Source organism: Oryzias latipes, chromosome 3 (genome assembly GCF_053564925.1).
Source record: "Oryzias latipes strain Hd-rR chromosome 3, Olatipes_Hd-rR_3.1".
Lineage (NCBI taxonomy): Eukaryota > Metazoa > Chordata > Actinopteri > Beloniformes > Adrianichthyidae > Oryzias > Oryzias latipes.
Genome location: NC_136239.1, coordinates 15,447,616 through 15,519,704, shown reverse-complemented (window position 1 = coordinate 15,519,704; position 72,089 = coordinate 15,447,616). Strand labels below are relative to the sequence as shown.

The 72,089-nt window shown below is 40.9% G+C and overlaps 1 protein-coding gene and 1 long non-coding RNA gene across 8 annotated transcripts in view; both read left to right on the top strand.

Moving 5' to 3' along the window:
• The window catches only part of LOC144991096 (uncharacterized), a 1,226-nt gene extending 227 nt beyond the window's left edge, over positions 1 to 999 (top strand). The window contains exons 2-3 of the long non-coding RNA XR_013655000.1: positions 211 to 272; positions 916 to 999. This is a non-coding gene — a long non-coding RNA (uncharacterized LOC144991096). The remainder of the gene's footprint in view (positions 1 to 210; positions 273 to 915) is intronic.
• Positions 1,000 to 19,467: 18,468 nt separating this feature from the next.
• On the top strand, positions 19,468 to 50,517 carry tle3b (TLE family member 3, transcriptional corepressor b). 7 transcript variants are annotated; one of them, XM_078945097.1, is made up of 21 exons: positions 19,468 to 19,928; positions 20,373 to 20,597; positions 22,840 to 22,940; positions 23,194 to 23,257; positions 24,857 to 24,901; positions 31,821 to 31,883; positions 32,036 to 32,110; positions 38,191 to 38,392; positions 39,008 to 39,024; positions 41,258 to 41,380; positions 42,486 to 42,536; positions 42,947 to 43,102; positions 43,894 to 44,029; positions 44,192 to 44,352; positions 44,584 to 44,660; positions 44,753 to 45,002; positions 45,665 to 45,912; positions 46,057 to 46,204; positions 46,306 to 46,456; positions 47,445 to 47,521; positions 49,095 to 50,517. In XM_078945097.1, exons 2-21 carry the CDS (start codon positions 20,574 to 20,576, stop codon positions 49,200 to 49,202), a joined length of 2,277 nt encoding a protein of 758 aa, XP_078801223.1. In that variant the 5' UTR covers positions 19,468 to 19,928; positions 20,373 to 20,573; the 3' UTR covers positions 49,203 to 50,517. The 7 variants fall into 7 exon arrangements, with proteins under 7 accessions (XP_078801223.1, XP_078801222.1, XP_004066929.1 ...); XM_078945096.1 differs by having other exon boundaries at positions 38,191 to 38,394; positions 38,968 to 39,024; XM_004066881.5 differs by having other exon boundaries at positions 38,188 to 38,392.
• The last annotated feature ends 21,572 nt before the right edge of the window (positions 50,518 to 72,089 follow it).

Here is a 72,089-nt window from a genome sequence, read left to right as displayed (position 1 = left end):
TTTCATGTATACATTTTCAAAGTTTGTAATGAAAATCTACAAACATTGTTGTTACTTACCAGGAGAGGGGCACCTGTAAAACAAGCACATAGCCTAAGTAATAAAGTCTGTGGTTCTGTGTTCGTTTGAACGCACGTCTTTCTGGGAAAATCAAAGAAAGGCGTTTATTTAAAATAATGATGACGTACTTCCGTCTTTTTACCGCTTTAGATCAGCTATGGTGAAGAAGACATCCCAGACGAATCCGTGAAGCCACAGGAGAGTAAGCTAAAGTAAGTTAAATCCACCAAGTGGACATATTATTTACATTAATGAAGAGTTTAACTGCATTTTCCCCATTTTCTTTTCTTTTGCCGTTTTTTATTTTATTTTTATTTACTTGTTTATTTTCAAATATGATAGAGACAACAATAACACCCAACAGTGAATGTAACTGTTTGAAAATTAAAATATATTTTTGTGAGTAACCGTTTTGAATTTGAAATTGCCTAATTATTTCTTTTTTTCCTTTTCTTTTACACTGCAATGTTTTTCATGCTCATGCAAATTGTAGGTGCGAATAATATTTATAAAGAAGAAATACACACAGCAATTGCCAATTAAAACATTACTTTTGTCATTCTTTGTCTAAACAAATTAGATTTTTTTATGGCAATTTTGATTTTCTTTTCTTTGATTTCTTTTTTGTTGTTCTTGTTTATGTAACTAAAATATAAAGTTGTGAATAATCTATCATGTTTTTAAATGAGGATAATTGATTAATTTCAAGCATTACAGTCAAAGCGATAAAGAATTCACAGAGATTTATCAAACTCATTATAGAAATGATTAAATAAGTCAAATCTATTTTTTATTTAATCAAAGTCTTTATGCTTGTTATGTTCATTTGAGCTTGTATTGTGATTTTTCTTGCAGTTACAACCCCTGAAGAAGTCCTGCACTGTTACCAAACTCTGCTGAAGGAATTTTGATGGACAAAAAGCACGACCCTCAGGCCAATAATGTGTATTTGGAATGCTCCTTTGTACTGTTTTGTACTTAAAATTTTTTATTGTGATGACTCTTTGTATGCTGCAGGCATGTATCATATTAAAGATTGTTGTTTTCACTGCTGTCTTGTTTCTCTTTAAACTTGCCTCATGTTACAAGAAGTAATCAGGCCAGAATATGTTTTTACAATGTAGTTACTTTACCTTTACCAACAAGTTAGCATTGTCTCATTTGGTGAGGTCAGAAGACCTAGTGTTTATGTACACTGGACAGGAAGGTAATACGTGTACATACCCAGCATTTACTACTGAAAGTACCATGTAATAGAGTGGAAATAGGACTGACTTTCTTTTACAGTACAGTTTCATTGTACTTAAGGGGTAAATACCAAGTAATATTCAAGTGTACATACCCGGTATTTAGTAATGAAAGTACCAAGTAGTTGAGTGGAAATAGGGCTGACTTTCTTTTACAGTCCAGTTTCAGTGTACTTAAGGGGTAGTTTCTGTGGTAAATTCATGGTAAATACCATGAAACATGCAGCGAGTGCAGACCTAAAGGTCAAGGTACTTTATTTGTACTTACCTTGTTCTTACATGTGGTAAGTACCATAAAAGACACCTTTGCACAACATGTAAATACCCAGTAAGAATATTATAAATACCCAGTATGTACCACATAGGTATGAACCAAATAGTACCATATAAATACACAGTAAGTACCATGTAAGTACAGAGTAGACACAAAAAGTACCATGTAAGTACCATGTAAACACACTGTAAGTACCCAGTAAATTCCATAAAAAGTACCATGTAAGTACCTTGAAAGTACCCAGTAGTTACACAATAAGTACCATGTAAATACCACTTAAGTACACTGTAAGTACTGTACTGTAAAAGAAAGCGTTACCCCACTGCCTTAGTGTTGAGACTGCCCCTACCGGGCAAATCAGGTTTGGTGTGAACACAATTTAAGACATGAGCGGCTTTCTGCATGTGGTCTGCACATCTTTATGGATCTTGTGTGATTATTGGCCAACTATTTTGTGCTTGTGTGTTGTAGGGTGTTGGCTGTTAGCATGATACCATGAAGTGTAGGTTCCAGACACTCAGCTTTGCAGAGCCCACTTTGTGCAAAAGGCTGCTTCAAAACTATCATTCAACCTGTCTTGTGTACTGGTACTAAATTACACACAGTCTGCAATCTGGTGATTGTGAACCGCTGCTTGATTTGACTATTGTGACCTATATGTCATATAGGTCATGGAGTCTCCGCCCTCTGGGAGGACCTGGCCAGTCCAACAGAGGGCATAAAAGCTGCTGGGAGTTGTGCCATCTCTCTCTCTCACCTGTCAAATGACGTCTTAGCCATCTACCGATCCTTTTTTAGATTTAGTTGGGCTGAATATTTGTTTAAAAATAAACTTTAGTTAAGTCTTACCTAGTCTCCCTCTTGTTTGTCTTGGCCCTTAGTCGAGCAGGTCATGACAACATGAATTGTGGATTCCTTTAAGTAACATAAATCCTTTTTCTCTAGTGTTTTAAACTCTCATATGCAGGTGCTTTGCAGCGAGCTTCCACTGGGAGGAGGGAGTCTTGTTTCAGCCTCCAGCTGTTTCCTTCTGAACATGGCAAGTGAATAAGTAATCACATTTCCTACATAAAGCTGATTATGTTGTGCAAACGCTGCGTTCATAAATCAGAGAAGGTCACATCGTTTTTGGCAAGTGACTTCATTGAATTCATTGCAAGTTTGTTGTGATGGAAATAGACCTTTCATATTAGATAACAGTAGATTGGTAATGTTTCAACTGTGCTTGCATTCCAGTGAATGTGTTAACTAATGTATTGCTGCTGGCTATTTAATGTGCATAAAGAGTGAAGTTGATACAGAAATTTGAGGACCCAAGTGAATCTTTTTCATGGTGCAGCAGAGTCGTCTATTTTAGTAGAAAGAGCTAAAAGATCTCTTAGTCAATCCAAATGGTATTGTCCAGTATCAATATAATAAACTTTTTTTTATTAATAATTTTATAATGTTACAGGTCCATTTGATTAACAACATGCCTCAGACAAATTGATATGGTTGGATTGTAGGAATGTAAATCAATTCATCAATTGAGTTGATTAATTGTCACACTAAAAGTTGATAATTAGACAACTGTACACGGCTTTAGTGCCAACTTTAAGCATGTCCAAAGTCTGGAGACTACAGAATTGGTCTGGCATGTCAAATTTATGTTTGACTTACTTATTTAATTCCCATGCGGGCTTTTTGACTACAGTCACTGATGAGAGGGAGATTTTATTCATCTATTGACGAGTGACCGAGCAAAAATCTTAATTTCAATTGACCAGCCCAGAATGAAACTTCTCCCCTCCTTTCTGACAGCCTCAGAGAAGCATTTCAGGATGCTGTTTTATTGTTTTATCTTTCTTGTGGCATTTCAACTGACATTCAGATACCATGTTTACGCACGCATCATTATACCTAGAAAATCTCCTGCCTGGTCATCTTATTTGGAATGTGGGATATGTCCGTGGTATTAGAATTGGTCCTGCATGTCAAATCAATGCAGCTTTTTGTGACTTCCCAATGATGTTTTTTCTGAATAGTTTTAAACACATGTAAATTGAAATGACACGTTTGCTGTTACACTTGTAAATACATTATCCACAACATCATCTTATCAGTAATAAGCTCCTTATTAAAAATATAGTATACATGTAAACCTGTGGACCAATTTTTTATATGATTTTATCCATAATCTGTTACACTTCAGCATGGCATTTGGGAATGCTTCAGGCAGATTGAACCAGCTGCATAATGGTGAGATTCGTTTTTGACCTCAGATCAGTGGACAAACCATTAAAATCAAATTGATACAGAAAGACAGCAAGGTGCATTAACGTTCTTCCTTCGATGCGTATTGCCCAGTTTTGTCATTAACATAATATAACCATTGAAGAGACATGCAGTAAATGCATTTTTATGCATGAATAATGCAAACCAAAACCATGTTGCCTTGCACACTTCTTTCCGCCCAGCTTTGCAGCTCTTGGAGCAAAATATCTCTAAAAGCCTCTCCTGGCAGAGCAGTAAAGTGCACAACAAAGCAGAGCAAAAGGTTATCGTGACAAAAGAGGCAGAATGGTGACACATTATGAACAACTCATTTCACCAAGGGGCCACTTTCTTGAGCTGCAAGACCCAATCAAACGTGGATGAGGGGATTTTTTTCAGGAATGCAGGAAAGTGCAAATAATTCAAAGCCTTCAGAAAAAAACGCAAAAACTGAAGAATCCTATACTTTGTCTCAAATATGTTTTAGAAGCTTGCGAAGCTTGTTATTAACTCAGTTATATATTTTAATATTCTGCAAAGAGAAAATGATGCAGATGCAAAGACTTTTTTTACAGAAGAGATTAGATCAGTTTTACATTCCATTATATACAAATTCTGTGACATTCCTACCAATAATGCATTTGTGCTACGACCAAATCAAATTGTCTAACACAGCGGTCACTAACCTTTTTCAGGCCATGGACCGGTTTAATGTCAGACAATATTTTCACAGACCAGCCTGTAAGAGGCTGAAGTGGATTACCATTTTTTTAAATTTTGTTTTATAGTTACCAGTTTCCCTTAACTTTTGAGTTTATATTCTTCCTCTGTAAAATATCTGCAGATGCTTTAAACTTTATTTGTACACCAGAATTCATGTAGGAACAATGAAAGTGTAACGTAGATTTTCCCCACCCACGACTTTCAAAGTGGACTCTACAAATCGGACACCAACTTTAGCCTTGTCCAGCTTTTAAAGTGCGATGAATAAATACCAAAAAAAATTGAGTCACTAAAAGAGGTATTTTAACCCTTGTGCTATCTTAGATGACCCCACCCTTAGATTGACGTGTTATCCCTACCATGACAAAGGTGGATAAAGGTGGAAAGATTTCATGTAATCCATGGACACCACTGAAGATCACAAATCAATGAAGAAAAAAGGTTCAGTGCACTGTCTAGTGGGTCTAGATGACCCAACTCCCAATGTCAATGTGCCTAGGATAGCACAAGGGTTAAATATAGTAATAAACATGAATCCACTGTTTGAGCAACTTTATTAGCAGCATTCTTGTAACATTATACAGCCGCTTGCTGAATATTACATTATTATGGTGTGTGGGAACAATTTAAGCAATAAATCCATATTTGGAGTAAAAACTCCTGTTTTTTGTGAAATGCAGATTTCTTTTATTTTGAAGTCACATAATCTTTTCTACAAAATGAATCGTTCTAAAGACGTTTGTTTTTGTTAACTTTCCTAGCTGGGGAGGTTTCAATTTAGAGTTTGGTGCAGCGACTTTAAGAAAGTATTGGATGGATTTTTGACACGTGACCAAGCGACTTGACATCCATCAAGAATGAGTGGGATGGGGTGAAGAGAATCCAGTAATTTTCTAAAATAAACTTCCTTCAGAATCCGATCAAAGTAAAATGCAAAAACGTAGGTTGTGTTTTTTTTTAAGTCTCTGTGGCCCGGTACCAACCGCCCCACAGATCGGTCCATTGCCCAGGGAACATTGGTCTAACAAATGGGTTAAAAGAAAAAAGCCTCCAAAAAACTCCAAAACAAAACAATGGAAAATAGGTCATGAAAGTCCACTTTCTACTGTTTCAATTGCTCAGCTTTAGTTTGTGCCTCTTAGTTTTCTCTTGTCAGGCTTTGGGGCGTTACACTGTAACCTTACTCCTGTGTCTCAGATAGAGTTATCAGCTGTTTGGATGCTATGGTGTTAAAGAGAACCACTGTGTGGGCCAGCACATGTTTCCCTGGTGGCATAATCCTATCCCTGTGGCTCGACTTCCCACTTTGCTTAATATCCCTTGTCAACAACTGTTTTATGTTCACTTCTCACCACTGGTATTCTAATCATTCGCTATTATGGGCTAAACAGTTACACAGCCCTGAGGCCAGCTGCTGGGCATGTTTGGATGTGTTTGGATATGCGCTTATGTTGCAACAGGCTGCCCGAATGATAGCTGCAAAGTTTGTTAGAACTTCAATAAACAGACACACACTTATAATAAATAAAGAGGTAATCTCTGAATAAATTGAAAATGTTTACAGTGTCTCTCTGCAGGCCGTCAGCACACATGCAAATCCATGTGCCTATGATCCTTGTGGACCAGGCACCATTTGAGCCTGTTTTTCTCACTGACCAAAAAACCAGTATCAGCCGCAAAGCCTTATTTCACCCCTTAGAAAAATACAATCCTTCTCTGTATTTATGTATTTGGTACTATTTTGATATAAATGCATGAACTTGAGAAACATCATCAGTGTGTTGTCAATTTTCCCTTCTTACTTCTTTCACATAAATTTGTCTTCTTTGCTTTTTGATCCAATAGAAAAAATATATAACATATGTATAAAAATACAGTTTTAGCACCCTGTGAACTGCAACTAAATGCTGTTATGCAGCATTTTTAGGCGTTTTTCCTTCCCGCGAAGGGGGGTCTAAGGGCAGGGATGCCAGTATAGCTTAGTCAGTTCATTAGTTCATCTTAGTATTTTCCTGTTGAACTCTATGTATTCATGATCCTTTTGAGGTCATGTTTCACTTTTTCAATTACCGATACGAAGCCCATTGAGACGACTGTTGTTGTGAATTTGGGCTATACAAATAAAATTGAATTGAAATTAAATTGAATTGAATTATATAAATTGCACAATATATTTAGTCTAATAATGTGCAAAGTTTAAAAGAAGATCAGACTTTTGCTTTGCTAATATATAGCATCCATCAAGCTATTGGCTAATTTAATTTTGAAAGAGATGGTAACAAGTTTAAATCAAAACTGCAGGAAACTGTTCATTAATGATTGAGAACAAAGAAGTTTGAGTTACACGGCTCTGCTGCTTCACGTCCATCATGTAACCTCGATTTTAAAGGAAGCAGTTTGTTTTGCCAGCTAATGATGATTTGACATAGTAATACTGGAACACAACCCAGGTCAAAGAAGCCAAACAAGAAGTCTAAAGCTATGTACACACCAGGCCTGTGATGCCCGTTCAAGAATCGGTTAAATGCAAGAGCTTATTGCTCCAGACTTTTACTTTCACAGCTCTATTCCGATATATGAAAGACTTGGTGTAATATATTTCTGACAGGGCACAAACCGCAATTATTAATTTCTCCTCCATGATCAATTTACAAATGGTTGGCGCTTCTGTGAATTAAAGGGGACGCCATCCATACATCACTACCAAATCCTAGTCCCTGACTGGTCAAAGTTCAACTGGTTTAACTTTCAACCTTGCATTCAATGCCCACACATTTTGTACGCAGGGCCCAAAAACAGTCATAAAAACTTGCGTGGCTACAGGTGAACCCAAGAGTTTTGAACGAGGAACATAGACTTTTCTTTGGAAGTGGTCGCTTGAACTCGCTTTGCCGAGGCCGGTGTGTACATAGCATAACCTTTAACTCCCATAAAAAGATTTTCAATGAATTTAAATCCAGCACTCAAAGTTCATGTTCATAATATGAATATAAACTATAACCTTGTTCTGTGTGGGAAAGGAACCGACAGCTGGTCTGCAGAGCTGCAACTGTTAAATAACCCAGATAGCAGGATGGGAGCACTTAACAGGCTAGAGGGTAGAGATAAACAAAGGGGGGATATAACACTAGCAACAAGTGGACATCTTGAACTCATTAACACAGAGTGCTGTGATGTGCACAGTGTGCAGGTGACACACAAAACAGAAAAAGGTGCAGAGAAACAGAAGGTTAAAGACAAATTCTGAAGCTTCCTTTAGTGCTTCAAGCCTTTTGGCTTCAGCAGCGATTAAGTCTCCAAAAACACAGACCAGAGCTGCAGCAGAGGCAGAGCATTTGTTTTGCTTTATGCTACAGGTCATCCAACATCTTTGCAACCACACTCTGCTTTGACTCAACTGACTGTGAAAAGATCCTGTGCTGATTCCTTTAACGGACTATTCTGGCTGCAACAGTAACACACAGCCCTAATGCAATTTCAGTTCTATTTCACACATTTAAATGTTCTCAAACATTTGTTTTTTTATGAACAATTACAGCTCTGACCAAGTAAAGACGTTTTTATTTTTGTTTTTTAGATATATCTAACACCCTGCGACAGACTGGCGACCTGTCCAGGGTGCCCACTGCCTTCGCCCACAAGTGGCCGGGATAGGCTCCGGCAGCCCCGTGACCCCGAAAGGGAATGAACGGAAGAAGATGAATGAATGAATGAATGAATGAATGAATGAATGAATGAATTAATGAATTAATTAATTAATTAATTAATGAATTAATTAATTAATTCATTAATTAATACATCCTTACATTTCCAGATCTTTCCCATAGGTGTAGATTCTTATTGTCACATTAACAGAGCAATAATTGGATTAGTCTATAAAGAATAAGGCAGTTTTACCAATTTTGAACCATAAATAATTTGAAAAAGTTAACCTTACTGTACATTTCTGAGACCCTTATCTCATTAGTATGATCAAACCTTTTCCTAAACACTCAACTTGGTCCATGTTTTTTGCCCTGTAGTTCATCGTCATTCCACTAGGGGCAGTAGAAGGGCTTTCCCTGCTCATTTCAAAATGGCTCCATCCGTAAAATCTCAAAAACTCTTTTGGCGGAAAAGGTTTAGCTAACTTTCATAGCATGTATGTTGAGAATAACTAATCTATTGTCATTCATTTTTTTACATGAATAGTTGCTGTATTGAAAGAATACACATTTTATTGATGCAGTCTTTGATGCAGTGTGTTTTATGGGGTTAACTAATAAACCGTCTTGGTTGTGATTTTTTTATCTCTACTACTGTATATTCTCATTAGAAGTCCTTGAAGACTCCATGGTAGATGCTGGATTTATTGCATTGGGTGGAGCGCAGTAATTAGAGCTATTGATCAGACTAAATGATAGCCTTCGCCAAGTGCTGAAGGGCATGTGCTCTGCAAGCCCCGGTGTTATCTGATGACCCATGAAATCAATGGCCGGCCTGCAATCTCCCAGGTGATTTACTTCTTTCAATTTATCTCAGACCTGTGTGGGTTCGTGTAAACAACAAGAGTGCACAATGCTGTGCTAGGTAGATTGTACAGCCTCCGTAAGCATGCATAAATTGTGCACTGTTCTCTCTAAGGTATACATGAGTGCAAACACCTCATCTCGCCCACAGTCCTGAGGCACTGCCTGTAGGGGCTTGTTCCCTTGGAAACCGCATTTTGTTGCTCTGGTCCATAATGAACTCACTTTCTTCGCTGCTTGCCAAGGAACTGTGAAAAAAGATCATTACAGTGAGGAGGCATTTGAAATAACTCTAAGATGTTAGGCTGCTCTCACTTTTCAGAGGTACAACACTTTTCCCTCTCCGTAACAGAAAGTCATTACCTCCATGCAAACCTGTTCCAATGATGAGCTCCTGATGTGGAGGTTGGAGATGCAGTACATCAATGAGCACATGTAAGGCTGACAGCTGAAAAGTAAAAACTGGTTCCACATAGTAACATATTGGAGAGATTAAATTAGATGATTACAAAAACTACCACTGGATTTCTGTTTTGTGCAATGACACTGAGTGGGCAACACGGTCTTTAATTCTCCTAAATGTTCCTTAAACAAAAAAAAAAGTTTGCTTTAACAGCATTTCTATAAGAAAATCAATCCCAGCTAGCCTTCATATATTCTTTAACTTTGTGGGGTTTAGATCTTTTGACCTATTGTAAAAGCGTTCCCAGTTTTAATCATGATTATGCCATTTTTTGGCAAATTCAAGAAACCTGTGTCATTATCGAGAACATAGTTTCTGCAGAGCAGCAGGAGTTCATCAGACATTTGCCTCTGAGTTGTAGGCGGCATCGCTGGTGTGGAGTGAGCCCTTCACCATTTCCCGTCATCCATTTGTTTGCACTCTCTCCCACTAGCATACAGCCCCTCACAACCCCGACCTAACATTAGCAGAGCAACAAAAATGGTGAGCAATATTGAAGCTGTGCAGCCATACAGTTTTGAGCCAGATTCCACCTCAAACAAGGAAAACCAACACATACACAGATCTATTTGTCTGCAAGTGGATGCATCAGAATGGAGCTCATTGCCTGCCAGTTTTAGCTTCTACGTCGCAACAATTCACCAAAAAAACTATTTTCATTGGAGTGGGTCTTGAAAGTAACACATACAGTACTTCTTGAGATGATGACTAATGATTATGTGAAATATGATGAACTGGATCAGGTGATTACAAGTTTCAATTGACCCATGGGGCAGCCCCAATATAGGGGAAAGGTTTGAACCTCTGGCGTACTAATGATTCTTTGTCTTATCTTTTATGATAATAACTTTCATAATCATGACAGAGACCTACTGAGCCCCAACATGCTAACACGGATTTGAAGTTGTGTTTCCAATAAACGGCTCAGCTTAGAAAAACAAACCTTTACTTGCCCAGTGTTGATCCTGTCAGGTGAATGGGCCTATTATCAATGCATGTGTCAAATAGGCAACAAACACAGTAAGAACACAGAAAAACCATGGGAACACATGACCTTTTGTTTGTGTTTGGTTCATTTTATATACCACTTTTTAAGCTTCGTGTCTTCTTTTTGGTGTCATCAAACCCCCTCCCCTCCAAAAATGTGTCATGGAGAGCAGGGACAGGTTTGACCATCTAAAGAGGACCCTGCTGGTTTCACAGTGAAGTACTTTGCTTTCACTTTGGGTTTCAGACATGGAGGAAATCAAAGTGTTTCCTTCTGGTGCTGTGGCCAACAATGTCACCTGCAAACACAAGAGAATGGGAAGAAGTAAAAAAATAAATAATTAAAACAGGACAACAATAGATTTGTTCCAACAGTAACATCATTTTCTACTTAATTAAAAACTTTTCAAAATAAAAGAAACATGTATGACTTAAAAATAGAGTTTTCACAAACACTCACCATATTTCTCATTCAACAGCAGAATGAAATAACCAACATCATTGTGACATCACAGGTACAGTAATTCAGGTGAAATTTGCTAGAAAACATTTACCAAATGGGACAGCTAAAATACTGAGAGGTAGTTTTACAAAATGCTTGGAGGAAATGTGGCTGACGTCTCTTTGGGGTACATTTTTCTGTTTTCAGTCCCTCATTTTACACTAAGAGTTAATGTAAAATCTGTCTAATTTATTCCTTAAAATTTTCTGTGGTTTTAGAACCTTAAAAATAATTGTTATATTAATCTTTTTTTATGTTTAACTTTTTGAAATTGTTTTTATTTATTTGATGACACAGGTAAGTCTCACTGAGGCAGTGAAACATCAGAACCTCATTGATTCAATATACTTAGTTTATGTAAAACACATTTTTTTCAAAAAAAAATTCCCAAAACTTGTAGCTTTAGAATGCTGAATAAGAACGTTTTTAAATGCTGGGAAGTGAACCGTTCACATGATGCTTTTTGGAGGTGCGTTCTTCTCATTTCAGTATTCACAAATTTTGACCAGATGTGGCTGAATGTTTGCCCAACAAACCTTATCTAGATTCCTGCAATCATGGTAAGATGTAAAAGGAAACACAAACTTTGCTACATCCATGCAAACACACTAAAGCCCCTGGTAAAAACAAAAAAGGCCTCACTATCATCACAGGGTTCTCTTTCACTCTCCACATGATGGACAGGATAAGGTCGCTTTGTTGACCTGCTTTTTCAGCAGCAGCCACTTGGCTGGTAATCACAAAAAATAACACCAGCCCACTAAAGAGCCTTACAGCGCGCTGGCCTGTAGACCTGGTCTCGATGAATGCTGACTAAATGAGCTTATTAATCACACGCAGCAGCAGAGGCACAGCCATTTTGAATTCATTGGGGCTCAGCAGTGCAGAAAAAGACATAATCATGCTTTAGGTATCAGAATCTGTGAACTCATCTCCAATTGACTCCTCAGCAAACATCCATACACCATATGATATTCCAGGGTGATATATAGAAAGTGTACTGCAAAAAGAGGTCGCCTAAAAAACCAAATCTTAATAGAAATCCATGCAGCAAGTCATTTAGACTTAACAAGAAATCCTAATCAAAAAGGGAAATATAAGCTAAACAATTCAACTGTTAGTTAGAATTACTCCAAATTGCATGTTATACAGCCCAATAAAAAATATATTTTTGCTAGTTCTAAGCCAATGGTTTGTATTTTTTTATTTTGTTTTTTGGACCTAAGTGAAGTTCATTTTGATCACAGTGACAAAAATCTAATATAATAAATGGAAATGACTAATTTAATGACAAAATGTGGAAAAAAATTTAAAAAAGATCTTAGTACAAGTTGGCTCATCTTAATACATCTTCATAAAACTTTTATTCTTTGAGCATAAATCTAGATTCTTGATTCCAGAAGAATGAAATAGAAATGAAAGTCAGTCTAACTTTTCACTATTTATTGAACTTCAAAATAACATCCTTAAATCTGAATCAAAGCATTGACTTTTTAAAATCTTAAATCAAATTTTTTCTGTTGTCAAGAGAAGCACAAGGGTTTTGACTCATTTTAATAATAATTCCCTTATTCTTAATGAGACAAAAAATTAACTATACAGCCAAACAGCTTTACTTGTGCTAAAACAATTTAAAAAGTTTAACACTTCTGTTTCTGACTTTGAATTTTAGTTTCCTCTTTTCTTGTAAACATGATATGATGTGCAGGTGAAATGTCAACAAGTCACACGTTTTTGTTTTTTTTGTATGACGCAAACATATTTGCTGTTCTGTAAGAAAGTACGTGCTTCTTGATACTAAAGTAGTGAGACTTTTGTGAAGTGGGCATGAAAATAATACAGTGAAAGCAGACATGTATGCCTAACACATGTGTAGCGAATAAAAATGAAATTCACCTTCAATGTAGTGATGACCACCTTAAACCTTTAAATGCCCTACAATCCTCCTTACGTGCCTCTCATTCACTTCTTTCACTTATTAACTCAAATTTTACATTGTTTGCTTTGCAAGGAAATTGAATCGGTTAGTTCAAAAGGGGCCCAACTCCAAAATTTTTCAAAATAGAGATATTATTTGTTCTATGGTCTTCAAGGGAAAAGCTATGTGATAATGTGCAAAAAAGTCCCAAGTCCGTCATAATGTATTGACAATTCTTGACATTTAAAATGCATTAAGTGCAAAATTCCTGGACTTGGGCCTCTCTTGCATGGGTTTGGCTTTATCCCATAGATGGCAGCACTAGTTATCCAATATGGGAGCGCCCCTGTTTAATTCAAGAAGGGCCCAAGTCCAGAGACTTTAGTCTGCTAGTCCTCTGAAACGATAAAAGTTAGGTGCTTCTTATTATGGCATTTGTAAGCTATAAACTGGTGCTAAATCTGGGTAAAGTATTAATCATTTGGTGTAGCCTCCCTTTAAGCTATACAATTAAAATCATTTCCTGGAAAGACAACCCTCTTGGACTTGAGCCCCTTTTGAACTTACCGATTCAATTGTTTGCTGTAATGGACAATATCATCAGTGCTATGCTCTTTTGAATTGTTCCAATAGCTGCATAATGTTTAAAGATACCAAAAAAACGGTAAAGTTTAAATTTAAAAGCAAGCCAAAATTAAAGTCCTCTGGACTCTCCAATTCCAGAAAGTCCCTCAAAGATTCAACTTATCACCAAAACTGGTGTTTTAAAATCAAAACAAATCTTTGCAGAATTTCCAAAAATAGTCGATTTTCACGGCTCAGAAAAACTTAAAAGTAGTGTGGATCCCATCCCACTAAAGCTACGCTTACACAGCCAAGCAGCCACTTTTATTGAAAAGTCTATGTTTATACGTGTCAGTGTGCATTTCAAATTTTGTGTTGAAACTCTTAGGTTCATGCATCGCAACACACATTTTTAGGCATGCTTTCAGGCTCTACATACAAACTCTAGGTTAAATTACGTTAAAAGGCACACCAGGTTTAACTTTAACCAATAGGGGACTTGGGTTTGGTAGCGATGAATGGATGAGGTCCCTTTTAATTCACTTAACTGACAACTATTTTGAAAATTGATCAGGGGAAGGAGAAATCAATGTTGTGGTTTGTTCCCTGACAGAATTCTGTCCTACCAACTATCTCATATATCGGCATAGAACTGTGACAGAAAAAGCCTGGAGTAAGATTCGCGAGATTTGCAACAATTTGACGTCTGGTACCAAGCCTCTTCCAACTGTAGGTGGCGGACATGCACTGTATCAGGTAGTATTAGTCCAGTGTGAACACCATGGGTTAAATGCGCGTTCAACAACGTGCCAAACCCGCATTCTTGAACGCGTCACATGTTTGGTGTGTACGTATCATCAGAATAGATGCATGGATGTAGCCTCAGCCCTCCGTGTCTTTAAACCATTGGGACACACTCACAGGCTTATGGACCCAAAGCTTTTCATTCCTGAATCAGACACTGCACATGTCTGTGTTTGTCTCTTTTGATAAGGCTCTTTCATCTTGTTTGCATTGATTACTGGCTGACGAGTCACAGTGATATACTTGAGGGCTCTATTCATGTCGGCTGCCCCCGCGAAACACACTGGGTCCTTTGTTGTGAGGAATGTCTCCTTTCAAGGTCTGAATTCGCTGGTGAAAGCATGTCAATAATCCAGAGTCAGTGGGTGCTTCACAACACTGCCGGGACCATCCCACTAAAAACACCAGATCTGAATGCAAACCAAAAGGCTGGCCAGGATGAATGAGGGGAAATTGAATGGATTAAGTTATTAATCTCATGGATGCCTGAATATAAATGGTTTTACAGAAGTTGTTACAGAAAAAAAAGACGTACCAAATAGTGTCCCCTTTTTATTTCTGACCAGTTGTATTTCTTTGAACACCCCTTTACTACTTTCACACTTCAAAGCCTCAAAAGAAAAGTGAACGCGACTTTCTTTTTTTCAGGAAGTAACGAGATCCTTGGTCTGTATACAGCGGGGACAAAAACAATCACTGCACCATAGAAGCTGAGGTTTTCATATTTGTTTGAGCAGAACATGTGATACCATAAGCAGAATAAATGGCGTTTGAGGATTTTGTGGCCACTAAAGCCCCTGAAAAATATACAACGTTTGTATTTATTCTAAGGCTCGTTAGAGTCGGATGGGGGGGGTTAGCAAAAGAAGCAGAAAGAATCCTTTGGCTCCTGCAGAGATGAGAGCAAAAAGGGCCAATCACTTCTCTGTAAAGAATTAAAACCACCTCTGCAAATAACCTCAGTATTTGCGCAGCGCCTCTGAGTGGGAATTTCACAGCGTCTGGGTTTCCAGTGCAAATAAACAGTGCAGAGGTCTACAAGGGGACCACCACCCATCCCACCCCCTCTCTCCCAGCAGCAAGGCCCAATCTTTGTTTCTGCTTAATCTGGGCCACTCTCCATTGAGTGGGATGAAAAGTGAATCTTTGTGTAAGTGTTTGTGTTTTTACGCAAGTGTGGGACGTGTCCGTGGCCCTCCGCATGTCAGATGAAGCTTTACGATAATGTGTGTTTGCGTTCGGTTCTTGAATCTGAGTTCCAGGCCGGTGGAGACCACCACAGTGTTTGCCAGTTCCCAGATAACCAACATCCCGTACAGTGGTCCTACACATACCAATCCCAGGAAGCTCTGCAAAGAGCAAACTGACAAATATCTGCGCAAAGACCCACAGCTCTACTTGAATAAACAGTAGGTAACCACTTGAGGAAATGTATGATGAATGGAGGGTAATGTTAATGTGCCGTGTCTTTAGTCTGGACTCATTGCAACCCCTCCTCATCTTCCTCCTATACAGGTTACCCCTACGTTGTGGACTTGATGGAGATCTGTCAGATTTTGAGACATCATTTTTTATGTAAAATACAGAATAAGCATGCCACAGTTAAAGTGTGCAATTGCGAAGTTGCTGCATTAGACCACAACTTTCTGTGTGTGTTGTATCTCTTGTCATCCAACCCTGTTTGGATGGATAGTTGCTCTGTGGTCTGTTGCTCTCTTTGAAATTGTTTCAGCTCTTTTCCTGCTGTCTATTTTGAATAGAAAAACCTAAAGCATTGTGGAATGCCATCACTAGCTCATACAGACAGAATTTTTTATTTTAAAAGTTTTCTTTTAAACAGACAGAACCGAAATACTGCATTGACAAGTAACCATTGACTAAATGGGAGAACTGGATTCTTTGACCACTTCCGCCTGGCATTCCAAACAGGAAGTACATGCTTTTTTCAAAGAAACCAAAATCCTGTGGACTTCTATTGAGAAATAAACAGCGATTACTCAGTCATTCCGTGTGTCTGAATAACCATTCTTGCTCGGGTACCTTTTTTTTTAACATGTTCTTGCTAATCCTATCTTTATTTTATTATATTTTTTTTCTGTAGTTCAAGTCATTCAAGTTATAAACTGACCAATCAGATGCCTGAATAAAAAGGATTTGGTATCAAGTTGAACGTTTGATTGACAGATTCTTCTGAGCCCGCTTTTAAATGGCAGGGGTGTGGACTTCCAACAAGCTCACTCCTGATTGGCCAGAGTGGTTGCCATTGAAATGTTGACTCAGACCAATCCTGACCAATCGCCAAATCCTGACATCACCTGACTCCATCCAACACAGAAACATGGTGACTGAATTGACTTTATTTTGTTGGAGCCTGAAGTAAGGCATTTTCTATGGGTGACGGCACACTTGTTCAGTCCAGTTCTCATATACAGTCAACGCAAATAACTAGTGAGTGTGTGACAAATTTAATTTTGTGTGTGTTGTTTGCATTGTTATTGCAAGAAGGCAACAACATGCATGCAAGTAAGTCATGAATTCAAAGCTTCTGCACTTTATGTGTGTTTATTTTCACCTTTCATATTGATAATATTATTTTCTCAGCCTGTGGGGAGAAACGTCGTTTGTTGATTTGCTGTCCCTCACCCTCCTGCTTATTATAACTGCCGCCATTTATCTGGCTTTAAGGAAGGTAGTTCCGAATATTTGGGTTGCTGACCTGAAGTGACCTGCCTTCTGAAGTGGGAAAATGAATGTTTTTATTTGTTTGGTTATAGCTATAGGTGAAACTGCAGATGAATAAACCAGCAGTTTTTCCTATTTAGCCCAGTTTTCTTATATAGTCTGTTGTTTCTACAGTTTGAGGTCATCTCTGTGTCTTTGGCTTTGTTTTATTATAACAGCTTGGTGTGACTGTTCAGTTAAAATAAAATAATATCTTCGGCAAAACTTGTGGATTTGCGATGCTAGTGAAAATAACTTGCACTAATCGCATTCATTGCAACACTATGAGGATTCAAATGGTTAAGATGACCTAAATCAGACTCAAGGGGATGGGTAGCAGGTTTGAAATAGCCCGTTAGAAGAACCCATTATCATTGTCATTTGGCTAGGGGCTGTAATAGTCTCTGAGACCCCAGCATGACACGTTTCTGGAACATACTTGTACCAAGCAGTCAGAAAAAAAACACAAACAAGCAGAGCCTGCAGTGAAAGAACCACTTATTCTGTGGTCTTTGAAACACACGGTTACGCTGATTTGAAGGCTGAATGCATTATTGGAATTTTGCATGGTGCAAAAAAAACCAGGGTTTTATTTGTTTTAGTAAACCTTTGCAGAAAAAATGTTAGTAATAAATGTAATAATTAATATTATTGTTGATTAAAAGGCACGACCCACATCAAACACTTGAATACTAGGTATTTTACCACAATGGAAAAGCAGGACAACTCTCCTATCATAGGTTGTGCTTTTGGTTAAATGATTCTTTCTTTATGGACATAATTCTAGCTTGTACTGAGTGCTGCTAACCGTCTTTTGCTTCAGAGAATTTCGTCATTATATTGTCTCATTAGCAGACGTTTTGTGGGGGGGGAAAAAAAAGATTTTTTTAAGAGCCTCAACATGAGTGTGTCACTCACTGAAATGCCCTCAGAGCACAAGTTATTATCCCGTGATGTGGTCACATCTGCAGGAGGGATGCATTTGTTGCTTAGTAACAGCCATAGCTCGCAACATGCTAGCTACACATCATATTTTGAACTGACTTTGAATCGCAGTGCTGTGCTTTATGAAGCAGAATATTTAAGAACATATTAGAAATAAATGTTTGCATTGGCCGAGCATAACTGTTATGATACACTAATTGTTTGGTTATCATTTAAAAAAAATATTTAAAAAATATATTTTTCAAATGCAAAGATTAGGATGATGAACAGTATCAAATATATTTGAGCTTCGACTGAATTTGAGAGCATCAATGGCTAACTCTGATTTTTACATTTAGATGCAAATTTTAATATAAACTAAAAATGTGTGTGTGTGTATGTGTGTTTTAACAATGAAATGAAGGCAGAGACAGACGTGTAAAAGGAGCCAATGGTTGAGAGGTAAAAGCTTTGTTTAGCAGCAAATGTTTTCATTGAAGGCTCGAAGAGGGGGGGATCAAACTGATATTTAGCCCCTACTGGCTTTTTTTCCCTTTTTTCCTGCTTTTGTTTTTTGCAGGGCTCTTTTACCACATGGTAGTGACAGATTGTTTGAGCTGAAAGGAAAAGCCATTCGAAGCTAATTAAGCAGCCATTCCAGGCGCTGTTCGCAGGCAGGAGGGAGAGTAGCGCAGGCATTTGTCAGCGAAAGACCCAACGTGGGATTAATTGACAAGCGGGACTCCTGACTGACAGTTTCCCCGGTGCTCTACAAATCACAGACCGTGATTCAGGACAGCTGCGACACCATTGGACAAAGACAGAAAAAGGCGGTAGAGGGAGAGGAACCCACGTGGGGCGGGGGAAACGAGCCTCACGTGATTGGACGAGACGCAGAAGTGTTCAGCACACCCAGAGCTGCTGATAGGAAAGATTGTAGATGCTTGAGGTCTCGTTAGAAATAGGTCGATCACTTCAAGTCACTCAAAGAACACTGCTGTTGATGAAGCGGCGTTCGCGCGTTTCAGGATTTTAAAGCATTTTAGTTTCTAAAACTGCATCCGCGCAATTCATTTCTTAATTTTAGCATTTCTTAATTTATGCTCTTGAATGCAAATTTTATTTCTGCTACAATTTGAAAGTAATATTTAAATCTGGTGATTTTCTTAGCGCTACATTTGGTTGGCAGTTTCACTGCTTTACTTTAGTAAAATTAAATATAAAAAGTCAAGTCAGTTGTTATTTTAGTTATGTGCTAAAGCCCAAACTTTAACGTCATAAAAGTCGACGATGTGTGCTTTGCTACAATATTAAACACACATAAATTATTACTTTTGTTTTGAACAAGTTGTTAAACGCTCAGAATGTCACTTTACATCCAAAATGGCGAACATGTGAGGTCACACATAACAAACCAATCAGGACGCCGGGCTTCTGAAATGCCCACGTGGGGACAACGCGCCGTGATTGGTTCCTTCTCTGGAGAGCCTGATTGGTTAGTGCAGGCCCCTCTCCCGGCAGTCGGGTCCCGGTGTCAGCACGCAGACTGTGTGTGGTACAGCGCAGAGGAGGAACTGGTGCCCAGCAGCAGGCTGGAGGTGTGTTCCACAACGGCCGACATTTTTTTCAAACAAAATAGTAATAATTAAAAAAAGAAAAACTGTCAATTTACAACCTCTGGACCCGCGCAACTGGATACAACACAAGACGTCTTTGAAGTTGTCCGAGGGTCAACGGCTCCTCCGAACCGAGGTTTTTTTTTTTCAGCGTCTGACCGGACGAGGCGACGCTCTCCGCCTCGGAGTCACCGCGCTTTCAAAAGGGACTATCCAGAAAAAAAGTGCGAGGAGAAACCGTGTCGAAGAAAAAAACCCCGCTTTTCTGCGTTTGTCCGACTACGCAAACCAAGGCTAAGGAGCCGCGTGCGCGTGGATACGTTTGAACCTGTGCAGAGGAAGCGGAGACACGGTGGAGACAAAGGTAAAAGGGCTACAATGAGGAGAGCCGCTAACGAGGCGGCGGCGGTGGTGTTGCTGCTTTGTGGGAGCCGACTTTCAGAGCTTGTCGTTTGTCGATCCAAAGCTCCGAGGCGGGCTCCTTATTATTACTGCTCGATGGAAGGAAGACTTCTTCAAGGCTGCATTTTCGCGTACCTCCGTCTGTGATTCTCAACTTCTGGCTCCCTCCCTTCTTAGCTTCTTCTAATCTAATGAAACAAAACACAAAATTGTTAAATGTATTTTCTCTTTGAAATCCAAAATTGGCATTTGGTGTGATGTTTTGGTTCGATTTGTTTGTGTTTGTAGCAGTGTGGGATCCAGAGGTCTCGCGCTCGTGCGGATGTGCAGTCGTTGGTGGTGTTAATGTGATTCAGCTGTTCAGCGGTGTCCGGTTGTGTGTGTGTGTGTGTGTGTGTGTGTTCAGTTGGGAACGCAGGAGCTGATCCATCCAGTGGTCGGTCGGAGCGTGAGACGAGGACGGGCTTTGTCCGCCGCCATCCTGCGCATATTGGGGAGGGGGTGGCGGTGATTTACCGCACCTTGACTGGGTCTACCGACAGAGAGACACAGGGAGGGGGGGCGGGAGAAAGAAAACACATCGATTCCCCCGTGTGAAAGACGAGACATGTATCCACAAGGCCGGCATCCGGTAAGTAGATGTCTGTGTCACTGTTTGTAAATGGATGCAAATACAGCACCTTTAGTTTAGAAAGCGCCTCATTAGCCCAGGATGGAGCTGCTGATCCTCACCTTATGGTGGCAGCAGGGACACTGGGGACCATGTTTGTCCAAAAAAGCAACTTAAGATTTAGTGCAACCATGAAAAAAGCAGGGCATAATGTGCTTAATTTTCTTAATAACAGGGTTATGATTTAGGGGGGAGTAACGATTCGATTTGTATCATAACTTGTGGCTGATGATACAATTCCGATATTGGATCATTTTGAAAGATTCGCTGATCTAAAATTGTTCCAGGACATCTGTAACCCTTGTGGTATCATAATGGGGTCTGGATGACCCGATCCTTACATTGACGTGTTCTCCCTACCATGACGAAGGTGAATAAAAGCGGAGAGAAATTTATGTAATCCATGGACACCAGTGAAGATCACAAATCATTAAAGGAAAAAGGTTCAGCGCACTGTTAGTGGGTCTAGATGACCCAACTCTCAATGTTTAAGTACCTAGGATAAGAGTTACACAAACCTTCAACCAGTGTGACTCAGAGAGAAATACCTGGTACTGAACAGTGCAGAGGAAGTTTTCCAGATTCCTCAGATTTATTAAAGTGTAAATTAAACGTGTTCAAACAGACAAGTAAACAAGAATTAATGGGAAATCCATTCACATTTTAGCTTCATGAAGTTCAGCCCACTGTTGTTCTTCCACATCAAAATAATCCAAAATGAACCTTATTAGAACTTTTTACCACACTATATAGTCAGGTTTTTGCTAAATTCAAAGTATTTCCTCACCTTGTAGACATTATGTTGAACCTGTCCTCTCTTAATCCAAATGGTGTTTTCCAAGAACAATGTAATTGCTGTATTTCATTTTGAATCCATTTCATAATGGTATATGTTGATTTGACACGATAAACAATTAGCCTCAGACGATCATTGTGGTTGGATCGTAGGAAATCAAATCGATTCATCAATTAAGTCCATGAATCGTTACACCCCCTATTGATTTGTTATTGTCCGCTGCATCTTTATGGATGCACTTATGTCTGTTGCTTATGTTAACATTTTCTACCAGGTTTGAGGCAAAAAGGTACGGTGGCCCTGAAGTGCAAATCCCATCAATAAAAACACATTATATATCAAAACAATATAAAACAAACGATTCAAAGAAAGCTTTACATTTCAGAAACTCAAACAAAAATTCCAGAAACCAAAACACAATTACAAAAAAGGAAAGATTTTGGAAAACAAGCTGTGCAATACGCATGTAGCAAAAGTTGTCGAAAATTGCGACGAATGGGTAACTTAAATGTGCTAAAACAATCTTATGACAGCTTGAAGTATATAACGAATCAAATAAATCCATCAATGCATTTGACCAATCAGATGGATGCCTTCACCTTGTTGACCAATCGGATGGAGCCCTTTTGTTAGATGCTCGCCTCCTATGTAGACGAAGGTCGTTTTGAGTGTAATTTAAGGCATGTTGACTCTTAAATTAAACTGTTGTATGTTTTTGGTTGTTTTGCTATTTGGTTATGGATCGCAATATCATCATCGCAATAGTGATCATTTATATTATATTTACATGAGTTTTCCTCGTATCGCGCAGCCCGGATTAGTTTGGAGCAAATTCAGTATCGCCTCATGCCGAATGTTTGGTTGAAACGATGGCCAAACGTCATCACCCAGTTAGTGGTGTCCCATATATAGTGCATACTTTATCGGTTTCCTTAAATAGAAAAAAAATAATAAAGAAAACAAAAACTATTTTAGTGTTAAAAGTGGAAAGGGTAGCTACTATCTCAGATTGGATGATGACTTTTTCCTCATTTCAACCATTTGGCATGAAGTGACGCTGGATTTTCTCCGTTCTAATCATTAAACTTTATTAGTATGCAGACAATGAAGACGCATTTGGAAAAAAACTCAAACGTCATGATCCAAACAGCGATGTCCCATAGTACCTACCTTTACTGGTTTTTTATTGGGTTTCCTTTTTTACCTTTTCATTTTGATTTCCTTTTTTTCGCTTCGTGTTTTTTCCCCTGGAATTGTGTTTTGATCTCTTAAATTTTCAGTAACTTATTAATTGTTTATTTATTTTTTTCATTGTCATCTATAATTGTACTTTGCTCCATAAAGGGGAGATGCCAAGAACAATTGCAACGGGCTAACACGCTTTATTTACGTTTCTCTTCTGTCCAGGCACCTCACCAGCCAGGGCAGCCTGGCTTCAAGTTTACAGTGGCAGAGTCTTGTGATCGGATCAAAGACGAATTTCAGTTCCTGCAGGCCCAGTACCACAGGTAATGACTGCTGAGAGCAGTTCTCTGGAAACAATTGGAAGAGGAAGCTGCCATGGCTTTTTAAAATAATTCTATTCTAGCAGCTTCATGCAGCTTTTATCACACTGAACGATAAAGTGCTTTATCACAGAGGGGTTATGAAACACCTTTGTTAATCCCTGCACAAGCGGTGCATTTGCGCCGCATCCTACCTAACTTTGATGCATATTAATAACACAGATGACTTCTCCTTTTGTCTCTTGTCCTCCTGAAGTCTCAAAGTGGAGTACGACAAACTGGCCAATGAGAAGACAGAGATGCAGCGTCATTATGTCATGGTGAGTGCAATAATTGTAAAGCTGTGAATGTGATTTAGTGGCGGGCCCTCCCCCTTTTTGCCTCAGGTGAACAGTCACAGGTGGTGCAGGCTCATTAGGTCTTTGACTCCAGCTTGTGATTTCCCCGGATAAGAAGGTGCAAGGTGGGGGTCAACGGAAACTCTAGCAGAGGTCAGATGTGTGCTCCCCCTTGACCCTCTTCCTACTGAAGTATGGTGTCAGGGGGAGGGTTGGAGTTGGGGGAGGGTCTTCATTGTGAGCATTCTCTTAAAAACACTCAACTCAACCCACTCGGACGTCTTTCGTAGGTCAAGCGGTTTCCTCTGGAGCCATATAGTTCTTTCAAATGGTCACAAAGTGAAGTCTCTGAACCATTGACTGTAAATGAGAACTGGACTGAGTTAACCCCCTCCCCTACTGGCTCCAAGAATCCCAAATCCCACAAATCCAAAATCTATAGAGAAATAAACAGCTACTCAGTAATCATAGTACTCAATCAGATACCTTCATGAAAGTAGGCGTTTCTCATTGGTCCCCATGTCAAACGCTCAAACATTTGATTGACAGATTCTCCTAAGCCCTCTTTCATTGAAAGGGGTGTGGACTTCCACTCCTAATTATTGAGTGGTTGCCATGGAAATGTTGACTCAGACCGGCTTTCACCAATCACTTCTTACTGATGACGTCTGGATCCAACAACACGCGTCTGCACCGTGAAAAAATAGCAACGGAATTGACTTAATTTAATTGGAGCAGGAAGCAAACGGTTTCTATGGGTGATGTCAAGCACACTTGGTCCAGTTTTCTTTAAAATGAATGCTCTGACGCCGCAAAGATCATAGGTTATGGTGTGAAGTCACATTACTCAATGAAAGTGTCATTTCCAACCCTGTGAATGGAATCGATTTAAAATTCTTCTTGACATCCGATTTCTGATTCAACTAAAATTCGATGTAGTTGTCAAAGCTTCATCCTAAATTTAAACGTTAAATGAAATGAATCCATGGATTCAATGTAGTTCGTGAAGATCGATTCAGGTAGTATACTTTTGAAACCCAGTGTCTTCACAGATGCGTCTCTGCCTGAAGCTTTTCGGTGCAAATTTCCCCGTAAAACGACAAGAAAGGATGTTCTTTATCTGATGGGTGGTAAACTCCCCTCAAAGTTTTTTCTTCAGATATCATCAACAGAAGGTGTTTGAGAAACAAACCCTTTACTTGTATTGGTTGGAGGTGGGTGGTGCGTGCGTGGGGGATGCTTAACTTGGTGCAAGCACTTCCTAATGGTGTGGTTTTGGTGCAAATGTGGGCAGTTGCATGCAAAAGTAAACAATCAGTATACTGTGGCAGCAAAGAGAACAGCTCTTTGCATAGGGTTTGCGGTGTTTGTTTTTTGAAGTCTGGAACAACGTCACAGCAGTGGTGCAGTACTTTTTCTGCCCCTTGCAGCACAGACATGTCATGTTTTAGGTCGAAAAAAAGCGCTTTTTTGGAAGTGTCCCCATTATAAACTAATATCAGTCTTTTATAGGTCTGCTTAGAACTGAAAGTCATGATTGGAATGGATGTTTATGTTTTGCCTTTTCCTCTCTTTTTACAGTACTATGAAATGTCCTACGGGCTCAACATTGAGATGCACAAACAGGTATGTAGGCATATCAGAGACGGTCTGTGTACAGCCAAAATAATCTTGTTTTCCCGCCCCCAGTCTTGGAGGACTGTAAACACAGGCACACATGCATGCATGCATACCTGACCTCAGTGTCTACCCTTTTTCCTAAATGCCTTTGGGAAGTGTACACATGCTGGCTTCCTGAAGTGAAAACGCTGACAGGCTAAACAACGCTAAGGGCACACTGCCTGATGGGGATGGTTTGATAAGATTAAAGTGAAGTATTTGGCAGACTGAGTGAGACGGAGGGTGTTTTTGAGTGTTTTTTGTCCTTGTGAGCATGCACGCTTTCCTGTTCTGCATCCTTAATGCTAGTCTGTTTGAGATAAGTGGGCCCCAATGCAGGCCTGCAGTGGATTTCAGGGGGTGGACGTTCACAGGTTCCATTCACAGCACAAACACAGCCGAGTCTGTAGAAGCATGAAGGGAACATGGGTAGAGAACACAATCAAAACATTTTAGCTCTAAATATAGCAGCTGCATGTCACAACAGGGAGGTTTTTATTTTTGCTTTTTTTTTTGGTTTTGTTTTGTTTAACCACATTTCCTGTCCCAAGAAATGCAGGCAGGAAGCCTATTCTGGAGATCAGGTTTGCTGTAATTTAAGTTTATTTGAATCAACTCCACTCATTGATTCTCTGATTAAGATGCTTTATTTCTGCATCCCAGAACTTTCCAAACTGTCTGAGAACAGGATTTTTGGTTCCAAAACTACAGCCATGTGAACACTGGGCGTTTGTTGAAGTAGGCGCTAAATGCATGTTGTTGAACGTCCTTATAGCCCATGGTGGTCACATTGTGTCCGCCACCAGTTGGAATAGTCTTGGTGCAAAAAGTTAAAGCGGTGCAAATCTCATGAATCTTGCTCAGGCTTTTTCCTAAAGGAGATGTCATTCAACCATCAGTACCAACTCTGAGTCCCTGATTCATCAAAGTTTGACCTGGTTCAACTTGCAAAGTACATATAAATTTTTTTGTATGTAGAGCCTGAAAACAGTCTTAAAACTTACGCTAGAGTATTTAATGGGGAAACCCAAAACGCAGGTTTACAAAGACTTTTCATGTGAAGTGGTCACTTGAAGGCGCGTTGCCCAGGTCGGTGTGAACGTAGCCTTAGATGTCTGGATGTATTTGGCATCTTATCTGGAGTATGTGCTTGTAGACAGGATCAGCAGATAAAATATCATCATGTCGGCCATAATCTGCTTGCTGGCTTTACTTGGATTACTTTCCTGCTGATCCTACGTTGACTGCAGACTCCACGGTCCTAAACGAGAAGCCGCTCCTATCAAATAATCAAATTGCACCTTTGAACACCTGAACAGATTACCTGTTGGGACGCGGCCGGGGGCCGACTCGGGAGCAGTGATTCATTCTGTTCGCTCATGAAAGCTCCAAACAAAGGCGGCGTGATTTCCAGACGCCTCTCTTATCTTCTTTTCTTCTTCATTTAAATCTCATTCACACCTGCCTCACATTTGCTTGCTTGGTTTTCCCTTTTCCACCCCACCCCTGTGTGTTCTCCCCCTTTTCCTCCTGCCCTCCCCCACATTCACCCCAGCGGTGTGGCATGAAAGACGGCCCCGGAGTCATTACTTGTGTGATGTTATGCATGCGAGTGGGAGTGAGTACCGTAAGAGAGGAGGACGTAACGTGGTTGGGTGGAGGCTCCCCGGGTTAATGGCATCAGTGGGAGGGTGACCCTGTCGGAACAGCGCAGCGCTTTGCAATTCATCAGGTGAAAGGCGTTGTGTTTTGTGCTTATCGTGGAGGTAAACCCGCCTGCCTCCTTCACGTCCTCAAGTGTTTTCTGTCAGACACTTAACAGGAGTAGGGGGGCAGTGGTGAGGGGGAGGAGCCCACTGTGGCGGTACAGGAAAGGTGCAGGGAGAGGAGAGGCTCAGGAGTAAATGGGTTAATCGACTTGTCCTGTGCAACTCCTTTGTTTGTCAGAAAGCCCAGTGGAGGCCGGCCTGAATAATGCATGAGTTCTGCCATTCTCCTCCGTTCTACCCGCCTACCGTTCCCGTCGAACCAGTGTTTGTGATGACATCCACCCGCGGTAAACAGACCGCTGCCTTTGTTGTTGGTGTGGCAGAAGGAGGGCCGGATTACGGAAGGCTGGCGTTTTACTTTGCTCAAATGAAAGGCTTAATATACAAATATTTTGAATCGACTTTATCCCAAACAAACCGGGTTTAAAGGGAAGCAAAGGGTTTGCACACACAGATGTATGACTACAGGAATTGTCTTCTCAAGCAAACTGCAGTTCAGAGATCCAGCAGACGCTCGGCCTCCCCATCGCTGCTGCCGCACTGAACGGCTGCTCTGAAAGGGATCTGTGTCTCTGCCGAGAGGTAATTTGTTTTGACAGTGTCTCTTTCGATGGCGGGGTGGAGGTATTCACCCTCGCTTGCTGTCAATAAGTGATTTTAATTAGCGCAGCTCATTAGGCCGCCTCAGCAACATGCCCTGCTGACTGCCGTGAGGGTGGGGTGGGGGCTGCTTTGTTTTTCACCACCCCTTGCTCTCTGTTGCGGCGGCTGTTTATCTCTTGGGCACCTGCCTGTTCTCGGATGTTAACCGTCTCCTCGGAAAATGCTGGGCAGAGTGAAGAAAAACAACAAACCCAAGAACATTGAGGAGGATTTTGAAAGCGCAGACATCTTTTGTTTCTCCTTAGTTAGCCTTTTTGTGCGTTCAGTTGTGTGTGTGTGTGTGTGTGTGTGTGTGTGCCCATCAACTTCCTCACTTGTAATAAGTGAAGGAAAGGGAGAAAATGCTTTATCAAGGAGAATCCTGTCTGTTTCCTGGAGGAAGAGGGTGAAAGGAGCACACAGAAGGGAAGGAGCAACGGAGCTCGAGCAAATGAATAATTTATACAGGATTCCTGGAATTGTTTGCCAAGGTGATGATGGTCTATCTGTCTCAAAGCCAAAACAAACTGAAAAGGAGAACACACACACTGCCTCTCAGGAGAGGAGCAGGAGGTTACTGCAGCCTGGGAGATATACGCTTTATTTTGATATGCAGGCTGGAGTAGCTGCTGAGTTTTACTGAATTATTGCCTGGGTGTGTCCTTAAAGACCCACTCGGATGAAAGTCCTGTTTTTGGTGGTTTTAACATGTTTTTGTGGCATTTTTCTAATGATGTATATAGAGAAATGAGCTTTAGATAACATTTCTGAGTATGTCTTTATTCAAATTGTGAATCAGGAGCAGACACAAAAATGGTTTTTGAAAAAGATCGTGTTTGTGATGTAGAAAATACAGTAGGTGGGCCACAAGCCCCCTGCTCTGCTCCATTCTGATGCATCCACTTGCAGACAAATAGATCCATGTACGTCTTTGTTTTGCTCATCTGAGCTGGTATCTGACCTGGAACTGTACGGCTGGGCAGCTCCAATATAGACACGTTTTTAGATTTTGACTTCATAATCATAATTAAAAGACCATTGGGAACACTTTTACAATGGACCAAAGGTGATCAGAGAGCGACTTTAAACAGTGCTTAATGTGTGCGTACAGATAAATGTGACGTGGTCCAAAAAAAGTGAAGTATGAAGAAATCCACCTGATACCTCTGGCTCTGAAGAAACTATGTGCAATCTATTTGAAAATGGTGCATTGATGGATTCCTCACAGGAAAACGCATCACTTACTTTGTGTCAGGTGTTTGAGCTGAAAATGGAAGGACATGCACAATACTCTTTATGCAACTGTAATGAATAAGATGCCTCTAAGTGACTCAGTCTCTTCTCCTCTGGCTGAAACACAATTCCCAAACGGACATTTCAGACACACACACCCACACACACATATATCACTTGTTTTCCTGGCCAATTGAATCCTCATCAGGGACCATGCTCTCAACGCCAGGGCTAATGCCTGAAGCGACGAACAGCCAAATGGCTTTCAGTGCACCATTGAGAGAGCGTTTCAGTGGAGAGAGCCTCTCCAAGCTCATGGTGCACCAAGACAATGCTGAGTACCTGTAATTGTGGAGCTGCAGTGAAAGCTGCTGCTGCTGCCTCAAAATGTTCCTTTTTCAGTAGCTTTAAGTGATTTAAGTCTTTCTCATTTAGACGGTCAATGCACTGTCTAAAGGGGTGATCACTCAGAGTGGACAAATTTTAAAGAAAGATTGAAGCTACCTTCACACCGGGCATGTGACGTGGATTCAAGAATGCAGTTTTGAACAGGCGTTTAGCCCATGGTCCTGTTCAACAGCTGAGCAGACAGATGAGAGCTGAAAGCTTCTTGTGTTGGACATATTTTACTGTTACAATAGGGGTTATGAAACATTTGACACACTAGGTGTGTATTCAAATAAACCCCTTCTGTAATTTAGGCTAAACTTTATTTATCTTACTCATATCTGTAACAGTCTTTTGTTGGAGCAAATGGAAAAGAAAATAAAGGGAAGAAGAGAGAGGGATGTCTGGGGGGTAGGAGGGTGATTAAACAGGAGGGGGGGTAGAACTGTGATGCGGCATAAGGCAACAAGTTGCTGGATGTTTACAATCATTACAGTCAGGTTTAAAAGTAATACAAATCCAAAAAGGGGGGTGGGGACTTCTTCATGATCAATTTTCAAATGGTTGGCACTTCCGTGACTGAAAAGGAACGCCATCCCTTCAGTACCAAATCTGAGTCCCTGATTGGTCAAAGCTCATCTTGGTTTAACTTAACATGTGTTCAATGTCCATGCGTTTTATACATAGAGCCTGGAAACTTACTGCTTATTTGCAAGGGTTTTGAACTTGGACGCCCAAAACGCACATTACGGAGGGCGGTGTGAACGTAGATGTATTTAGCATCTTATCTGGAGTATGTGCTCTTAGACATAATCAGCAGATAAAATATCATCACGTCTGCTATAATCTGCTTGCTGGCTTTACTTGGATTACTCTCCTGTTGATCCCACATTGACTGCAGACTCCACAGTCGTAAACAAGATGCCGCTCCTATCAAAATGAACACCTCAACAGATTACCTGTTGGGATGTGATTTATGACCGACTCAGGCACGTAGAGCCCAAAAATGGTCTTGTGACTGTGCGTAGCAACTTTTGAAGGCAGAGTGTTGATCGTGGAAGCCCGAAACACGCATGGTAGACGCTAAAAAGCACGTTGCTGAGGGCGATGTGTGCGTAGCTTGAGTTATCTGACGACGCCTAAGTCACATCCACACTCTGTTTAATGTTGTTGAATGTTCATGTTTGAGTAGATGGACAATGTTGTGTATGAAACAGTGGTATTTCATCTCCAAATATGTTAACTTGGGGCTCACGTCTACATGAAGTGCACGATTTGGTACCATTTGACCCCTTTTCCTCACGGAATGCATAAGAATTATATGAATGTTCAAATTGTGACTCCAAAGTAGTGATTTTCTTTGAGGAAATGAGTGCCTCTCTGAGTGATGGAGGGCTTGTAATTTTGTGTCTGAAATAGTAGAGTGGATCGACATACTGCTGCTTCCACAATTTCTGAGCCTCTGTCTTTTCCAGTCATTTCCATGGAGGCGGTGAAACGCCGAGAAATGCTTACCCTTAACCATGCGTCATTGTATACCCCCCCCCCCCCCCCTTCTAATGATGATGCTTTATGAGTCCCCACAGACTCCTCACCCCTTCTCTGTGTCAGCCCCCCTCCCCCTCCACCCCTCCTCTCTGTTATCCCTCATTAATTTTCGTTGCCGATCAGATCGACAAGCTGAAAATTCAATTTAATGACCTGCTTCTGTGCGGCGTCTAATGTGATTTTACAGGCTGTTCTGGTCAGAGCCTGAACCCAATTTACATAACGATAAGCCATGCCAGATACCGTTGCCCCAGCAACAGAAGAGGACTAAGATGAGAAGGGGAGAGAAGGGAGGGCAGAGAGGGGTGGGGATTAGCATTGTAGGGGTGCGAAGACGCTTTTGGAGGATGGGGAGAGCGAAGCCACAGTGGGCTCTGAGGTCAGGCGGGGGTTGTGAGATAATGCCTGACAGGCCAGCAAGGGTCTGCCCCCACCTTGGCTTTTCTCCTTTTCCTATTTCCCGCCCCTCCCATTCAAGTAGGGGTTGTGCAGAGATTTGCTGGCACCTCCTGACATCCCCCCCCCCGTCCACCCCGTCCACCCCACCCTCCTTCTGTTCACAGTGAAACAGGGTTACGGGAATAAGGCTGGAGTGCAGCAGCGCATAAAATGGCGGGAAGGATGTCTTTAACCCTCACACACCTACCGGGCCTCCACCCCTAATCTCTCAGAATCAATTAGTTCACCTCTCTGGGTTCAGTCAAACCACATTACTTTGGCATCCCGTCAGATGGTTTCACTTTCCTGTCCAACCCCACAAACCTAATTCGTCCTCTTTTATTCTTTTTTCCACTTTTGTGCTCACCTCCTCCTGCTGCTCGTCTTCATCAACTTCTTGGAGGGTGTAGACTTTAAAAAACAAGGAAAGAAAGGCTTGTGCACAATGTCTGGGGAGCAGCAATTGCAGGAGATGGGTATCCATTTGTCCAAATGCAGAGATCCAAAGTGCTCCATGTGCATCCAGCTCAGCAGGATCGTCTTACTCTGCCAGCTAATATTTTGTGGTCAATAAAGAAGCATCTGATAGACTGGGCCCCGAGTTAACCTATCTGCTTCAACTTGCCCCACCTCACTTTTTTTTGAATCGTCGTTATAAAGAGACCAGATGGTCCTCGCATATTTTAGCCTTTTAATGAAATAAGGCCTAATGGAGCCAGTGGAGAAAGGGTTTGTTCCAAGGTGGCCTCAGTTTAGTCAGGCGTCAGTTTTGTACTCGAATGGCCTCTGCAAACAGGATGCTTTGATATTTATTAAAGCACTTAATTACAGTGTTGGTTTAATATTTATTCATTTGTTCTCTCCCACAGACTGAGATTGCCAAACGCCTGAATGCAATTCTGGCACAGATCATGCCATTTTTGTCACAAGAGGTGAGTATCGACAACCAAACTGCATCATATGACCAGACTTGCATTGTTCTTTTTTCTTTTTTTTGCCAAGAAAGTTCAGCAGATGTCTCTTTAATAAACCAGAGTCATTACACACAGAGGAAAGAGACCTCATGTTTGATTGTGTCCTGCAGCATCAACAGCAGGTGGCTCAAGCTGTTGAGCGGGCCAAGCAGGTGACCATGACTGAGCTGAATGCTATCATCGGGGTACGTGGACTTCCCAATCTGCCTCTGACTGTGTGTATACCCCCTTTCTTCTTTTATTTGACCTGTGGACGGGGGCAAAGCTGCATGCAGTGAGGAGGACCGGCACTCTGCTGCATATAGTCTTAATACTCAATATAGTCTCACCATCTTAATACCGTTGGTTAAAGACCCACTCCGATAAATGTTATGTGTTTGGTGTTTTTTAACATGTACGTGTGCCCTTTTTTTCTGATGATGGAGGACATGTGTAAAGAAAATTGAGATCAAATTAGCTTTTCCGATCATTTCTTTATTATTATTTATGTGAATCAGGAGCAGTTAAAAAAATGCCAATTGAAGTAGAGCGTATTTGGTATGTAGAAAATAGACCTGGCAGGCGTAAGCTCCATTCATCTAGATCCATGTACGTCTTTGTTTTCCTGAGCTGGCATCTGGCTCAGTGCTGTACGCCTGGACAGCTCTGATATTGCTCGCCATTTTTGTTGCACAGCTAATGTTAGGTTGGGGGTGTGAGGGGCGAGCATGTAAATAGAGAGCTCTCAGCAATGGGGAGAGGAAGAGGGGAGGCGGGGTTGCTCCATTCCGACAGGCCCGCCCCCAACCACACCATAGGAAATGATTTGGTTTTTCAAAACGCTTTTAGAATAAATAATCGGAGTGGGTTTTTAAGAAATAATTCCAAAATGAGATTTAAAGACATCCTAGTGTGCTGTCGTGTAAGCCGTCTTTCACTTCATTTGTAGCATTTAAACAGAACACATGCTAGTATGGTCTCATGGCCTCCTCACTTGTGCAGACTTGTCCCCGTCTGCAGTTATTTATGACGTTTTGAGTTAACAATGTTTGCAATGCTGTGTCAACATGGTGTTCACAATTCTGAAGCCTGTAATTGTTGGTTAGCCCTGACCTGTCAACACAGAGAAGTGTTCCCAACTGCAGTTCTGCTCAGATTTTTCCTCCTTTTGTGCAACCGTCAAAGAACATCTAATGTACAGCAGCACAGTCCAGACTGAGATCAAATCACAGGCTTGGTCAGGTTTCACTCTGGCTAGCCTTTAATTATATTAAAGGTTCCGGCCAACAGGCGTACCTCTGCCTCTGACCCACTAGCAGTAGGCATTAAAGCAGTCGAGTCACGACAAGTGTTGACTGCAGCACAGACAAGAGCAACATTGAGGAACTTTGCAGGTACCGAACAAGAACGCTGTAAAAGATGAAATATTTAGGCACAGGTTCACGCTGTGTCAGCACAGTATGCAAAGCAGAAAAAGCTCTTGTTTTTGCTTGGAGTGTTCGCTCGTTATTCCCCCGAGGTTACAATACCTGCTCATGTCAAGTCATGTCAATCATCAAAGGCTTTGTTTGTGTGTTTTTATTGCTTTGTTGCTAAAGAACAGCAAGTTGTTCATTTAAAAAAAGCTTTATATTCATTTAAATCTACCAGATTTAATCTTTTGTTTTTTAAAAATATGTTACCAGCGTTCAAAGACCCATTTCGTCTCCATTACGTTGTTTGTAGGTCTTTGAAATAAAGATTTTTCACATCTCATAGCTTTATTCTTCTTATTGGTCTGTCCACTAAAAAGTCTCCTGGATAGTTCAGCCATGTCTCTCATACTGCATTATCTTTCACTTGAATGACAGATTTTCATCAATCCAGACTTTCAAAATAATTAGCTTTAATTTTCCCAGCTGTAATTCAATTCAATTCAAATTTATTTCTATAGCCCAAATTCACAACAACAGTCGTCTGGATCAGCTGTAAAGGTGTCCAACTAGTTTACCTATTTTATTTAAACAGCCCAAACCTGGCTTCCTCTACAACTCTGGATCATTCATCTTTGTTGTATCGGTAAGGTTAGATTGGGGTTGTGAGGGGCTGTTAGCTTGCGGGAGAAAGTGTAAACAAAGGCATGATGGGAAATGAGCAGAGGCTTACTTCCGCGCCAACAGTCCCAGCCACAATTTTGAGGCAAATTTCAAAGGAACTACTGCCTCTCGTTAGAAATTGTCCTAGAAAAGGACAGACCTTTTGATTTATGGCTAAAAACGGCACAAACATAATTAAAAGACATAAAGATGATCAGAGTTTGGCTTTAAAGTCTACCATCTTGTTTTGTGTTTGTTGTATTTGTGTACCACCTCTAGGGATGGGCCCATTCCATTTTTGGCCGATACCAGTAACTAGGGCTGCACAATATGAAGAAAACTCACGATATGCGATATTAGTAATTAATACTGCGATAACGATATAATTTGCGGTATATAAACAATTAGCAAAACAAACAAAAATATTATTCCCATTCTTTTACAACAGCTTAAAAATTACACTACAAATGACCCTTGTTGACATAGGAGGCGAACATACAACATAATAAGGCGCCATCCGATTAGTTAACAACGTGAAGGGGTCCATCTGATTGGTCAAATGCAAAAAGGGATTCTTTCAATCCATTAAACACTTCAAGCTGCCATAAGATTGTTTGGCCACATCTAAGGTAACCATTTATTGCAAATTTGCTGTCTTTTGCGATATGCATATTGCACAGCTTGATATTGCGATAACGATAAATTTGCGGTATATTGTGCAGGCCTACCCGTAACCAATATTTTCCCTGCAACTGTGGCTGATAGCCAATATTTGCTGATACCAATATTTAAGCGTCTGCAATAACATAAAGTTTAGATTTCTGTTTTGTGTCTTTATTAGAAATGCCCCACTTTTCTTTTAGTGTACAATCACACTGTACTTGACCTTTTTAACATACAGCAAAGGATCTCATAGGAACAAGTATCACTTTAAACCGTATCTGAAAATTTGTCTGTAAGCATTCAGACCATTTATTGAATATTGGACATAACTGTAAACCATAAGCTCCCCATTGCCAGGGATCTATTAGGAACAACATGTATCCTTATCCAAAATAACATTTATCTGAAAACAGTCAATTACTGACTGACTGTAAACATAAGCCTCCAAATCTATCAGGAACAAGTATGGATTTAAAAAAAAAAAGTCAGAAAAGTATCAATAGATTTTTAAATATTGGACCAATACCGAAAATCTCCATTTATGCGTATATCAGGCGATACCGACACTGGCCCCGATATATCGCTCATCCCTAACCACAACAACCTCTTCGTGTTCTATGTGGATATGCACGCCTGCTCTCCGAAGTTAGCTTTTTCTGCAGCGCTAGCAAAGACTATCAAGTAATTCCCGGATCGTATAGTCAGATGAGTTTGTGTTTAGAATGGGTCTCTTGGCTGAATAGTTGGTTGTTTCAGTGGATCAATGATCAGATGTGACTTTGGTGTTCTTCCTAAACCAGCAGCTGCCAGCTGATCAGGCCTCTTTGTGCTCACAGAGACTGTTTTGGATTGAGCTTGTTCTATATCTGTAAAGAAAGATGTCTTTTTTTTTTAAGACAAAGCACATGCACATGTTTTGGTTTCAATGGCAGCTTGGGATATTGTCCGTCTGAGTGAAGTAACAGATTTGTCTGAACCCTGCCTTTACTTTTCCTGAAAATAAAACAGGATGGCAGAAGGAAACATGATAAACCGCAGAAGATGTTGCGAGGCACCGCGGGTAACGTGGAGATTATTGCCAGACTTATTAAGCCAGTCTGCCAGCTAGTTTATGCTGGTTCTGTTGATGCTTGTTCCACCTGACAGTAGCGTTCTGCAGGGAGTCAGCTTCGCCTAGTTAACTTTAATTGCCTGTTTCCTGTGGAAGTTGTCTGAGCTGCTGCGGCTTTTACACATAATGAAAAAGATAAGTGTGAAAGAAAGCTAGCTCTTTATCCATGAATATTGAATTGGAAGCAATTTATTTTCTTTTTTTTTTTTTTCCCCTCCCTCCTCCTCCTCCCCTCGCAGCTCCTTTCTCTGGTCTGTCCGCTCCTCAGCCATAGCTCGCTAATGAGGCTCCTTGATAATGATCCCTGCACGCTTTTCCTCATTAGGCACCCTCAATAGGGACGTCCCTGCCTCGGTCCTTTGCCCACTCTCTGCCGTTCTCCTGTTGTTTTTTTTGTACTCGTGCTTCTCTCCCTCCTCATCTTGTTTTGCCTGCTTCCTCCATTTTTCTTTTTTCTTTTTTTGCTCGCATTTCCTTTTTTCCACAACAAATGGGCTGCTCAGTGCGCCAGCGCAATATCGATTAACAATGCTGACCCTCAGTTGCTTCTATCCATCAGATAAGTCCAGGTCCAGCCTGACATAATGAGCTGCCTGAATAATGACCAGCTGCTTAATAAGCTTTTAAATGTGGTTAGCCGCTAGATATACCCGCATCTAGTGTCTCCATTTTCTGTAATGACTGTATGGATGAGCATATTGGAGTTCTATCCAGGAGCCTGAATAGCAGTCAGTTCTTTTCTTTTTTTCTTTTTGGAGAGGCAGTTGATGGATGTGCTAAGTGTTATTTAACCTTGTTTTAAAGCACTTGCTTCCCTCTTTCCTGAGTGGCTATTTAACTCCTGTCTATCTGCTCTCCCGGCCCTGGCTGCCTCACAGACGTATGGGAGGGTTATGTGTGTTTCCATCGTCTGGGCTGAGCTGTGTTTAGCGTGCACGCTGGGGTTTCTATGGTGTTGAGATGATTGGAGGTTTTTAAGTGTAAACATCAATTTATTTGTTTTTGTTTGAAATGTTTTAATTTGGATTTTCGCACTGGTTTGGTGTGTTGATTGTAGATTGAAGTGTCCTGTACGGCAAGACCGAAAGCATTAGAAACTGACTTCTTTCAGGAAGTGAAAGTTGCAGAAGAAATTGGAGCGTTACTGTTGGGGCTGGGTTGAAAAAAAATCTGTTAAGCTACAAATACACTGGAAATGTGATGCACGTTCATGAACACCATCCTTCATGATCAACGGTTGACAACTTTCATGACTTCAAAAGGACAGCATCCATACGTCACTAACAAATCCAAGTCGCTGGTTGGTCAGTGCTTGGACTTTCATCATGGGTTCAATGGCTGTGCTTTTTGAAAAAAAAAAAAAAGGGCCCAAAAACGGACTTAAAAAGTTACAGTTTTAAACACGGATGCCGAAAATGCGCGTTTACACAGACCTCTCCTTGGAAGTGGACGCCTGAACGCCTGCCGGTGTAAACGTAGCTTTAAGTAAAATCAAATCTTTATTTAGGAGAAAATGCAACATTGATAGATCTAATCCATGAGGCTGTAGTTTATCAGACAAAAGGAAGGTTTCCTGTTTTCAATAATTGCATTAATTAGAGTTCTGTTTTTTGTTTTTTACCCTCATGATGCCTGTTGGTGCAAAACGCATCAAACCACTTCTGCTCCAAACGTATCTAAACTTAGTATCTACCTTAAAGCAAATATACAGTACAGACCAAATGTTTCAGACACACCTTCTCATTCAAATGGATGGGATGGTGAGTTAGTTGATAGTTAATAAGTTAGATAAATTCAGGTGTTAAGAGATCAAGCCACTGCTTGTGTAAAACTTTTTTCATAACCCAAAAAATTAGTTGTAAGAACAGAAATGTGAGAAAAGGACGGATCCCAAATACAATAGTTTTGAAATGGAAGTTGAACTGAATTGTGCACAATACTGAATCCATTCTGTAGTCTGGTTTTTAAACAACAAGCTTGCTGACTAGCTGCTGTACAGAACCCCATCCCTGAGTAGAGACTATTTTTTTTTAAATTCTGTATTTGTTTTTTTCTTTTTCTTTTTTTTCTTGAATCAATCTCAAATTCTTAAGATTTTAAGGAAATACATGGACCAACAGTGAGGTTTTCCCATGCTGAAGTTTGGCAGTATTCCTTCTAACCTCAGATTTTTTTCATTTGAACCTGTTTGTTAAGAGGTGTCTGCTAAATGATGAAATGTGACTGAGATGTCTGCATCACTCAATTCTAGTGATATGGGTTGGAGATATGACTGAAGCACAGTAGTCTTGGATTTGTATCCTATAGTTTGGAAGCTTCAGTGATGATTTCTCTACTGGATGGAGACATGATCTCCTCCACATGCTTTGCCTTTGTGTGGCCTGTCATGGGATATTTTCCCAGCCGACCCACTTGTTGTCTGTTTTGTCTCCAGCAGCAACAGCTTCAGGCTCAGCACCTGTCCCACGCTGCCCACGGTCCCCCGGTCCAGCTGCCTCCTCATCCCTCAGGCCTGCAGCCGCCTGGCCTCCCCCCGGTGACAGGCGCCGGCTCGGGCCTGCTTGCTCTGGGGGCTCTCGGCAGCCAGGCTCACTTGCCTGTTAAAGATGAGAAGAACCACCACGACCTGGAGCACAGAGGTGAGGAGCCCTGCAAGTCACTCAACCTACACGCTGGATTGACTTTCAATCAGACTTCAATAACTGCGTTCAGAGTAACTCTAGAGCTTGTTTGTAACACGTTAGCCACGTTAGAAGCCTTAGCATATTCACGATACCTAGAACTCCCAACCTTGTTTGCAACACGTAAAAAAACCTGGCTGAAAACGCTAAAACAAACGTTACTGCGACTACGCCAACTCCCAACCTGGTTAGTAACGCGTACAAAAACCACAGTCCAACGCCACTACACGTTAACCGCCTTAGTAAATTTACAATAACATGGCGCTCTGTCACATTTTGACAGAGCGCCATGTACCTCTTCAAACTGCTTCAGCGCTCCGGATTATAAAGCGTACTGTTGTATTTTGAAAAACATAAGGCTTTTTAGTGCGCCATATAGTGCAAAAATACAGAATAAATAGCATAAATGATCCAACAATGTAGATTTGTGTGATAGATGGCAGCCAACTCCAGATGAATAGACATTTGCAGTAATGCTGTACAGTCTTAGTTACTCCCATACTAACTTGTGTTTTACTTTCCTCTCTCCTGGTCCCTCATCCTTTCACTCGCCTCTGGTTATCCCTCTAAAAGAACGCGAGACCAGCACGGTATGTTGACTCTGCAACCCTCCATCTTCTCTGCGTTTCTTGACTTTGCCCATTTTGGGCTGACTGTGTTTGCTGATTAGGTGTACTTTACATAAGCTTAAGCCCGCTGTTCAATAGAGATCCATGCTCTCTGTGTAAGAACACACAGGTTTTTGTACTCACGGGGGTATAAGATGACTGAAAGCAAATGAGTTCTGGCCAAATAGGTCAGCAGCATCTAATCCAGGTGGAAAATGACTCCAGCCGCTGGACAGGGATTATTAGTCTGGTAGCTCGTGTAATTCAAAGACAATTAGAAATGACTTTGAGTCTCCTTCACTGTAAATGTAAATGTCATCTCACTTTATTAACCTTCTCCTTTCCTTATAGGGATTGTTATTTACAGCTCTGCCTCCTTGTCTTGGCTGTTTACCCATTTCCTTTGTCTCCTCCTCTGCCATGTGCTGTCCTCATGCGTTCACTTCTCCTCATGTTAAAGTCCCTGTTTATTGGACTGGCTTAAAGCTCTCCGTTAGCTAGAGCGTAACGCTCTGTTGAATCTGCTCCACCAGATTAAGTTCCCACTGAGTGACCATCCTGAATGGGCTCACTCAGGTCAGAAAGGAATCTAGATTCTCCGCCCTTCTCATGTGGTGACGAGCGTCTGCCAGCACTACCTCACCTGATCTCCTCGCCACCCTCCTTCCACTGTTGTTCAGCGCACACACCGTCCTCCTTTTCAGTCCGGCGGAGAGGAGGTGCAGGGTTACCGAGACTAAACAGTCCTTGAAAGGTGTCGGGCCCAGATACAGAGTGTGGAAGATTTTTGTCTTTCTGACAACGTCTTCACACTAAGCCAAAGCAAAACTCTTGGAAGCTGTCTTTTCTGCAACAGTAGCTGAACAAATCTGTGTTTTGGCCTGATGTAGAGCTACAAAGCTGTTGGTTAACCTCAGTGAGGAAAAGGCTGACTCTTTACTTGGTGGCAGAGGAAGGGGCTCTTTCTACAGGAGGCTATAATGTTTTGCCAACAGCCACAGTTGAACAGCCGCTTTCCACTCGTCTTGGCTTCAATCCTCCATTTTTTTTCCCCCCAGCACTTTCCGTTTATTTTCAGCTCATCTTTCGCTTCCTGTCATTTTCAGCTCAGGTGTCGGCCTTCTTTCTGCTTTCTCTCACCACTCATCTCCTCTCCTAATAAAATCAGGGATTTGTCGAGCTGCTTGGAATGTGGGCTGGCCTCGAGGTGTGCTCACCTTGGCTGCCAACCGTTTGGATGTCAGTCTGATTGACAGCGCCACTTCGCCTCGTCAGGCGGCCGAATCTGTGTTTGCAGGCCGTCTGGATTAAAGTAGTCATCCCCTCTCGCCTCTGCTCGATCTCATTGGGCCAAGTTTCTTTCCTGTTTTGCAGCCCCCCCCCAAACTTTGCCACACTCTTTCGTTACTCAGCTGACTAAACCTCTTTCCGTTCCCCCTGACGTTGCTCTTGTATCAGTTTCTGCTTTTTTCTGTCCTCTTGATCATGTTTAAATCCGTTTTCTTTGCCTTGAAACCACACAAAGTTATGGGCTTCACACTAATCAAGTGGCTTTTCAATGTTGTTTTTCTTGACCCAGTCAAGAGTGTTCATACTTAAGTTTAGTTTTTATTTAATGGCCTATTTAGCCTGGAGTTGATTCGCCTCGACAGTCTTCAAGTGTGCAAACATTTCAGGTTTCCTTTGCTTCCACTGTTCAGCAAATCTCCACAGCAGTTTATGCCTTGTCCTCCAGTGTTTCTGTGGGTTTGTGGTTTTGCTCTGCTGCCTCATGTGCTTCCTTTGCTGTGTTGCTGCTTTGGCAGCAGCCGCAGGGCTCAATGTCCAAAACTTCCTCCTCTGTTGTGCAGAATCTGTCCACCAGGATTTCCCTAATGTTTTACATTTGGCAGTTATTATTTCTGTTCTGACTACAGAAAATATCACAGAACCATCTCCGAAAGCCCTGCTTGGGTTTTATATTATTATTTGTTTTTCTCTGTTGTCCCCATGTATTTACTCTCCACTCGTAGACTTACTTATGAGCTTTTTGACATCTTGCAGTCGACTCTGCAGCTTGCAGTTCAGAAAACAGACGGATTTATTTGCACAAATTTCAGTGTGTTACCCGCTGAAGTCCACTTCCCAAAGCTGACAGAAGCAGCAGTTTTTCTTGTTCACCAGCAGAGTGGAGTTAGGATGATGCTAAGCTAGCCGTGTGTGTTGTTCCCGGCAGAATAACTCGGTGTCGCCGTCAGACAGCCTGCGGGCAGCGAGCGAGAAGCACCGCAGCTCTTCAGACTACGGCCTGGACTCCAAGAAACGCAAAGTGGACGATAAGGACAGCATGAGCAGATATGTGAGTCTTTTTGCTTTGTCTTAGTTTGTTTGGACGCTTGAAAAATATCAGCTTTCCATTTATTCCCCCCCCAAAGTGTAGAAAGTTTTTAAGCAAAATGACCATAACCCTGAAAAAGAAAGGTCAAGTTTAGTGCTGTCATCGTGGGGGTTACCGTTCTAAAAATATTTTGGGACAGAGGAAATCTGTGAAGTAGGATTACTAGAGTTTTAAGACTGTGAAAACCACTCACTACTCTTCGCTTCTCTCAGGAACATTTTCACACTTTTTTCTCTCGTCAGACCTTCATAGAAAATACGTCCTGTATTAGAATTAAAAAGCAAAGATCTGATCGCAATGAAGATTTATGAAACTCTGGCAAACTGAACCAATTCTGTACAGGAGAGAGGGCATGGAGGGGGTTGATTGACAAGGTCTACAGCCAATCAGGACGCAGAACACAGTATGCTGTTAAAAAAAAAAAAAAGCATGTAAAATTGCACTGAAAAAATCAGCGAAACAATGAGACTGCAAAATGTCAACTGCAATACAGCGAGGGAAAAAAACGATCTAATCATTTGTGTTTCTATTTCAATTTCCTCAAAGTAGCTGGAGATAATATTAAACTGTAGGAAATAAGTTCCCAATAAGTCCCTCTGAATAAACACCAGAGCTTTGGCTCCAATGGTTTTTCTTTCTACTACCATAACTCTTCAACTGTTTACCTGGCAGATTGCGAGGCTGACAAAAGCAGCCGTGCGCCGATACGCAACAGTTTATAGTAGTGAAGTGTTTCTGCCATGGATGTCAATCAGCTGGTTCTGTTGTGGAGCAAAGCGGCTTTCCGTGGTTCTGCAACACGCGGCAGAATCCGCTGAGTCACATTGTTCATATGAACGGTCGAGGAATTACGGAGTGTCAAAGAGCGTGTTGTATTTAGGCGACATTTTTGGTATTAAAGGGATAAACAGTCAAACATTGTAATAATCTGTTTTAAACATGTGTCTGTACATGGAGGAAGTAACTGCTTCAGCTGTCTGTTTATCTCTTAATTTGATCTGGTTTCTGGACGGTTCAGAAACCGACCCGTCCCTTTTACTGTTTCAAATTGGACCTTCTGTTGCAGGACAGCGACGGAGACAAGAGCGATGACTTGGTGGTGGATGTTTCTAACGAGGTAAGGCGCCGTTTGAAGGAGCACTTCCACATCCTTCAGTGTGATGGCAGCACAGGAAACCAGACAGGGTTCTTGCTTTGTGTGTGGAGGCTTTGACACCTCTCTCAGTGTTGACAAAAAGTCTGTCATAATATTGGTTGTGTGCTTTGAGTGTGTTTTTACTCTTTTGCCATTCATGTAGAATGCAAGACAAAGAACACAAAGAGAAAAGGGTGTGACAGGTGAATGGAAAAGTGTGTGTGTGTGTGCATGTGTGTGAGGGGAGGAGGGGGGTATGAGCATACAGCAGGATATTTATCTGTGTTTGCACATGAGGCCCTGGCTTGTTTGACCTACACATACATGCCAGTGGCTTTCCTCCAGTCTGTTTGCTCAGTCTTGCTCCCTGTCTGTCTTGCTTAACTCTGCAGGATCCAGCAACCCCTCGGGTGAGCCCCGCTCACTCGCCCCCAGAAAACGGCCTGGATAAGTCACGAGTGCTGAAGAAAGACGCTGCCCCCAACAGCCCCGCCTCTGTCGCCTCCTCTGGCAGCACACCGTCCTCCAAGGCTAAAGACCACGCCCATGTGAGCGACCGGGGGAGGGTTGATTCAGTGCAAGACTAGTGAGAGGATGCAATCAGGAGGTCACAGTATAGGGGCTGAAGCCTGAACAGAAAGACTAGAGGGCATTTCTCAAGTGCAGTGGGTGTCTGTGTGAAAGAAAAATACCCTGGTTTAGCATTTGGCTGCTACTCGGGGCTTAAGGGGGCAGGGGGTGGATGCACTCTTAGGAAATCAAACCCTGAGGCTCAGTCCTCTCAATCTTCTTTATGGCTTTCTCAATAAACGGTCATTTCTGCGTCCTCCTGCGGCTGTAAATAACTGCAGAGGGAGAACGGCTGTCTCTTTTCCTTCATCTCATCTGCTCTTCCTTCATCCCGCATCTCCTGTCAGCCCTAACTAACCAGGCTAAACCTGAGTTTTACATAAACACAGCGGATCAAGAGGATCCACATTCCTTCACCCAGAATGACACCAGCCTTCTTTCATTAGTGCATCATTGAGCTCGCTCAGTGAAAAGATCAAAACATCTATGAGTTTGAGGCGTCTCTTTTCTCACCGTTTCGTCTCTAAATCCACCACTGACAAGTCTGACTGCAAAGGTTTATGCCCCCACCCACCAACGCTCACTATTTCTGTAATGAAGCCTTGGCGTTGGAGGGAAATAACTAGAGTTTTGACTGAAGACGAGGTTTTGAACTCTGGTATTGACGTGGTTTGTTGGTGTCTGAGTACATTAGACAGAAGTGTAGATTACAAGTCAACATGCAACTTTGAGTAAGACCCCCTGAAGCTAAACGCAGCCTCTGTTGCAGAATGAGAAATCGTCCACACCGAGCCTGAAATCGAACACGCCTACACCGAGGAACGAGGTTCCCACACCAGGGACCAGCACCACTCCAGGACTGCGCCCCCTAACCATGGGAAAACCCCCTGGCATGGAAGCATTAAGTAAGACTCCTACCTTTCTTTGAAAACAAAGCATTAACACACTTTATGTTAATTTTTTTTATTTCCAACATTTGCTTTGAGAATTGTCATTTCTTATTAAAAAGATGTTTCTTATGCATTAAAAACACAACATGAACTTTTTTTGGTTGTTGTTGCTTTTAGCTGCCCCTGCATTGCGAACCCCTCTGTCTTACGCCAGTCCCTTTGCCATGATGGGTCCTCATGAGATGAACGGGTCCCTGACCAGCCCCGGAGTCTACCCGGGTCTCATTTCTCCTCAGATGAGCGCTGCTGCCGCCGCTGCATACGGACGCTCTCCAATTGTAACTACCCTAACATTTCTCCATGGCTCAGCTCGGTGCAAAGCATATTGTCATGTTTGGAAAACTCCTAGCCATCAGCGTTAGCATTAGCCTAAGTTCTATTCACAGGAAATTATATCTCCCAATTGTCCAGGGATTTGCCTGATTGGATACATGGATGGATGGATTTTACTACCTGATCTTTCATGAACAGTCAAACATTCTAAACAGTTCCCTTTTATTTTTCCCCAGGCGGGATTTGACCCCCATCCCCACATGAGAGCCCCCGGTCTGCCCGCAGGCCTCACCTCTATTTCTGGTGGAAAACCGTGAGTGTTTGCTTTTAAATGCATATTCAGGTCAGTTTTCTTCCCAGCTTTTCCGGGCACCTTGGCTCACACAGACCCTCTGTCATCCACAGAGCTTATTCCTTTCACGTCAGCGCGGATGGTCAGATGCAGCCCGTGCCCTTCCCCCCAGACGCCCTGATAGGGCCAGGCATCCCGCGCCACGCTCGCCAGATCAACACTCTGAGCCACGGGGAAGTAGTGTGTGCCGTCACCATCAGTAATCCCACCCGTCATGTCTACACCGGCGGCAAAGGTTGTGTCAAGATTTGGGACATCAGCCAACCAGGCAGCAAGAGTCCGGTGTCCCAGCTTGACTGCTTGGTAATCATTCTCCATTTGTTGTTGTTTTCAAGCCGCAAGAGAGGCTAACAGGATCTAGTGAGTTTAGATTTAGCATAATTCCAAAAGCGTGGAAGTGTTTTCTAGAGGGTCAAAAGCATCCAGACTCCCGTCGTTGTAGTAGAAGTTCCAGATGTGTGGATGTTTCAGGAAAGCGTCTCACTGCTGCGCTGTTTAATCTTTGGTGGGAAAGAATCCCGCTGAGTCACCAAGTTCAGATTGGCCAACTCGTCCGCCATTCCCCTCTTTATTTCTACTTCCCAACCATCTTCCATTTATCCCTTTGATAAATGCTGTTTGTCTTATGTGGCCGCTCCCATGTCAAAGGTGCGTCCAGAGAACAATTCCTTTTTATAAAGCCATCAGGGCGCCGTTTTCATTCGACCGGCAGCTTCCACAGTGCTGTCCATCCGTATTTTTCTGCAGTTCTTACATCTCTCATTCAGGCTGACAGTCATTAATGTGGAAAGTCAAAATAAAAGCTTCTCCTGTCAAAAAAAAGAAGGAAACTAATAAACACATATAGCCGAACTATCTTCATTCTAGCATTTATTTCTGAAGATGCTTCAATCCTTTTTTTTATGAAGTTGCTTTAAATAAAAAACACAAACAAAGTGAGGTTTTTTTTGCCTTTGCTGCTGCAGAATCGAGACAATTACATCCGCTCCTGCAAGCTGTTGCCTGATGGCCGCACCCTGATTGTCGGTGGCGAGGCCAGCACTCTGACCATCTGGGACCTGGCCTCGCAGACGCCACGCATAAAGGCCGAGCTCACGTCCTCTGCTCCTGCCTGCTACGCTCTGGCCATCAGCCCTGACGCCAAGGTCTGCTTCTCCTGCTGCTCTGATGGAAACATCGCCGTGTGGGACCTCCATAACCAGACACTTGTTAGGTCAGTGTTTCTTTTAAAGGAGGTATTTTTAACGATGTGGCCATTAATCAGGCCAAATGACCATTCTGATTTATTATTATTATTGTTTTTATTAATATATGTGTATTTGTTCGTTCCTGCCCCAATTGTGTTTTTCATATTTAGGCAGTTTCAGGGCCACACAGATGGAGCCAGCTGCATCGACATTTCTCATGACGGAACCAAGCTGTGGACCGGAGGGCTGGACAACACGGTCCGGTCCTGGGATCTGAGGGAGGGCCGGCAGCTCCAGCAACACGACTTTACCTCACAGGTAGAGCAAGGCTGCAGCTCTGAGATGCACAGGTCTCACATGAAAGCCAGGCGAATCTAGAAAGACGGGCATCCATTCAACCCGTCCCGTTCTTGTTGCAGATCTTCTCACTAGGCTACTGTCCCACTGGGGAGTGGCTGGCCGTGGGCATGGAGAGCAGCAATGTGGAGGTGCTTCACCACACCAAGCCTGACAAATATCAGCTGCATCTGCATGAAAGCTGCGTCCTCTCACTCAAGTTTGCGTACTGTGGTAAGGAACGGCACAGGGTTCTAATGCTGCTACCTCTGTTTCCAGAAGAATGATGCTGTCAGGTGGAACTACAGGACATCCCACAGTCAACAGAGATTTAAGAGAAAACATTTAAGACAATCTATTTAAAAATATAGTTTTTAGGGAAAGTTTTCAAGAACTAAAAAGCCTTTAAAGCAAGATAAATGACAATCCCACAATTAATGTAAGGCGCAGAATACCACAGTAAATAAAGTAAGATGTTTTTGACTCGCAAAGCTTTTAAGGCTCTTATTGACTGAACTGGTTTGATACCGTTGGCTTTTTTAAACAAAAACTCTTTACATATTATTTTAGGAATCATAACTTTTAACATTTTAAAGATTGACTTGCCACACAGGTTTATAAGGCGCACCGTCAATGAATTTGTACGTATGTCCTATTCAGGGCGCATTAAGCGAGACAGAAGAGTCAGAGATGAGTCAGTCGATTTATTAACTGCGTTCACAGTAAATCTAGATCTTGTCAATAACACGCTACACGTCCGACAAAACAGTCCGACACAGCTACACATGAACCGCGTTAGGTTATTTACAAACCATCCAACCTTCTTTACAACAGTAAAAAAAAATGAGGCTCTTCAGTGCGCCTTACAGTGTAGAAAATATGGTAAACTGATTTCAACGTGCCTGCATAGTGAAAGCTGGGAACAAAAGCAGGTCAGTGCGTCTGATGGAAGCTGGCTCGTTTGTATCATTGCTTCTCTTTTTGCAGCAATGCTCCGATTCAGATGTTTGCTTTAGTCGACGTTCATCTTTCCACTACTGAACGACTTCATTCAGATGACACTCTGCCTCAGGCCTGATGCTGTGACTAATTAAGCATGAGCAGAACAGTCAGCTGGATAATTAATCCGAGGGAACTCTTGATTTCCTCCATGGTTTATGGTTGTTGATCTAGTGGGTGTTTTATGAGCAGTAGACTGAGATGTGTGCTTTTGCTTCTGCAGGTAAATGGTTTGTGAGCACAGGGAAGGACAACCTGCTGAACGCTTGGAGGACTCCTTATGGCGCCAGCATATTTCAGGTAACTAACTAGAAAAACAGCTTTTTAAGTCCAAATATTGGGCTAAAACGGTCAGTGGTTTGGAGTTGGCTCAGGTGTAGTCCCATGACTGGCCGTACTGGAGTGGAAACAAGAATTATCATCAAACATTTTCTTCCTGTAAAATATCTTTGAATGCAGTTTTAAAAGAAGTGTTCACAGAAATCTTTTCAGACACACAAGAAAGCCTGTTTTCAAGCCAGTGTGCAGAAGTGATCAACATAAGTTCAACAGAATCTGTTATTCAGCTAAACACAAAGCATAAATAATAAAAACTTTCAGGGTGGAAAAAAACTCATGCTCATTTTGTGGAAATACTAATAATATAGTATAGAGCAACCCAAATTCCCACAAAGTTAAGAAAATTCAGAATATGATTCATTTTGATCCTCTCTGCTGTGACTGTCAATCACAGCAGAGAGGATCAAAGGTTGGCACTGGAGCCAACCTTTGACCACCAGGAGCAACCTGCAATGTAGGGTTCAGTGTCTTGCCCAAAGACACTTCGACACATGGGTGGGCAAGATGGGAATCAAATATGCGATATTCCAGTTAGCGGACGACCGCTCCCACCTCTACACCACACAGGTTAAAACCCTAAAATGCTGACAATCATGCAGTTTTTCTGTGAACTCCAGAGATGACGTGGACGATACCCATGTAACACGCCTTCTTTGACACACCGTAACTCCTCAACTGTTAATGTGATCAACAAGAATCGGCCGATCCAAACCTGTAGAAAAGAGGCTTTGCGCTGATATGCAGCACTTAACCATCGTAAAGTAAAGCTGCTTTTCTCCGTGACAGAATCAGCTGATTCACATCGTTTGCGTATTCACTGTAAAGTGTTGCATATCCGCACAAAGGCAGCTTTTCTTTGCTTCAGAGTTCGATAGAATTGCGTTGATGGCATAAACAGTTAAAGAACTTCAGTCTTTGAAAGAGCGCCAACAGTGGAGCTACAGCTCCTGTGTTAAACGCTTAAATATATTGTTTAAATGCTGTCTTTAAAGTACAGTGTAAACACATTTGATTTCATCACATTTATGTGATCAGTTAGACTGGGGTATAAATACCTTAAAGCGATTGAATTTGACATTAGAATACTCTGTATAATATGAGCAGGTAATTGTATCTGTTGAGACGGGACAGTTGGGTCATTTTATATGTGGTGGAAGGGGGGCTGAATACTTTGGAAGGGGGCCAATTGAGAACAGCAGAATTTAAAGCCATTACAAATAAAAGGATCACAAAACGTTTTTGAAATTGGTTTATTGTTGTCATTGTCATTAATATAAAAACGGCAGTTCTTTTAGCTGAGGTGCTTTCACTAATACTATTTTTAACATTGGTGTTTTGTAATTTTTGCTTTGCTTAAAGAAGCTTGTATTGATAATTTCTTAGTCTTTGTCAATAAGGATACTAATATTAACTTAAAGATTTTAGGGGCACCTCCCACCCCTAGACCCCCGTAGCTCCGCCCCTGGTGAATAGAGAAAAAAAGGGATTTTTTTAAATGGGCATGAATGTGAATCTTGAACTTTTTCTTCCACAGTCAAAGGAGTCATCCTCTGTCCTGAGCTGCGACATCTCAGCAGACGACAAATACATCGTAACAGGATCTGGGGACAAGAAGGCCACCGTCTACGAGGTCATCTACTAGCCCCACGAGGTCATCGCTCTGCTTTGGCACTTCTACTGAGGCGATTTTTACTTTTCTTACTGACCAAACCAGGAAGTCAATGGATTGAGAGAAACTGCTTAAATCATTTCTTGGTGGAATTTATGGGTGTCGCTGACCCGAAGAAGCTTTTACTGGAACAAAGTCAATTTTTTTCTATTCCCTTTCTTCTTGGGTTGCACTTTTTTTCAAAGTTCTTCAATGCCTTTTTTTTTTTTTTTGTCCTTCCTCTTTGAGATTATCTGGAGATTATCTGGTAAAGCAGAGCTTCATCGGAAAAGTTCATTCCTCAGACGTTCTTTGCAAAAATGTACATACGGGATTACAGAAAAGACATTTTATACATATTATATAAAATATATATATATATATATTTTCATGTCCTGGCTGTACTTGTGATGCTAGTTTTGGTCCACTCTCTTCCATGACCATGGTATTGTAGTGCAAGACCAAAACGTAGACTAGAACTGTCAACTCTTTTACCTAAACCATCTTCTTGAAGCACAATCTGCAGGCTGAGGAGCAGGAATCTTGTACATTTGAAGGCGGTTTGAAAATGGCCTTTTGTCACACTGCTCTTACCGGACTATGAAAATGTGGTTTAGCTTGTAACACGGAGCTCTCCGACTCTGGCGATGCCTCAGATGGACTGGAGCCCCGTGGAATCAAATAAAAACAGAGCGATTCAGAAAAAGAGATGGGTGTAAATTTACTTATTGAGTATACATATATATAAATATATATGAATCTTACAAGTTTACCAAGTTTTTTGGACTAGCTGTGCTTTCCCTCTCCCTGTTTGATTGACTGTGTTTGATTGTGGGAGATGGGAGGGGGTCAAAGCTTCGACGAAACGTTGGACCTCAGCCGCAGCAGCGGCAGAAGCATCGGTGACCGATCGCTGCTAACATGACGCAACACGGATGTGGCTCTTATTGATTTCTAGCTGGACTGCACGGGAAGCCCTGTGCCCTCCGTGTCTCGTCAACATTCCTGGAATATGTTTGGCCGTGACGCAGACGAAAGGGCACACTCACACATCCATGTGCTCTTTAGCAGAAATGCTCGTTGCCCGTGAACGCTGGTGAGGACAGAGGCCGGCACGTGCGCTCAAATGTAAACAGAACGATTCTGGATTGTACACTGTGCTCCTGATCCTGTCGGCATTTACCACACAGAGACGTAAAAAGAAAAAAGGGCAAAACGCACCTCTGAATCACACCAAAGTATGTAGCAAATGCTGTAAGCACTGAAAAATGTACAGTTGTTAATAAATCAATAAAACCTTTTTCTAGAATGGCCTACGTCCTTAAAGCTGATTTCACACATGAGGGAAACTATTGAATGTAATCAGGATTTCTGTCGAATGATCAATGTAATTACTTCCTGTTAACAATGAATATGGAAACTAAGGAAGGCTGTTGCTGCCAAAAATACCAACATTCCTTCTGGCCCACAGTAGTCACTGACTGCAAGGACCAAATTGTTTTCACAGTTGGAAAAATGTCTGCGCCTTTTGATAGGTATGAGGCAAAAATCGAATCCAAATTCTTTTTTTTTTTTTTTTTAAATACACTAACAAAGCTAACACATGTCAGGAATATAAAAAAAAGAGTTTAAAAATGATTATGGGATGGCCACAGGACCTACGGCTAGGCGGCCATTTTGTAGCACAGTTTGAGGTTTGGAAATATTCCTGTTTTTACACAATATAGGAAAAGGAAACTTGTTTGAGCGATCTTCGCGAAATTTCACACACGACACCTGTTCGAGTTTAGAACCACAACGGACGCTTCTTTGACCTTTGACCTCAAGATAAGGCCGCAATCTTGAATAGTTTTTCTTAAAAATTCTCCTTAAGTACCGGCTGCAAATTAAAACTCGTCCTAAGGTTTATCATCTCCTAACTTCTCGACCATCATTGGGCAGTTACTGGATAAAAAATGCTGGATTATAAAGTTGTAGAATTTGAACGGCGTGCGCATGGCGAGGTTGCAAATATTACGTTCATTGCTAGTTCGTAGTTTTATCGATGTAGCATTGGAAAAGACCATATCAGGAATCTGGGCGTAGGACTCAAATAAAACTGAATTGTTGATCCATTTATGAATTGTAAATTTTTCTTTTTCCTAAAATTGTATTAAAGAAGTACTTTGAGTTGATTTAAGGTGAAGATAAATCCAAATTGTAATGACCCCCCCCCCCCCCCCCCCCCCAATGACGCAGGTCATAGCTTTCAATGAAAAATAGTTTTTGCATCATTTTCTAACCATCTTTGTGCCACTCCGTATATGTTTAATCACACTATAGCGCTGTGTCAGAGATATTTAGCTGTAGAATGTACAGCCACGCTGTTCTGGATAACTCAAGATATCCAGTTACCATACAATAATCAGAAATGCTTTCATGAGGGGTTATAAGTCACATTTACAGGGATTGTTTTGGAAAATTTCAAATGAATCTAATAAAAGTCAGCCTTGGGTTTATGCTTCTATACACTAGTCCAAAGGAGTCTTTTAAAAGAAGTTTGTCAAAGCTTAGAAAACTTTAGATCATATATCTTCCATCTTCTTACGGTAGTTTCATATTTAAACCAATGGGGTTTAGTATTTCAGTGAACTGATGGTTTAAAGCTGCAGCTCACATATTCAACAGTTTAACTCTGTAATTGGCATCTTACTAATGCTTTTCTTTAGTATTTAGGTTTTCCTGCAGACAAAATGTGAAAATGTGATGTAAAGCAGAAAGAGAAGAACTGGGGTTTGCATGTGGTGTCTTAAACGGCATTGGTCTAGTTTTGAGTTTTAGAGTGACCATGGGTCTACAGTGAGTCTTAAACCATTTGTTTGTACAAGTTTTGTTTAGAACAAAAAGCTTTAACCCCTAATGCTGGACAAAAACTTAACAAGAAACAAAGCAAATACCTGGAAATAATAATTTGATTCCTTTTGCTTTCATAGAAATGTGCGTAAGTGATTTGTTCATTGAGATTTGTTGCTCCTAACCTGCTTATGTTTTACAGTATTCTGTTTGATGATTTAGCATCACACATTTTGTTTCGGATTCAAACTTAGAACATTGTACTCCTACCTGGGTAGCACTCACCAAAATCGTGACATTTTCAAGTAGCTTAGATATGGATGAGTCAAATGCTGCAAATGTGTGGCTCTTCCTTCACTTAGTCTTTTTTCACCTGTTGAGTTTTCCTGATGTGCATGTGTGCTTCGGGCTTCTGCGTTCAAAACTCTCCACTTATGGGCTCTACATACAAAACGTGGCTATTGAACACGCGTTGAAAGTCAAACCAGTTGAACTTTGACCAATCAGGGACTCCGTTTTAGTAGTGGCGCATGGATGGCGTCACTGGTAAATCATGGAGGTGCCGGCTGCTTGATAATTGATCATGAAGGAAAAATTAATAATTGCGTTTTGTGCCTGGGAGGTAAGAAATGTCACCAAGTCTTTCACATGTTTGAATAGCGCAATGAAGAAAAAAAGCCTGATTCACACAATTTTATAAGATTTGCACCACTTTGAGATTTCCCATTGAGCCTGTTCCAGTTGTAGGTACATGCACTAGTTATCGGGTAGCGACAGTCCAGTGTGAACACCATATGCTAAAAGCACGTTCAAGAACCGGCGTTCGGCGCATTCTTGAACGTGCAACACATGCCCAGTGGGAACGTAGCTTCAGAGTTTGAAGAAAAGTGCAACGGGTATAAAGAAAAAAATGACATCTTCAATCTAAAATGTAGATTTTTTTAAAAACATTTTCATTTGGCTCTGTTTGACGTTCCAATGATGTTGAATTTTTGAATATTTTTGCTTTTGGACTCTATCTTTATTGGATAAAAAGAAATTCATTTGAGTTATAAAGCAGCAAACAAAGACCGGACTCTCTGAAGGCTTTGCTCCAACATCCTGCTGTCTCCAATAACGCTAGCTTATGGGTTTGATTGATCAGAAAGAGCTGGTTTTACCCCCAAATCCTGAACCATTCTGCATCGTGAGCGCTGGTTCACTGTCAGGACTGTAGATGAAAGAGGTGTTTCCATCGTCTCGCAAGTCATTGGTGGTTATGTTATTTTTTTTAAATAGGAGCAGCTGATTCTTTGTCTTACTGGACACACACAGACATGAGTCAAAGCTGAAGCAGAGAGCCCAGAAGACACAGACGTGGTTGTTGTAATTTTCTGGCTTTGTTTCCAGAAGGAATGGTTTGTGGCTTTAGGCCTGCTGACAGGAGTCCTGGTGGGAGGGGTGAGACACAGCTCTGTATTGGTGTGGCCAGCCAAACCACACACACACGCACACACACACACACATATACACACTCGCATGGATAGAAAGTGACTATTCTGTTGCTTTTCTTGAATCACACAACCAGCAGAAACACGTTCAGTCGCACTCCCATTTCACACACGCCCACACGTCCCAGAAAAAGACACACCACCTCTCAGAGATGATTATAAAACATGACTTTCAGACAAAAAATACCATCCAGAACTTGACTACGAGGCCGGAAGTTTCCCCGAGATTCATTAGGAACTCATGATATTTTCTAGGTGTGTGAATCTTGTCATCTCGCATCTTTTCTCTCCCCTTTCCGCTTCTGCCTCTCTCCTCTATCATCCACCACCACAGGAGGTGAGTACATTCATTTTCACTTTTGTGGGGGTGCTAGCTGTAAGGCTGTGATTTCTAACTGTGTCTGTGAGAGGGGGGTGGATCTGTGGTTAGGATGCAATATGTGGTGATTTCATCTGAGCGTGTGGGCTTCAGGCTCGGTGCATATGGCTGTGCTATTCAATAACCTTTCTGAGCCCGAGGACGAGCTGATCTGTTGACTGGAAATGTTTAAATCTGAAAAGTTTAAAACGCCTCTGAAGCTTTTTTTCCTATGAATAGTACGGCCAAGTGACTCCAGGAAGATGTGAAACAGTACACCATTTAATGAGTTATTATTAAATAAACAGGAAATTACATCAAAGTAAAAATTGTGTGTCTTAATTACATTTTTTTTGTCACATAAAGTATACAACAGCTTCTATAAGCTTTAAGCTTTCTAAAGTTTGGTACCAAATGCCAGAAATGTAGTGAAACTTTAAGGCTATTTCAATTATAAAAATCAATCTCACTTCCGGGTTCTGGGTTCTTGCACCACTCATCAATTAAGCTTTCACTCTAAACCAGTAGCTGAATTCCTTTTTTCTCTCAGCCAATCACAATCATGTTTCTGCTTTTAAATTCATGGACGTCTGTCTCTCTACATTCTAGACGGTTTTGCCGGCCCTCCTTTTCCCCGTTCTCCAGTTGGACTATGATTATTATGTCATTTACTGGCCTCAACCACCATCAGCGTCTAGACTGTGGGGTTTATGCATCTACGGTCCAAGCTTATCCCACCAGGATAAAGACATCATCCGCCAAAAGACTATAGACTATTTTGTGCACATTATTATATCACAAATAAATTCACATTCCGGAGATCTCTCCTTATTGAATTATTTTTTGTCCTGTGACAGATTTCTTTGTAAAGACTTGAAATTGCACATATTCACTGAAATTATGCTTCAAATATTCTCCCTTAACCCCCTACTTTTCTAAGTAAAAAGGTACATTTAATAGAAAACATGCAAAAACTGCTACAGTTGTGCAGATTGTCTATTTGTTTGACTACTGTTGATTTCGTTTGATAAAAGGCACAACTCAGCATATTAGCGTGAGTGTGTATCAGTTTTGCACTAAAGAAGCGATAAAGAATGACATTAATTTCTAGCTTTAGCACCAGATCCCACGTACTCCTTGCTTAATGTAACACTTCTGAAACATGTAAAACAAAAACACCCTTTACCCTCAATCATGAATTACGGCTAAATTGTTTTTGCAGAGGCCTAGTATATATCTGTGGCTTGTTAGTTCTGCTGGAATCTATCTGAGGTCTAGAATGACTGAAGGTGGACACTCTTTTTCTCCCGTGTTTGTGGTTTTTGGCTGTACTTGGGCTGCTGCCAGACTTGCAGAGGTAAGGTGTGTTATCAGTGTAAGACATTAAGCAAAAACACTCAAGCACAAATTGTACAATATATGAAATAACCAAGTGTTGTGAGAATTTCATTTCATGTTAGCCCTACAAGTCACAAGTACCTTTAGACGTACATGTAATCCTTGAGATTTACTGCAAGTGGGTCAAGGGGTGTTACTATAATTCTGTCGCAAATCTTCAATTGAAGAATGAAAGACTTGTAGCAGCACAGTGTGCCGATGATGCCAAACCACACAGTTAACAAGATGTTGGGCATGAATCTAAACCCTTCAGCACATCAGGTGGTGATGTCGAAGAACCAGCAGCTCTCGTCTGCAGAAAACCTACAACTGCAGATAGAACAGCATGTCATTAGCGTGGGATAAGACAGGGTACGTGCTAAGGTATCACAGAGCGCATTGTGTAAATAAAACATGTTATCAGCATATTGCAGGGGCAAAGAGAGATGAAATGACTGATTATCAAATGCAGGAAGTATGATGTGGGGGCATGCAAACTTCTGTGATACCACCATCTGACTGCAACAATGGCCCTTTTTGAAGCCTGGAAAGAGAATAGTTTAGTTTTCTGTGACAACAAATGGTGCAAAAACATTTTTTTTCCAAAACAGTGACAGTAAGCTGGATGGTTTCTGGACTGTTTTTGGTACACTCTTCCAGAAAAGAGAGTGAAAATACAGTTTTTCATTGTTCTTGTTCTTCACCCTTTGAAGAGCTCCAAGTGGGTTTCTTCTGCCCAAAGTCATGATAGTTACTCTGCATTGGCTTTGCCAATGAAGCAGCCAGACTTTATCATCCACCTTATTTCTTCCAGGGAATATGAAAACTCTTCCTAATGTAATCAGGTTGCTTGATCTTTGAGACGTTTTACAGATCTTAATGGACATCAAGATTTTTTTTTTTTTGCATGTTTGCATTCTGTTGCACCACACCAAAAAAAGAAAAAAAGAAAAAAGCACTTTTGGTCCATTCTTCTAAAAACGGAGTTCCAGTAAAGGCTTCTTGTCACTCTGCAAGGCTCTGCCTGTAAAGCAACTACTTTTTGTTCTCCTGACGGCTGAAAGCTTCTCTGAAGGAGAGCAGATGCAGGTCGCTGTTCCTCTTTCCTCTCATTCTCTCCTCACTCCAATGCAGCAGGAGGCCAAGGTTTTACTCCCTTTTAGCTGACAGCCCTCTGATTTCACCTCTTTTATAGCACCGTGAGATGAAATGGAGAGCAAAATGATGAGCCTTTTCTCTCTTTTCTCTCCAAGGCATCACTTTTATCTTTTCATCATCCACCACCTCTCCTCTCATATGCCATCTTTTTGAACAGTTACAGCCTCCACCGTATTCTCCCCTGCCACTTTAAATCTGTGCTTCTGTGATGGCAGCTCCAGTGAGCACACGGAATGGTCTGAACTGACAGGCCTGAGGAGAAACTCAGAGTAAGAGCACAACAGGTAAAAAACAAGAGGCTCCCTCCACCTCAGTCGCTGGATAACCAAGTGCTTGTGGAGAGCACAGGGAGATTAAAGGGAGGGCGTGTAGAGGCTGAAAGCACCGGTGCTTCAGTTGGCAGAGGTCATCTGGGTCCCTTTGAAAGCAGTCAGACCTCGCTCCATCTGACCTGTTCTTCAGATGAGAAGCTTTCATCAGTCTCTGCAGGACACAAGAGCCCACTTGGGAGCAGCGTCTTAAATTGGAGGAAGCTTTTGTGTGTGTGTGTGTGTGTGTGTAGTGTGTGCGTGCTAAAATGTAATGTAAAATACAATGCTTTCACTGTTATACAGGCCTTTCCCTTGATCTCTGAACACACACACACACACACACACTATAAAAGCAAGAGTTAAAGTCAATTTTTAAAATCTTTGTGGAGGAAGGAGTGGAAAGTCTTAAAGATTTTGGAGCCAAAACAAACCCAGGGAAGAAGCTGTGCTGCAGGAAGCCAACAATATGATATTTCTGACTTGAGCCAACACGGAGTGGTGATGGTTTGCACTGCTGGCTAACAAACAGAAGAGTCTTGGGATGAATCTCTGCATGTTCTGACTCCAGTCCAAACAACATTGCATCCAACAAAATGACATAGGAGCAAGATAACCTTGCAGCAAAATGATGGTTGACAATTAAAAAAAAGGCCGATTTGCTCTCTTCATCTTCCAGATGTGCCAGTGTCACCCTAATGCTACAATCACACCGGGCATGTGATGCCCCACTGAATGTGGGTTCAAGATACAGTGTTCACACTGAAATGTTGCTACCTGATACTAGCGTATGCACCTACAGTTGGAAGAGGTTTAGTGTGAAATGTCAAAGGAGAGCATGTCTTGCTCCAGGCTTTTTCTTTCAAAGCTCTACTCCAAACTTGGTGTCATAAAATTCCAGCTGGGCACAAACAGGAATTTTTTTGTCATCATTAAATTTCAAGTGGTTGTTTTGAAAAGGACGCTATCCATATATCACTACTAAATCCAAATCCCTGATTGATCAAAGTTCAACTGGTTTTACTTTTGACGCGTTCAAAATCAGCCTTCAATTTTCTACCCAGACCCCAAAAATGGACAAAAAACTTGCGTAGTGATGAATGAAAGCTAGAGTTTTCAATGCGAAAGCCTGAAACACGCATTTACGTGAGTTTTTGAGCCCGCTGCGAATGTAGCATGACAGCGTTGCTCCAATAAACAGCTGTTTTTTAATTAGCACAGGTTCAATTCAATTCAATTTATTTAGCCCAATATTACAAGGGTAGTCGTCTCAATGGGCTTCACACCGGTAATTGTATAAGAACATGAGATCAGTCAAAAAATTCAAACAGCTGATTGCTAAACTAAACAGACCAGGCCAAACAGGGCATCCCTGCTCTTTAACCCTCCCAAAAAAACAACAACAAAAAAAAAAAACTGATTCCAGGAAGAAAAAAAAGAAACCTCAGGGATGTCCACATTAAGGAAGTATCACCCAGGATGGACAGGAAATGTACTAGAACTGTTGAAGATGAATCAGGTTATCTGAGTCTACAACTACCACGTTTGAGTAGTGTAGCAGATGGGTTTAATCCAGATGGAACTGGGGGACAGCTGGGGGTGTGAGACCAGCCAGAGAAGAGGTCCAAGGCCAAGGACAGGAGCACAGATGAGCCAGAAGTGAGGTCCATGGTTCCAAAGCACTTGCCACGACTTTCTTAATATCCTACGAAGAAGGTTGGTTCCAAAATGTTGTTGTGGAATCTTATTCTCATTATTGTCTCCATGCTACCACAACTCAGTGAATGACAACATCCAAGTATACACAGCTAGAGATCTATAACTATACAAATGAAATAGACATGGATTCATAAGAAGGCTTCATCAATGGTGACAAGTCTTCCTCCATCTGTTTGCTTGTTTATCCATCTATTCATTTTTCCTTCTGTCCATTAAAACCACACACAAAAAAACAATAGCAGTACCTGCAATTGTTCAGAGGGGTAAAGATGAAACATAGCTTAGTAACTGCTTTGCTGCAGATGCATGTGTAAATAATACTGTGCTGTGGCTTGACATTGAAGCAGTGATTTGATGGGTATGACTTGTTGACATAAAATACAAGAGAAGAGGAGCTCTACAAATCAATTTCTAGCTACTTTGACAATTAAGAGTCGTCACAGATACTTCTGTCTTTTTCTTTTATTGATGTCAGCTGGATTAATGGATACACTACAGTTTATTCTGGCTCCACTGATTCCTTTTCACCCTTCTTTAATTTCCTTTTACTGTGCTGACAGTTAGGCCGCATTGTTGGCAGGAGAAGGCCAGAATTATGGAAGCACGTACACTAAAACAAAATAAACTCAGACCATTTCTGAAATATGCATCATGTGTAGAATGAATGCCTGTGCAGAATCAGCCTCGGTGTCTTAGAGTATAGACAACAGATTTGTTGTTTTATCCTTTCAAACTAAGGTTTTCAAATCCCGGCTGGGATCTTTCTATGTGAAGTCTGCATGTTCTCCTTGTGGATATATGGGTTTTTCCGGGCACTCTGGCTTCCTCCAACGGTCCACAAAGATGCTTCATAGATTACCTGGTGACTCTAAATTGCCCCTAGGTTGTGCATGTGAGTATGCCCTGCCTTTGCCCAACAGTAGCTGGATTGGCTCCAGCAACTCCATGACCCTGAAAGGGATTCGGCAGGTTATGAAAATGGATGTACAAATGGAGGAATCAGATAGAGGGCTGCATGGTGATGGTTAGTTCTCTCGCCTTCCAGCGAGAAAGTCCTGGTTTGAATCTCAGCTGGATCTTTACTGTGTGGAGTTTGCCTCACCACCTCATGCATGAGTGGGTTGTTTTCCTCCCACAGTCAAAAACAAACAAACATTGTAAGTCAGTTGGTCCCTCTGAATTGTCTTTAGGTGTGTGAACGGTTTCATGGATTGGTGACCGCCTCCAGGATGTACTCTGCTTTCACCCAACTGTGGCTGAAATAGGAACCCCATGACTAAAAACGGGATTAAAAAGGTTAAAGTCCCACTCCAACCACCTTTTGATCTATTGTAAAGTGTTAAAGTCCCCCTCCGATGAATATCCTGTTAAGTTTTTGACATGTATTTATGGCATTATTGTTATGAAATAGAACTAATGTAATAAAAAAATCCTTTAATTTGTGCATTTCTGAATATTTCACGTTTTAAAAAAGACGCTCGGTTTAAAGTAAAAAGCCGTAGTGATGTCACAACGGCTTAGTAGCGCATGCGCTTTGCACAAGCTCCTGGATCTGCCCCGTCCAGCGTGTACAAGCTTGGGGGGGGGGGGGGGGGGGGGGGATTGCAGATAAACATATAATATGGCTTTTTAAGACATTTAGATTGTAGGATTTTAGTTTAAAATGTCATAATCATAATGAAAATCCCACTGTGAACGTTTTTATTTTAAAAAAATGTCATGGGGGAGTTTGAAGCGTTTCCAGTGGTCTTTTAGTTGCAATTACGTCGTTTTTAGCCCCCCAAAAAAGTGTCGTTTTCCAGGACATAGTTACTGCAGAGCGGCAGGAGTTCATTAGAAATTCACCTCTAAGTTGTGGGCAGGACTGTTGGCACAGAATAAGACCACCGTCACTTCCCATCATCCATCTTTTTACATGCTCTCCTACTAGTTTATAACCCCTCACACATCCAACCTTACGCTATCAATGAAATATAAATCCAGCAATATTGGAGCTATCCAGCCATACAGTTTTGAGCCAGATGTCAGCTCAGACGAGGAAATCCAAGATGTACATGAATCTAGTTGTCTACAAGTGGATGCATCAGAAGTGAGTAGAGCAGGAAGCTTGTGGCCTGCTGCAGTAATTTGTACGTCACACTTATAAGCTTTTTTATGTCTGCTTCTAATTCATCTTGATTTGTATAAAAAAAAACTCATAAATACAAATGTTATCTTAATTTTCTTGATACATGTTGCCTATCATTAGAAAAATGCCACAAGAACATGTTAAAAACACCAAAAAACAGACAGGGTTTCATCTGAGTTGATCTTTAAGAATGTGGATGGATGGATATACATAGAGTTTAAACCATGATGCAAATATATCATTGGACAGATCTAATATTAGGTATGTGGATATGGTTTCTTTTGGATTTCAATTGGAAAATTGGTTATTTTCAAACATCAAATGTGTTTACAAAAGTGTTAATAATGATGTCATGTCTGACAATGTGGAGGTTTATGGACACAATGGTCATGCAGTGATTTTGTCACACTTTTGTATTTTGATGCCTTTGGGGGTTGTATTTTTAGGATGAAAAAAGCTGAGAAATGGGGGCAGATTGGGAACAGCTAGAAAAACTGCTGCATTGAAACCGTACCGGCAGAACTTGGGCCCGGGTTTTATTGCACCTCTGAAGGAGAAGCATCAATCGCTTTAGCTGTTGAGGTGAACACAAGGTTAACAAGCTACGCAAAGCAAATAATTGGTACAAATAAGTCATTAGCACAGTGGAAGGACTCAGATAAAAAGTGAAGGAGCAGTAATCTAACATGATTACAGCACGATTTAACATTTAAACTTCCTTCCTTCCTCCTCCATCAAGCGCAGCTGTAATGAGACAGAGACAATTAGGATCACAGGGCAACAGAAAAGAAACTCCAGGAGAAGAGTTGGTGCGGAAAAACACATGGCAGACATTTATTATCGAATATAACAATCTCCGCAGCCCAGTAATAGGCAGCATTTTTCTTGTTAACCTTTGATCGTACTACAAAGGGCTTCAGTGAAATCCACAGATAATTAACCTGCATATTTAAAACTTTATGATGCTTATCAGCAGGACTGAGTCATGAAGGGCCTTGAAAATAACAACACTCAGGTGAATACTCTGACTTCTACTCAATGTATTTTCATTGTAACCTGGCTAAATTAATAAGCAGCACACTACTTGACCTAAAGCTTTGTCAAAGATTCTATGGGTTTCTATTCAACTAGCAGCCCAGACATCTGTGATTGTGCTTTATTTGTATTTTATGTTAAATGGCAGATTATAGAAGTATGTTGGTGTTAATATAGATGGAGAATTTTCTTTAAAAGGATCTGCTATAAGAAAATATCTTCATTATAATTTGGACCTTGGAAGGTCAGAGAGGCCAGAATCTTACCACAGAAATAAACCATAACAGTTTTTGAAGTACATGAACACACAGAGGGAAAAACAGACACAAAGTCTCCTCCTGATCATCTTTTCAATCCGATAGTTTGGAGGTCACACTGAAGCCACACAACCAATTGTTACACAGACACATCTTTAGTAACAATTTTGTACATTTGGCATTTTAATTAATTTAGTTCCTTTAATTTAGCATGTTTTTACGCCAGGGGTTTGAGCCAAGTCCTTATTTTGTTTCTGCAGATATTGTGCTTGGAGCAGGTGTAAAATCTGACCTGAAACCAGGTGCAAACTGGCTGGAAATGTCTTGGTTTGTTTAACAAGTCAGGTTGCCCAAACTCTTTTCTTCATGATAAATTTGTTTTGGGCAAAACCACCCCGAACGAGCAGCTGAAATTGCATGACATTATGGATGGTCTGCTGCATCTCTAGTTCAGTATAAAGCCATATTCCCACCACCCTGTGCAACGTGTGGTCAAGTGACCACTTCCAATAAAAAGTCTATGTAATCCCATGTCAGGCTTTGGCGTTCCAAACTCTTGCATTCACACACGTTTTCACAACAGCTTTTGGGCTCTAGACACAAAATGTTCAGCATAATCCAATCAGAGACTTGGATTTGGCAGTGACCTATTTTGATGGCGTCTCTTTTAATTCACGAAAGTGCCAACTGTTTGAAAATTGATCATGGAGGAGAAATTAATAACTGCGGATTGTGCCCGAGTGGAATTCTATGACACCAAGTGTCATGTCTCGTCATTCTTATCTTTTGTCCTGAGTTGTGCACTTTTGGTTTATGTCTGTCACCTGTGTTGTCTCATGTTGCACTTCCTGTTTTATTTTGAAACACTAACACTAAACCTCTCGTTTCAGGCCTGTTTCTTCCTGCCCTTGTCTGTTCCCCTACAGGTGTGGGTATGTAATCTTCCCTGATTGTTTCCACATGTGTTTCCCTTCCTCATGTCTTAAATAGTCTGAGTCTCCCTTTGTCCTATGCCAGTTTGTTTGGTTATATTCATGAGCCATAGCAAAAGCTTTTTTCAGAGATTAAAACGTCTTAGAACTCTGCATCTGAGTCCAGCCCTCTGTTCTGTCTTGACACCAAGTTTTTTTTTTCAAATATCAGAATAAAGCTGAGAAAGAAAAAGCCTAGAGCAGGGGTCTTCAAACTATGACCCGCTGGCCGGACCTGGCCCGCTCACCCATTTGACCCGGCCCCCTGAACGATACCAGAGAGAGACCCCCCCCCCCCTTTTTTTGGCTTATTTTTGTAGGCTGGCCACGTGATCAAGACTCATGGAAGCATGGAAAACAGAATCCCTGGTATTGTTTCCTCGTGTCAATAAAGCTTATTTGAACATAGTAGTAGGTTTAAAGGTTGTCATCTGGACTCTTGGTTTTTAAAGTTGAAAACTTTTCACCTCCTATCCAAAAGGCTTTGTCAATTCTGAATTAGCTGGTAAAAGAGCTGGTTTATATGTGCTCATGGGGGAGAAGTCAGACCTGAAACTGGATGGGATTGTTTTCGTAGACTACATTGGTTTCAGGTCGTTAGGAGTCCTTTGTTCTCAGCTGGAGTTGGGGAGACAGTGGCTACCCTCCCCAACCTGATCATCTCTTTCAGCTGTTAATGACCCAGGTGAAACTGGTTCTGTTTGTTTGGGTTTCAGAACAGTGCTGTAGAAGCAGTTCCAGGTCCGACTTTTCCCCTATGAGCCCATATAAACCAGCTTTTTTACCAGATATTTCAGAATTGACAGAGCCTTTTGGATAAGAGGTGAAAAGTCTTCAACTTTAAAAACTAAGTCCAAATGACAACCTTTAAACCTACTACTGTGATGGAATCAACCTGGATGAATGAAAGTCTTCAGACAAAGCTTATCTGAATTGAAATTTGAGCCAAGCTAAAACATCACTTTGCCCCCGTCATAGAACTTGAACGTGACACCCCCCCCCCCCCCATCAAAATGTAAAAATGACAAAAAGGTTAGGTAAGAGAAACATTCATTCAGAATGCAGGGTATTTTACCTGGGTAGTTGATCAGAGAGAACAAACAGTGGTGTCTATAGACTAGCCTCCTGAAAAACTCCAAAACTGGATTATAAGGAAAGAACACAAAAACCTTAAGAGACTGCTCATATGAGTCAATTAAGAGATTCTGCTCTTACAACTGAAGTTGAACATTTACCTAAGATTGTGCATGGACACCAGAATCTTTCTGTGAACAACCCACAGAGAGTTACTTGGTTACTGATTTTCTAAAATCTAAAATACTGCTACTTTATATTTCCTAACTTTTTATGTAAAGAACCCAGAGAGGGTTATTTGTTTTTTTACTGATTTCATAAAGAGTGTTATTATATATTTGCTAATTATCATATATTTATATATTCTTATGGTGAAGAACCCAGAGAGGATTATTTGATATCAGATTAGGTTGTAATTATTTGGTTATGTGTGGCTTTAAATTTACATTTTGGCACCCCTGCGATTGTCAAACTTACCCTGACCCCCGATCAGAGAATGGAAACGGCAAGTGGCCCTTGCTGGAAAAAGTCTGGGGACCCCCTGGTCTAGAGTAAGATTCGCCAGATTAGCACCACTGCACCACCACTGCACCAATTGTAAGTGGTGGACATGAGCTAGAAAGCTATAAAAATAAGAACAAGAAGAAGAAAAAATCCGTCCCTGCTTCCTTTCCAGTGTGAACACTGGAAACACGGGCTAGATGCGCTCAAGAACTTGGTTTTAGCATGTTTTTGAACACGCATCATCTGCCCGGTTTTTCCGTAGCTTAACCCTCGTGCTATCCTATGACCCCACCCTAACATTGATGTGTTCTCCCTACCATGACAAAGGTGGGTAACCCTCGTGCAATCCTAGGCACTTTAACATTGGGAGTTGGGTCATCTAGACCCACTAGACAGTGCTCTGAACCTTTTATCTTCAATAATTTGTGATCTTCACTTGTGTCCATGGATTACATGAAATCTTTCCACTTTTATCCACCTTTGTCATGGTAGGAATAACACGTCAATGTAAGGGTGGTGTCATCTAAGATGGCACAAGGGATAAAGGTGAAGAGGGTTTCATGTAATCCATGGACACCAGTGAAGATCACAAATCATTGAAAAAAAAAGGTTCAGAGCACTGTCTAGTGGGGTCTAAATGACCCAACTCTCAATGTTAAAGTGCATAGGATAGGATAGCACAAGGTTTTTAGGCAAATCAAAGGATGGGGTGAAATATTTCTCCATTTGCAGCCAAATCAAGTTACAGGAAACATATATTATCTTTAGGATTATAAATAAACATCTGCTTAATGTTATTTATTTACATATAAGCATCATAATGTGTTAAGCAAAAAAAACAATATTTTTTGTGTTTATGAATATGATTTTATACCACATTTTTAAGTGGGATAAACCAAGAAGGCCCTAAGGAATCACACAGTGGCACACACAAAAAATGGTTGTCTCAGCATTCACTTAATGGATTTTAATAAGTGTGCCTGCTGTGCTACTGAGTGGATATATCAAGGTACTTAAAACGTGTTTTTTTTTTTTTTGTTAACGATGACAATTGTTATTCCACTTTATACTATGATAAAACCAGGCAAAAGAAATGCAGTTATTTCCAAATCACTCCCTGCCCTGCAGTGTTTCTGTGGATGCAGAACATAGTGGTTCTATTCTTTAAACAGTGAGCCAAGTTAAAGAAAGCCAGCATTAAGTGAAATGTTTGTATGTGATCATTACAACAAATAGAAGAGGACTTGTTTGAAAGCAGGAAGGGCGTCACCATGAACTGCTCATATCAGCGGGGGTTGTGGAAAAACCATGAAGGATCACTTCACAAATTATATTTTTAGTCAATGCAAATTTGCATGTTTTTCTAAAAGTATAATTAGATAGCATGGTGTGGTTTCTCAAATAACAGGTTTTCTATGCATAAAAAAAATCTATCAGACTCAACAAACTAGCTCTTAAAGAGGAGCAATACAACTTACACCTCAGAAAAACATTGCTGAATATTTGCATAAAAATAGGATGATTTTTTTTTTTTAGCTTTTTTGTGACCACAGTTTCATTTGAATGTGACGAGTCATTTATAACTCAATAACTAACAGTTCATTAATTATTTGTCAACTAGCTATGACGGATAGTTATTATAAAGTGTTACCATTAATATGAGCTCCTATTGGAAATGCATCCAAACCTTTAGAGTGTGAATTAAGGAAGTGTTTTTCAAGAAAACAAAGGCAAGGGAGGTGGAAACAAAGGACAGGAGGGGTTGGGAGAGGTTAAATGAGGCAGGAAGGCTGACGGGGAAAGCAAAGCGCTCCATGAACAGCTCTTTGTTTGAGTCGGTCACAGAGCTTAATGGGTCAGGGACCAGTGAGGTGCCAACTTAATGTGACAGGCAAATAAGTGCCAGCTTTTTCTAGGGCCTTTATGCAAAGTGAGAGGTAAAAAGAACCTGCTCATTCACTCTACAAGTCACAGAGCAAAAAGGGGAGATTTTGAGGAACAGGAAGTGAAGTCAGTCGACATGAGAACAAACTAAACTTGATATTACTATATTTTAATCAAATGCTTTTCCTAAGTGAGCTTTAGGTGAGTTTTTAGGGTGGAAAGATGGAAAGAGTTTAAAGTAAAAAACTGTCCAGAAAGACTCACATATTCTTTATTTGTCTGTGTGGAATCAAGCAGCTGGAATAACAAAAGTCTGTTATCTTTACTTCTGGTTGGACAGTTTTGCATTTGTTTTTTCCGTGCTGAAAAACTGCATAACGGTCAAACAAAAAACAAACCTCTTGTTTCCTTCATAAAAATAGAAGCAGATCCAAATCTGCACAGTATTTCTGTGAGTATAACTATCTTTTAGCTCTAAAAATGGTCTCTCAGATGTGGTCAAGTCCCTCAAGAAATCTGTTCCGTCCTGTATGAGTTTGGCTCTTATCATATGAAACAACGCTGACCACTCCACATTTTTCAGATTAGCTCTTTAGGCTTTGTCCACAGTAATCATGAGATTTTACCACTATAACTCATGTGAGAGTAACACTAACACAATGGGCTTATCAGCACTCAAACAGCTCACAGCTTCTTCAGGACATGAAGTCACATCATCACTGTCATCAATCTTATGGTCACAATTTGATCAACAAGATCAACAAGTGTGCTTTTTAGCAGGGGCTTTGGAAGTTTTACATGCATCACTAAGTGCATTGAGCAGCTGATGCTTTGTATTTTGATGACACAAAATAAGTGGCATTTCTTTTATTAAAGTCCCACTCTGATCATCTTCTGATTTATTGTAAAAGCATTTCCACAGGTCTTTTAATTAGGATTTTGCAGTTTTTAGCCAAAAAAAAAAGAAAACCTGTGTTGTTTTCTATGACGTAGGTTAAGTCCAAATTCCTTCACTGTTCCTTCAAAGTGCACTAAATAGTGTGTCTGCCATTTTGTAGTGCTGTCTGAATCCACAATTCAGAAACTGAGTGCCCTTGAACTTTCCCAGAAGTCTCTGCTAAAATCCAGTGAGCATCGATGCTCACTAGATTGGCTGATATAAACCACAATGCTTTGCATTTGATCAATTTTTGTAAAAACCATCCAAGTTTTCATCATTAGAACACAGTGGATTCATAATCTCCGTAAATGCTCTTATTTTTTAGGTTTTTACGCTGTGAAATCGCTGATGTCATATTTGCTGCTTAAAAAAAAGGGGTGAGTATGGTGTCTGAAGTACTTCTGAAATCCAAGTTACTAGATAGACTGCAGTTTTTTGGAATTAGGAATTAGGGAGGGAATTTGGACATAATCCTAGTTTCTGCAGTAATTCATCAGAAATTTGCCTCTTAGTTGTGGACGAAACCGTTGGTACAGAGCAACCCCGTCCCCCCTTCCAGTCACCTTTAACATCTGTTTACACTCTTTTTTGTTAGCTTACAGCCCTTCACAACAACAGTTTAACATTACCTCTAGAACGAAAATGGCAAGCAATATTGGAGCTATTCAGCTGTACAGTTTTGAGCCAGATTCCAGCTCGAGGACGAAGTAAATGAATATGATCATTGGTCTATTTGTGTATTACATCAGAATGGAGTGGAGAAGGGAACTTGTGGTTTGCTGTTGTAGGTTCTCCTTACCACCTTTTTTCAACTACCGGTAAATTTTTGCATCTGCTCCGGATTCACAATGATTTGAATAAATAAAAATTGTGAAATGCAAATGAAGCTTCTTTTTTTTTTAATTACTGCATGTCCTCCAAATGTGGCCTTGAGACAGACTGGCAACCTGTCCAAAGTGCCCAACAGAGGCCGGGTTAGACTCCGGCAGCCCCGTGACCCCGAAAGAGAGAAATCGGGTTCCGAAAATAGATGGATGGATGGATATGTCCTCCATCATGAGAAAATCTCACAAGAACATGTAAAAAAAAACCACTGAAAACACAAAATTCATTTGTTTGTTCAGTGCTGTTTTAAAACACTGTCATGCCTGCGTGATAAATTCATCTAGGAATCTTTGAAACCATGAAACTCTTGGTGTCTAATTGTGTTTAATTTGCACCTTTTTGTCACCTTTTTAACCATAACTGTATTTATAAAAACTCAGTTACAAAGCAACAAAGTAATGGTGTCCCAGTATATTGATGAATTTATCCCAGGTTTGAAAGAAGTCATTACATTTATTTATTTTTGTTGTAACAACAGTCTTACTACTTTTTCTGGCTGTTAGAGCCTAGAAACATATTACTGAGCAGCTTAGGTTGTGAAAGCACGGTTACATCACAGCATGAAGTTATATTATAGATCTTTTCTATATTTTCAAAAGCTCATTTTGAAATGCTTTTGTTGTATGCTTTGATGTTGATAGTGCAAAGTGGTAACATTGATTTTAAGGGATGCACATTCCATAGACTAGGAGTTGAGGTTTTTGTTATTAATCTTTTGATTCGTGCAGTGAATCGACAAAAGCAGATACAACTGAGATGACCTGCAGGGACTTCCTGTGTGTGCGTGTGCACAGGTGTCTGACGGCAACAGCCTGTGGGTAACAACAGCTCAAGAGAAAGGGCAGATGTCACAGCGTGACTAGTTTCATGGTCACAACCGGTGTAAGAAGCTCTGCTGCTCATCACAAAAGTGACTTCTCACCCAAATGCAATGTTATAGCTAAAATATGCAACGAAACATAAATTTTGGACATTCTTTTTCAATTTCTATCAATATTTTAAGTATTTTGTCTGAAGGACAAACGGTGGCTCTGAAGTGCACATCACATCAACAAATTATTCAATGCAAAGGCATATCAAAGATCATAATGACATTTAACCCTTGTGCTATCTTAGATGACCCCACCCTTATTTTGACATGTTCTCCCTACCATGACAAAGGTGGATAAAGGTGGAAAGATTTCATGTAATCCACGGACACCAGTGAAGATCACAAATCATTGAAGAAAAAAGGTTCAGAGCACTGTCTAGTGGGTCTAGATGACCCAACTCCCAATGGTAAAGTGACTAAGATAGCACAAGGGTTACCCCTTGTGCTATCTTAGTCACTTTACCATTGGGAGTACAAGGGTGCTCTGTGCTCTGAACTTTTTTTCTCCAATGATTTGTGATCTTCTCTGGTGTCCGTGGATTACATGAAATCTTTCCACCTTTATCCACCTTTGTCTTGGTAGAACACGTCAATGTAAGGGTGGGGTCATCTAAGATAGCACAAGAGTTAAAGAAGCAAATCAACACAAACAAACAAAAATATTACATTTTAGAAATCAAAACAAAAATCCAGAAACCAAAGCACAATTCCAAAAAAATTAAACTAAGAAAAAATGAAACATTTTAGGAAAAGTAATTTCCAGAAACAGAGACAGTAAAGGTAGGATCAATGGGACATCATTGATTGGATGATGACGCTTGTCCATCATTTCAAACAAAAGTTATTTGGAATGAAGTGATGCTGGATTTGAGCCTTACTGATTATATAACCTTCATTAGTATGCAGACATTGAATACCTATTTGAAAAAATTCAAATGTCATCATCCAGTCAGCAATAGTTCCAACCTTTTCTGGTTTCTTATTATGTTTCATTTTAACATTTTATTTTAATTGCTGTAAATAAAAACGTTTAATATTTATTTCGTTTCTTTTTTTGTGGAAATTTACTGTAGTTTCTGGAATTCTGTTTTGATTTCTAAAATAGGTTATTTTAATTATTTGTTGTTGTTTTTTTTGTCGTGATCTTTTATAGGTTTTTTGCATCGAAATATTGTATATTTTATCCCTTAGATTGTACTCTACGTAATCCAATTTACTAAAATAGATCAATAAAAAAGAAATAAATGTGTAATACTTTTAAAGAGCCACAGGAAAAGTACATTGTGTATCTCATCATTTCTGTGAAAAATTCTTTGTCATGAGTAAATATCCCCCCCCACATATATATATATTTATAATGAAATGTTCCATGAGTCATGTGACCAGATGAGGTGTAAGTTGCGCGTTACCTTTACAAAGTATGGCCCACTGGGTGATTTTAGAAAGATTTGTTTTGTAATTTTGACTTAAAATTATTGCCTGATAAATATTTAATGGTATTTGTTTTTAGGATAACAAATAAAATGCTTCAGTAAGAAAAATCAACACTAAGAAACGACCAGTAATTGGGATTGGTATTTTGTATGGAATATTTTATGCACAAAGTAATTGGTATCACATCAAATCTTAAGTGTGGTATCACCCGTCACTAGACCTGAATGGATTTGTAAGCATGCCTGTAAAAACTAATATATTCCATACTTAGCTCCACTTGTGAGAAATGTTGCCTCAGGAAACAGGCAAACTGGCAATTTGAAGAACCGCAGCAGCAAAAGCACTTCCCTTTTCTGTCCGCCTTGTTTCTCAGCTGGAGTTTCCCTCTGTCACACATACACACACACACACTTGGAGCATACACCCCCCCCCCCCCTCCCTCGACCTGTCTCACACACCATTACCCCTGTGAAGCGAGGAGACAACCCAAGCCAGCGGGAGGAGGACGGGGGGCAGCATCACGGGTAATGTCAGTAGACACATGTCAAAAGTACAGCCTGTGTTCTGAAAAAGCTGTGTGTGGTGTGACAGCGGTCCGCCCGCCGCTGGCCCTGCACCCCAACCCACCACCTCTGAGTCCATCCAGCCGACACAAAAGCGTCCTGTGTAGGCCCAGAGGGAGAGCCAGAGCAAGAGGGGAGCCAGGTCATCAGCGCTGCTCTGCGAGGATAAATGCTTTTCCTCCTGCGGTCCCACTTCACTGCACAGCTATTGTCCTGTGGTGGAGGGAAAAAAGGCTCTTGTCTGTCTGTGTCACAGAAAAGCCTGAGAGCGCTTGTGTGTGTGTCTGATTTAGGGGACAGTGATGTCATGCAAGTGTTTGTGTGGCAGGACTATCCACACATCACGCACACACAGTCACTTGACAAGCCTCTCTTCCCCCAAACCTTTCTCCATGAGCTCCACAGCCATGAATCAAATAATTGGCTCTTTAGTAGGATAGCCATGCTCTGCCCACATGCTTTCCTGACCAGCTGTGATAATACACATCAGTTCAGAGTGTGACTGTATGTTGAGTGCAGAGACATTAAAACAAAGGCTGTGCTTCTGCAGCAGCCTCTGCTTCTCTGCCTCCAGTACCTTGTTGCAGAAATCTACTCCTACTCAGCCCCAACAAAAGTCAGTGAAAAGCTATTATCACCAACCTGTAGGGGTGTAGTGATTCATTGTAACAACAATTCAATTCATATCATCACTTGGAGTTGACGAGGCGATTCATAGTTGATATCGGTTCATCTAATTTGATTCGATTCACTTAAACAGGATAAAACAGGAAGAGTAAGTGACAAATTTAGACATAAACTGATTGTTTACTTCTTGATCAATTTTATACCCTTTTACCAAAATCTTGTTCATATCTGAGGTTTTCAACTGGTACTACTGTTACTCGTAGTGCTAGATAATTTTTTCTATACGTATATGTTGTATTTTAAATCCCTAATACTAAACAATGATTAAGGAAATGTTAAAATGTTCACAAGCCAGCTTAAATTTGCATTTAGATTCAAAATGGAGGCTAAATTAGAGAAACACATTTGTTTAGAAACTATTTTTTTTAACAGATCATCCCTTCCTTTAATTATACAGCTGAACAAA

Coding starts and splice junctions, on each gene's coding strand:
- tle3b (XM_078945092.1), top strand. CDS start 20,574: ATGTATCCACAAGGCCGGCATCCG. Junction 44,030..44,191: donor CCCTGGCATGGAAGCATTAA/GTAAGACTCCTA, acceptor TGTTGCTTTTAG/CTGCCCCTGCATTGCGAACC. Junction 46,457..47,444: donor ACTCAAGTTTGCGTACTGTG/GTAAGGAACGGC, acceptor TTGCTTCTGCAG/GTAAATGGTTTGTGAGCACA.